The sequence below is a fragment of the Cupressus sempervirens genome, chromosome 10 (assembly GCF_028749045.1).
Source record: "Cupressus sempervirens isolate cs-2001-9-10 chromosome 10, ASM2874904v1, whole genome shotgun sequence".
Classification (NCBI taxonomy): Eukaryota; Viridiplantae; Streptophyta; class Pinopsida; order Cupressales; family Cupressaceae; genus Cupressus; species Cupressus sempervirens.
In genome coordinates, this window is record NC_143127.1 from 318,371,711 (window position 1) to 318,443,799 (window position 72,089).

Consider the following 72,089-nt stretch of genomic DNA (forward strand, 5'->3'; position numbering starts at 1 on the left):
GAGTTAGAAAAAGAATATATATCCAAGGGGGATGTAGTTAGACAGGGTGCACTAAAAGCCCACATAGGCCGAATTGGAGGCCTCCCAACCATAAAATCATCTTCTAAAGAACCATTCAAGAAATCATGCTTTAATGCCAGGGCAGTAGAGATATATAGGACCCTGTGCAGAGTCTTCGGAGAGGGCAAAGAAGATTTTATTCCGGTGAGCTTCATGTATATGATCACCCAAATCTCCTCTTTTGGTGTGGAAATAATTTTTGATTTTGCATCTTACTTGGCAAATGAGATTCACCAGGGATTGGTGGGGATTGCAAAGGGCAAGGTGGAAAAGGTTTGGGGTCAGTACTCCTTATTGATGCATATGTTTCTTTTTAAAGGGGCCACTTATTTTGGTAAAGAAATGGTTTTAAATATAGAACAAGAGGGGGAGGCACTGCCAGTCCAATTATGGAGTGCAGACATGACCTGGGAAGCAGAAAATGCTAGCTTCATTAGATTTGATAAGCACTTTGCCTCCAAACTAAGATGCCTCATATTGAGTGATAATCCCAAAATCCCTAAGGCGTTAATGCACCTTGTTAGGCCTATGGACAAACCCCATAATCTAAAAGTTTCACATAATTGGGGAGATATTATCTCATATTCAGTCTCAACTGTCATCAGGGTCTATGGATTCAAAGGAACACCCCATGTGCTACCCTATCAGGTACCTTTAAAGGTAGGGATAGCTGAATTTTTGTGGCAGTTGGGAGGAGTGGAGGAGGCCTTTTTGCACAAAAGGCGGACAGGATCAATTTTTCCTACTTGTACTATAGCCCACCAGTTTGTGATAACTAAAGAAGGGTGGGTCTTTCTCCACAAAATTTTGGATCAATATAAGATGGCAGTGTCTCATTCTTGTTTTTGTGATATAGAAGGTTTCTTTAACTCTGCTCTTAGATTTAGAATCAAGCTTCGTCCAGTTCAGCATGAATTCTATTTTCTTGAATATATAATAAGAAATGAATATTCTCTCCATGAGCAAGAAATAAAGAAAGAAAAATGGAGAGTCTATTCAAAAGTTTTGGAATTCATTAATTGTTTTGACAAAGATTATAGTCCTCTTAGTAATGCTGCAACCAATGTAGATAAAATAAATAAGCTCATGAGTACTTTCTCTGAGATAATGGAAGTAATGAATGAGAAGAAACAACATTTTATTAATTCTTTCCCAGATAAAGCAAGAGAAGTTATGAGAAAATTCGGTTTCACCCCCAACATTGGAATGGGTCCACTGGTGGTACGAAAGAAGACAAGATATACTATTGTTCGACAGTAGGTGCCCATTGTACATAAAGAAAAATAGATAGTTGAATCCACCAGTACTGTCCTAGAAGAAAGACCCCCTGAACGTTCTCCCAAAAGAAGAAGAATAATAAGGGAGGTAGAATCCCCTGATGAAAGTTACTCACCTTCTCAAACTCCAATAAGAATTGAGGAAGAACAACTCACCAATGAGCAATTCGAACAAATGGGGTCACAAGGAGAAATTTTTGTTACACAAGCAGAAATTGATGAAGGGAACCCCCAGGAACCTCCTATGCCAAGTTTTGAATTAACTATAGCAGATTTCAGAGGAAGGGAATTGGACCCTGTTTTGGAACAAGCCAGTCAATATTTTTTGTCTGATAACAATTTTGTAAGATCTAGGGCTTTCCATCAGTTTGCGTGGAGGGTAAACATGCACATTTTTGAGCAAAGGTGTAAGAATATGAAAACAGAACATCCAGAAATGGATGAGACCTCCATTCAAAATCAAATAAAGGAACAAATGGTGCAAGAGTTCCAAAATATAACCCCTGATGAGGGAAGACAGATGGTAAAAAATGCTAATGTTTTATTATTTCCCAATTGGGATATTGCTGACGCATTAATTTTTAATTCTGTTTCAAATAATTTAGGACTCCAGGATCCAAATAAAGAGAAATTATTGGTACAACATTCAGCGATGATCAAGCTGCCCTTGTTATGTGGTCCCTGAGAAGAGGATCCAGAACTACTTCATCACAGCCTGATGATTCAGGACTAACAGGGAGTATCATTGTAAGGAGAGTTGCTGATACTTCAAATGTACAGGCAGCCCACATGAATGTGGATTATTCTAAATTTGCCTTGGCTACTGCGAAAAGAGAAGAGAGGGAAATGATTGATATGAATAATAAATATGAAATAGTGGTGGATGCTTATAACCAAGAGGTAAAAAGGAGAATTGAGTTGGAAAACAAGGTATCTCAATTAGAGAAGGTACTTGGAAAGAGGAAAGTGGGAGAATCTAGTGCACTGAGAATTGCATATCCTCCACAGTCATTTGTGGGATTAACCCCTATTATTGAGATACCTGACACCCCTGAAAGACCCCAATTCTATACTGCAGAGGAATTTGAAGCAGAAAAAACCAAATTACATGAGTGGCAGATAGAATTTAGAAATCAGCAGGAAGAGAAATGGAGGTAGGGTGTGACATATTTGAGGGATAAAATAAAATGGTCAACTTTTTATGATCAGTTGACAAGGATTGTAACCCTCATGGATGAGTTGAATAAAGAAAAGGATGGACTAGATTCTCTTGCACAGAAATGGAGACAGAGAAATAATGATGTTACAATTATATGTATATCTACAGTCCAAATGCCTTATCATCAAGTTGAAAGGATTTTTGATTTATTGAATCAATTAGATAATTTTGAGAATAAAAGAGATTCTTTACAGAGAAAATTGATACTCTGTTTTTCAAAATATCTTGCTGAAAAATTCACCCTATTTCCTTGTGCTTTAGAATCTGTTGATACAGTAAAGGAAAAAGAAAAATGGAAAAAGGAAATGGATGAATTATTAGATAACAGAATAATAAACATCATCAGTGAGACTGGCCATTGGTTTTGGGCAAAGACAAATGAGGAGCTGGTAAAAGTACAATTATATTATGCTGCTATGAGAAAAGAATTCGATGATTTAGAGGAAAATGCCAATTCTTTAATAAAGATACAAAGAGAAACCCTAAGTTTTGATTGGCCAGATGATGATACTTTTAATAGATGGAAAAATTAGTTTAGTGAGCAAATGTCAGGAGACGATGACGAAGAAGATGTAAGAGTAATAGTTACTTTTGTAATCAGCAATGATGACATAGAAAATTCCCAGGTTAAAGTGAGTTTGCAGGTAACAGAAGATGATACATCACTTACAAACCTTATGGGTATGTACTCTGAAGATGAAGAATGATTGTAAGATCAGATCACAACAACCAAGAAGCATAATAGAAAGGGACCCGCCAAGAATTGTTGTTGTAATTAACCTTTCTATTATTTTTGTTTTTGTCTTTCTAAAGAAGGACACCTGTCACCTTCTTTAGCCTGAAGCTTGTTGCATCTCACACTATTTAAGTGAGATCCCAAGGCTAAAGAATGGTCCGAATTCTATTTTTTACTAAGTATTGTGCTTAGTTCTGTTTTTGGTCCAAACATTTTTGAAAAGGAAGTTTGTAGTATACTTTTCTGTCAAAATTTCTAAGATATAGATGAATGTAGAAAGAACTGTGCTTCTTCTCTGAAGGTCTTTCTGGGTCTATTGTAAAGGATATACCATTTTCAAAGGAAATGAATACAAATTATGAACTGTCCCCATATCTATTCTTTCTGAATTTTGTCTCCTTTTAAATACTTAGCTACCTTGATGTTGTGTGAGTAAAAACTTATGCAATTGATTGCAATATAGTAAGACTGTACATCCATTTGTTATTGTTGTTAATTCAATGGATTAAATAAAGGCTTTGATGAATGTGATGAGGTTGCTTAGGTGTTAAAAGGATTTTTGAATGATAAATTCTGGTAAGAATTGCTGATAAGAATTTGTTGCAAAGCAACAAATTAGATCTAAGAATTTACTTGACTCTAAATCCCCAATGGATTAGGCACTGATCGAAAGTATTTCAGCCAAAAGAGAAGTATATTATGATTGGTTTTTTCAAAGTACATCATAAAATCAATTTTTACTTATATTTCCTGTAAGATATTCAAAGTTGGCCAGCACTTGCTTGCATGGATTGTTTTAGCTTCATTTAGCCATTGCTGTTGGAAACATCTGCAGAGCTATAGAAGATTTCTTGGCCATATCTGTTCAAGGGATGTGTTTATCAATTTGGTAAGATTTACGTATATGTTTGAGGATTTAGAGATGAGAATTAGAATGAAACTAAGAATAATTCTCATACAATTATTCCATCTTTGAACCATCCCTGGGTACACCCGCCTTGGTTTTTATAGAGCCAAAAGAGTAGAAAACCGTCTAAGGTTTTGTTGGAGTTGGGTCCTAGTACTTTGCATATGCAAGTGATAATGAGAATTGGCTATTCTTTAGGTTGTGTATGTACTGATATCTAGGCCTTTTGTTGCTTGGTAGTTTTAGCACTGTTTTAACATCATAATAAAACCCCAACAGGGGGGACATAAATTTATTCAACTGGAGACATTTACTAGATGCCCTAGCACTCTGTCTACCCTTCTTAGTATATGAATTTGACTCTATGAGGCTAATTTTAACCTCAAGGTAAATTTTGACCTTTGGGCCAGGGGTTTATTGGATTTCTTGTGGCTAGGGATAGGGCCAAGGTCACAGGAGACTTGGGGTGTGATAGAGGCCAGATGATTAACCAAGAGCAGTGGGTTGTGGGCTAGATGTTGGATAAAAAGTTTGTTCATAGTTTGTTTCTCATGTTTCCTCTTGGCTTGACAAATACAATCTTTTAGCGAATGCAATAATAGAAATGGGAATGAAATGTGCTCAAGATTCCTAAAGTGATTGAAAATAGGTTAGTAGTAATAATAGGTTACTTGAAAATGGTTGTCTAGAGTGATATACCACATTATCGCATAGAAGATGGCATCTCAAGGCTTATGAAGGGCTTCTCGACAAAACCCTTTGCTCATTCACATTGGTTCTTCCTTGAGTTAAAATTTTTTCTACAAACTGGCTTCCTCATTAACCTTGGGCTACCTTTGCCAATTCTTTACTTCTATAGTAAATTCTCCAACCATTGCTATAGTTTCCACTAAGATTTCAAATCCCATTGAATTGACAATCACCTTTCTATCCCTCCAAGTCTAGAACAACTACATTAAGACATTCACATCATGCTTCACTATATCCTTCATAAATAGTAAGAGGTCACCCTCCTGCAAGTAAACCATCTTTGCCTCACTACTATAGATACATTCCCCCACACCCATCAGTTCAATGATTAAAATGAAAAGGTAGTGCATAACCATCATTATTTCATAAGTTTTCCTAAAAAAAAACATCCATCCTTCATGGCATGTGTGAGTGATCTATTTCCATCTGTAAATGACCCTTGCCAACTATAGTTTGTGTTAGAATTCAACAAATTTTTACTTTGATTATTAGTAGGTCACTCTCTATATCTCGCTAAATCCACTATTTGGATCCTTTTTTGGTAGTAATCAATACTCACGATAGTCAAAACATTAATATGTATCATCATACAATCTTTCCAAACAAACCCTTTACAGAGTGCGTTTTTCTCATGCCCATGCAAAAAGGAAGAAGCTATGGTACCTATTTTGATTATTCATATGGCATTATTCAAAATTTACTCCTTTCCATCGCAACTTGCATTGATGATGAAAATAATATAATGTCCTCCTATTCAAATAGTATCACGAAACCATGGCCAAATTGGCCAACTCATCCTCCATGCCATTCCCTTCTCAATATATGTGAACCATGTGGATCTCATGGTAATTTTCCATACCCCTTTGAATTTCATTGATTATGAGTTTAATTGATTAGTTGCACCAGCCCTCACCCTTAATAGGCTTAATGATAAGTATAGAGTTCCCCTAAATGGAAAGATTATTGGTTCCTTGAGCTCTCGCAATTGTCAACCCCCACAAGAGTGTGAGTGCTTCAGATCCATTGTTAGAGCCTCCTCCACAGTTTCCAATATAGGTGGCCACCATATTTCCCATACTATTATAAAAGATACCTCCCAGTGTGGTGTTACCCATCATGGCTAAGCTATCAAAATTTAGTTTGAACCAAGAATTATGAGGTAGGTGCCACACCATCTATGTAGCATCTACCCCTAGTTGACTTTTTTGTTTTAAATTGCCAAACTATTTTAGGACAATTTTATGATTATGTTTAATGATTACTGATATTTCATTTCTAGATTGTTGGATATTATCTCATACTCAGTTGAATATATGTTCAGATTACTTTGGTACTAGTTATTTCATGTATCCATGATTATGGGTAGATGATGATTGCATACAATGATTCCAATTATTTCATGTCAATAGTTAGATGAATTATTGGTATGTGTTTTCTATGGATAGTTACCCCACACTTGCATGTGTATGGTATACCTATATGTTTACTTTTTGTATAATGTTTTGATATGGTTGAGGGAGGGAGTCATAGTCACCTGCTAGTCAAGATCTATATGATGCACCACTTCCTACCATTGCCTATTTATATTAGAATATATGTGTATGTACATGCATAGATTTTATGTAGATTGTAGGTACTAGGCATCAACTTCCCTGAATTGCCAGTATGAGCATACCTTATCTCAATATCTCAATGGTATGAGATGGGAGATAACTCTCGAGTCTGATTCCTATCCTTAAGCCAATTATCCTAGAAAGTAGGACAAGTACCTAAGTTTTTTACCTTCCAAATTCAAGTGACGTATATTCATGATTTTAACACGAGTTTGATCTAGTTTTCTATACTATATTATGGGTTTTCATATTTAGTTTAGTGGATCTGTGATGATTTGTTGTTATAATTAAATTGATTTAACAAAATAATTAATGATTTAATTTAATATAAATTTGATGAAGGAAATTTAATAGAAATTTAATTTAATTAATTGTGAAATTAATAAAATAAAATAATACAATTTAAAGATTTAGTTAAAATCTAATTTTGGGAATAATAATATTTATTTAATTTAATAATAATATATTTATGAAATCATTTTAAAATAAATGCTAAATATTTTTCATTTTGAACAAATAGTGACAAAGCCACTTGATATATATATATATCTTTACATTTTTTTTCTAATGGATTCTAAGATATGAAGCTCCTAGAGAAAAGAATCAAGAAGAAAAAATTTGTTCATTACCCCATCAGGAGGAAGAAAAAAGAGGAGAGAGGAAAGAATATGGGAGTCACATAGACCTGGTTATAACTTCTCAAGCATGAGACTTCCAAATTACAATGTCTATCAAAAGAAGAAGATAAGAAGAAGCATTTAGCTAGATTGTACAATTTACAATATGACTAGAATGTACAAGTATATAGAAATATAATCTATATAAAGTGCCACCAAATATCAGCCAAAGAGTGCTATGAAACCAAGCCAAAAATAGCCAAACCATCTACTGATCAAAAATTTGATGCAACCCCATGAAAAAACCTGCACACAAAAATTGTAGAAAGCAAAAAACCACAAAACACCAAGAAAAAAAACTTACTTCTCCATAACCCCTACCATAGGAACAAAACTACCAATCTTAAGAGTAAGATTGGGAGTGGTAGTAGTAGGATTAAATGCAGGAGTAGTAGTTGGAATAGATGCCTGAAATGAATCACGTTCTAACAAATCTAATAAAGAAAAAATAAATTGATGCACATTGTTGATATAATTTTTGGGTAATCCAATACCAAATTGTTCCAATGCAACTTTCACCAAATGAAAAGGTTTCCTCTCAAGAGATTTATTAATAATCTCATAAACCATGTAAACACTATGATTACTAAGGAGAACATTGTGGTGAAACAAACTCTCAATGAGGGCAACACCAGTCCAGATATCATATTTTTGATAAGATTTAGTAAGCTTTCCCTCATGGAAATAAAATAGTCTAATAAATCTAGTAGCTATTAGCTTCGCATGAAATAGAGACTGTAATAAATCGATAGCATTGGATAGAAAAATGGAGAGAATCTCGGAAGGATAAATTAATCTTTCACCAGAAGGAAATAAAACCTCATGACCAACAATCCTCTTGATTCCTATACAAATGTGAGGACGATCATAGAAGAAAAATGTGGCTAACATCTCATCCTTAATACAACCAAGAAGGTCGCTCCCAGTCTTCAGCTCCAAAAACATCCTAAAATTCCTAGGATAATATTCCATATGAAGAGAAGAATAGGTCAAACAAACATCCACTAGGAAACTAACTCTAACCAGTGAGCTTTGTCAACTCGATATGATGAAGCAACAAGCAACAATGAAGGCTGAGACAAGGCAATAGAATCCAAAAATAACCACCCAGAAGACTAGATGGCCAAAGGGGAAACAAATGATTCCACAATGATAAGTGGCCAACAAACTAAAAAATCATAATGACAAAAGATATACATTTGAGCTCATTTAAAACACTATTTTGGCCATATAGGTGGAAGATATGAAATAAAATCAACATAATGAAAATACAAGATAGCTGCCATGAATTGAGTACATATTAGCAGAGCAATACATGAGAGAACAATTAACCACAGATCCCAAGTAAATGAAATAGATGCCGGTTATGGAATAAAAAATAAAAAGGTACAAAAAATTTGTAAGATAATTCCCAAGAAGAATGAGAATCATAGACATTTGATGAGGAATGATGCCACGAGGGAATATGACCACAACTATCCCATTACATAATTGAGGACATCACCAAAGCCACCTCACAAAAAAATCTAATAAGGTACAAGTGACAGATCCTTAAGAATCAGTTGAGAACATACAACCCATCATTAAGACAAATAGATCTTTCCCACTTGAAGTCAAATACTAAACCAATACTATAATGAATAATACATCAAACTTGCTTTCAATTAGGATATGCATAAAAATCATATCAAAAAGCATTAAGCATTATATCACTAAATTAGTACTTCACACCAACTATGAAAAAAACAAAAACTCCTAACATACACCTCCCCTTCTTGATGCCGATTACTAGCCCAATGCTGACATGATTAATACCACCATTATATATGCACACATAAACCAAAAAAATTATATATGCATATGAAAACCATACCTAGTGATATTGACCATCTAACCATAGAACTAGTAATTCCTACCAACAAGGAAATATTTAAGATTCATTCCTAATGAAAAAAGCAATATAAGGAAATCTATCTAGCATACAATAAGATGAACAAGAATCCAAGATTGTACCATCACAACCAATATTTTCTAGACTGTCAACCTGAACATTGCCCTCCCTGAACACATGAGATATCAAATAACTATTAAAAGAATCAATGAGATCCCAAATACATTGGAAAGTATAATCAAAATACCAACTATTGATCTTCCTATGAATACGTGCATTAGTAACTATAAAAGAGTCACCTTCTATATGAAAGCATGTAAAGGACATATAATTAGCCAAGATCAGCCCCTCCAATAGAGCTGTGGATTTTTCCATATTATTGGTGCCAGCTGGAATGTGTTTTAAATAAAAAGATATTAGTACACTAAAATGATTATGCAAGGAAATCTCAATGCCTAATTCACTAGGATTCCCTCTTGGTTCCCCATCAAAATTAATCTTAACAAATAGAGGATCAGGGGGCTTCCATTCAATAGACTTTCTACAAATTTGCATAGATCTAATGCAAGGAAACACAATATATGAAGGTACAGAAATAAGCTTCCAATTATGGAGAATAAAGCTATCCCATGAAGAGAACATGCCATTACACTTGAAATGACTATTAATAAAGTTATTGACTAATTTAGAAATAAGCTGCTCAATTGTGTTAATCACACTATTGACATCAAATATCTCTTTATGAAAAATTCTCTTATTCTGTTCCCACCAAATGGACCAAATGATAGATGAGGAAAAAATAATCCATAGACATGCAAAAATAGAATTGGAAAACAAAATCGACCAAGATTGGAATAGGTCCCATAAAGACTTAGGAAGGGGTAGCTAAAGAGGCAATTTACCCAAAATTGAATACCAACATTGCATGGAAAAGTAATAGTGCACAAAGAGATGGTCAACTGATTCAATATGAAGATGACACAAGACACAATTGAAAGGTTTTGCAATGTGCAATCTACTAAATGGCCAACCAAGAAAAAACTCCTACTTTTAGCAAAACACTCTTATCCCAATAGAACTTGAAAGCTCACTTTGAATCATGCTACTCTGACATACATAATAAAGTATCATATCCTAATTTAAATGAGTAAAAACCCATCTTAGTGTAACACCACACAATCCTATCACAACCTCTAGACAAGAAAACCACTTTGTTGGCTAGAATGGTATCAATATTCCTAGCCGATTTACTACCAATAGGTAGGGAGAGAGGATCTTTCCAACAAACCTTATGAGACACAAGCTCAACATAATCCACATTGTCCACTAAATGAACTCCCCAAAAACTACATGCAGTCTCCATAACCTCATTCAAAGAAAAGTTATGACATAATGAAGGATTACCATTCCAAGAATCTTTCCAAAAGGGAACATCATAACCAAAATGAACCTGCCAAGAGAAGAATTTAGTGACAACTAACCTAGATGACATCATAAAATTTTAGGTAAGCAACCCTATAGGAGGATTAGAGATAGTAAAAATTCTATGAGGACAAGTAGAATCAAGATATTTAGCTTGCATGACTTGACACCATAAAGATTGAGGTTTAAAGTACACATTCTAGACAAGTTTCCCCACAAAAGCCTTATTCCTAAGTGAGATGTTTTGAACCCCAACCACACCATAGTATTTAGATAGAGCCATCTTTTTTAAAGAAATCAAAGGTATTTTTCTAACATTATTCATATTAGAAGACCATAGAAAGTTATGAATGATTATCTCAATTTGAGTAATAATAGAAGATGGGGCTTGAAGAATAGAAAGATAATAATTAGGAATTGCAAGAAAGACTATTTTGATCAATAAGATTCTCCCAGAAAGTGAAAGCCACATCACCTTCTAGGCCAAAATCCTACCCTTTAATCTATTAATCACATTACCCCAAAATGAAGGCTTCACTAAACCCCAAAAAATAGAATCCCCAGATAAAGAGATGGAAACTCCTCCACTGAAAAACCAAGAATTTTAGCTAACCTATGTTTAACTGACTCAAGTGTAAAAATCAGGAAGAGTTTAGATTTATTCAAATTGATGACTTGACTAGACCCATTAGTATAGATGTTTAAAATATTCTTGATACACTCGGCTTCCCTAATCAAGGATCTACCAAAAAGAAGAGTATCATCAGCAAAGAGGTTGTGAGTGATAGAAATATTAGAGTTCGGTATATGAATACCTTGTCAATTAGCTAAGGCTTTTTGCCTTAGAATAGACCTAGTTAAGGTTTCAGCCATAATAATAAATAAAAATAGAGAATGTGGGTCACCTTGTCGAACTCCTTGGGTAGCTCAAAAGTAGGAAGAAGGCACACCATTAATAATAACTGCAAACAAAACACCCGAAAGACACTTCTTAATCCACTTAAACCAAGGCTTTGAGAAGGGAAATTTTGCTAGCACAGCCAAAAGAAATTCCCAATCCACTTTATTATAGGCTTTCATGATGTCTAACTTTGCAACAAACACAAGAGTTTGATAAGATTTGATAGTATGAAGAACTTCCAATGCAATTAGAGCCCCATTCAAAGTATCCCTACTAGGTATAAAACCTCCTTATTGAGGAGAAACTAACCTGTAAGCCTAAGATAAATACCATTAGTAATAATCTTATAAATGGAGTTGCATAGAGAAATAGGTTTGAAATCTACAAATGTAGCAAGGGATTTCACCTTAGGAATCAAAATAATATTCATTTTATTAAGACTTTTTAGAATGTACCCTTTCTTTTGAGATTCCTCTAAGACCAAAAGTAGGTCAAAACTAATCACATCCCAACATTCTTGGTAGAAAAGAATAGAAAATCCATCAAGACCAGGTGCTTTATCAAGAGCCATAGAAAAAAAAAAGAAAGAATCTCTTCCAAATTGAAAGGTTTCATAAGGGACTCATTATTTGAATTGGTAACAAGAAGAGGAATGGACTACAATAACATACTTCTATCATCCTTGATATCCCTCGGACACTCATCTAGAGCAAGTAAATTTTTGTAAAAATTAATCCCCTCATTACAAATATCTTGATGAGAAACCAAATTGGCCCCAGATGAAGCATTGTTAATAGACATAATAGAAGAGAATGCCTTCTTAATCTTTGCCAAGGCATGAAAAAAATTCGTGTTCCTATCACCCTCTCTTAACCATAATTCCCTAGATTTTTGCCTCCAATAAATTTCCTTCCTAGTGCACAAAACTTCTCAATAACCTTGAAGAGTTCTTTGTTTTACAGATAGTTCTACATCAATCCCAAACTTCTAATGTCATAAAAAATACTTTTGAGATCACTCTCAACTCTAGAATTTTCATGAAACACACTCTTGAAGACCTCTTTATTCCAAACATAGATTTTGGAGCGCACAAAAGACAACTTGTTTGCAAATTGAAACATTTTGTTTCCTTTACAAAATGGAGCACTAACCCGCCATTGCCTAAGTAAATATAAGAATATTATTTAATAAAGATATTTAATTAAATGGCTAAAATGTTGTGCATAGATATTAAAATATAATTCAATAATAAAGGTAAAGAGCTTTTCCTATGATTGCACAATCAAATCCCTAAATTGGAGAAAAACTCTTTATTAGCAATTTAGAATTCATTTCTAAATAATCAAGTTTTGGAGGAGCAATTTTCTAAGAAGAAGGGTTTCAAAAGGAAAGGGAAATACTTGCATGCTTCGTGCATTGTTGCATTAGAATCAAATTTAGGTAAAATCTTGTGAGTTATTTGCATAGAGGTTTTGAATTCTTCAATTTCCTATCTTCTTCATGTTTCGATAAATCTATTTTCAAATTTTTTTAGTGGGTTGAAACCCTCATTATAAATTTATCATTCTTTGTGGTTGAGATTATCTGCATATGATTTTTGAATTACCAAACCTTGTTTGGAAAGATTTTTGAGAATCTATATTTTGATATGAGTAGGGTTTGAAAATGAAATTTCTGATTGTTTTATACAGATGTGTTTAAATTATGCATTTTTCTACTAGTAGATTTTTGGGGAAATCCTTTTTAAAAAATATTTGTGTCAATAAAATTACCATAGTAAAACTTTACTATGATAATTTTATTAGAGAAAAATAAATTAAAATTGAAATAGAATTGGGGGGGGGGGGGGGAGTGGGTTGGGGGGTGGTGGTGTGGGTGGGTATTGTTTTAGTTGCAAATAAAAAAAATTGTGAGTGGTAGGTGTGCCACCACACCGCATCTCCCCTCCTTACTTCCTCCCCTTCTTCCCATGTGACAATTTTGTTCATATGCAACATACATGCTACAATAGCAATAGGTACTACTGTTGATGTAACAATACTTTAGTAGCAGTAGGCATTTTGCAATAGCCACCATAAATGGCAAGCCGGTAGGCCTCAAATCACACTTTCTAATATTTTAATTTTATGTTTCTTTTATAAAAAAAATATTATTTAATTTTACAAAATTTTAAAATTTATTTAATAAAATTTATTTGATATAGCTTTTTATTAATTAATTTAATTAATGTGTTTTGTAGATTATATTTAATAAATGTTATTAAATGTAGTTTCTATTAATTATTTTAATTATTTAATTATATTTAATTAATTAAGGGTAAAAGCACAAATTTGTGTCACCTTTTAGTATACCAAAACCTGTTTTCATCAAATCTCATTTATGTATCAAAACAATTTTTTTTTCTTTTCAAAAAACAAAAAAATCCTTTTATAAATCTTGGATTCAATATCATCATTATATACATTTCAAAGTGTTTTGATTGGTTATAACATGTTATAATTTCCAAATACTATAATTTGATATTTTAACATTTCAGAATATGCTCCCTCAAAAAATGTAAAGAAATATTAAATCATATCAAAAAACTAAAAAAAATTTATAATTATCTCTAGAGGAGAGAGTCTTCCTCAAGACTATGTATTTTTTTTTTCAAAAAGGTGTAGATCTAATAGGGAAGTTTTGATGAGAGGAAAAAAATGTTGGATTCTGATAAGGTCAACATTGATTACTTATTACAAAGAAAATGTAGATTCAATAAAAATTATTTATTTTTTTGTTCCCTAGCTATACATGTTATCTATGAAATATTTTCAAATCAGAACAAAAAAAAAGATGATTTGCATATACTTGTTTGATAGGAACTACACCCTATATTTTTTATAGTTTAAAAAGGGACTTTAAAAGTTTAAAAAATAAATAAGTTCTTACCCAAAAAATTTATCAAAATTATGCACATAAAATTCATCCAATTTTACACATTTCATTAATTTACATAACCTTCAAAATGTAAGCAAAAATAGCATTTTTTATTTCATTAAAGTTGAATAGTTGCATTCTGATATCCATTTTCTTTATAAAAGGTGACATGTGTTTGTACTTTTACCCTTAAATTAATATTATATGTTATTTAATAATTTTAAATAATATTTTATTAGATTTAAGTAATGATTATGGGTATTAATAATTTATTTTGTTAATAATTTGATAGTTATTATTTAATAATTTCAATAATAATTATTTAATTTGCTTTAGAGTTTTAATAAACACATCGATTCTGTGAGTTACTATTAATTGTCTGTTCGAATTTAAAAGTGATAATGGGTTCAATTATATGGAAAATTTATAAACTTTATAAAATCAAAAAAATAGACATAAAAACTCAAACCTTACTATTAAATCAACTATGTGTTTTCAAAACCAAATAGAACTACAAAACTACACTACTAGTTGTATGTTTTCTTGTGTGTTGCATTTGGGGTTGACCTAGTTCTTTGACCAAATTAGGATTGTTTACTAGAGGCTTGGGGGGTTTGTTTTGTGATGCCATGATGATGTTTTATATATGATCTTTTATACCCAATCTTTGTGATGTATAAGTTTGATCTATTGGTGGTTATTACTTACAGTTTCTTTTGTGTAGAACTGAGGTGAATGGTGTGACTTTTTTGATATAATCTTTGAGTCTTTGATCAATTATCTTTGGATTTCTTCCCATTTTCTTATAGAGGACTAAGGTGATTATGAGTTATGGTTTTGAGGTAATGTCATACTTATGTATATGTCTACTTGATTTTGGATTGGTCCTTTTAGGATGATTGTATTGGTGAAATATGTGATTTTGGATGAATAATATTTTAGTATTTTTCTATTGCTTGTTTAAGAACTAATGTGTGGTTTATGGTCATATGAGAAAGTTTTCTATTACTAAGTTGGTTAGTATACCTTGTTAGTATGAAAGGATACTAGTGCCATATAGAGTCACTAGGGGACCGAAGTCTAGTTAGGCTACCTAGGAAACCTTAGACTTGGCTCATGCAATGACACTTGCTCACTTACATAGTAGATTTCCTACATGTCGTTGTTGCCTTTGGGTTTAGATTTCATCTGTGTCTTGGTACCTTGAGTTATATTTCTTTTAGGTTTTCCTTGACCTAGATGGTTCTTTTGACTTTTGTGATTGTTATCCTATTTGGGACTTGAGACTATCTCCTCAATGTGGTGGGAGTGGACTATTTAAGTTTCACAAGGTTGGGTGGTAGTGCATTTTACTTTTATCATTGAGATCTGATAGTTCGATGATGTGGCTGGAGTTTCCTATTATGTATTTCCTTACATTTTGTTCTTGTGTAATATGATGGATAGTTATACATATTGTATTGTATTTTATTTTATTGATCTTAAGAGATGATGTAATCAATTATGATGTATATTCTTTCAACCTTTCATACACATGACCTATATAGTGGATGATTGTGTATTCTAATTATTTCCAAGTGGCATTCAAGATAATTTTATATTATTTAAATGGATTCATGTTTGTAATTATTCTTTTAATGTGGATGTGTTATATATTGGTATTATTATTAATTAAACCTGAATGCGATTCAACATCATGGGACCCTAAGGAATTGTAATCTAGTTTATCTTATGTGTTTATCTGTATGTTATTGCTTCCACTATTTTATATCTGTTGTTGTTTATTATCTTAAAAAAAATGTTTAGCAAACTTAGTGAAGCTTTAGGTTAATTTCTTTTGGGTTCCCTTGTGGGGCATTACATCTGGTATCAAAGCCCAAGTTTCTTCATTGGGAGCTCTGGGTATACTAGTGTTAGGATAAACCACAGATAGAAATAAAAACTACATGAAAATATAACCAATAACAAAAAAAAATAATAGATCACACAAAAATGAACACAAGGCACCAAGATTTAATGTGGTTCACCCAATCCCTGGGCTATGTCCACCAAACACCAAGTCCGATCTTATTACAATCCAGTGATTACAACCTAATTATAGTTTGTAATCCCTTACAACTCAATACCGCCGCAAGAAATAATTTCACATCACAACATAATGAAAATACCCAACCCTAAACCCTTTTATACAAGTATTTAACTGCTTTAGGGTTATAACATGTCGGCCATAAATTAGCCATAACTTTAGTGATTATAGAGTATGTATAGTACTTTCCTGATTAGTCACCACAATCTAACAATTATAATGCCACTAGTTGATAACTAGTTAAATTGAAACAAAAATTGAACTATTAAATGTATCTATTACAAACTTGAACACTCAAACTAGTTAAATTGAAACAAAACTTGAACTATCATATGTGTCAATTACAAACTTGAACACTTGAACTAGTTAAACTAAAATGGAACTTAAATAGTGATATGTATCTTTTGCAACTTGAACACTTGAAAACTTTAGACTCAATTTTCTAAAAGCTAAAAATGGGAAAAAACTAAAATTGATCATGTGTTGTATTCAAAACATGTTTCTTATGTGTATGCTTTACAATAGTATGATTTTACAATTATTATAGCATCTTGTTATCTTGGATATTATTGTAGGATGGTATCTAGGATGAGATCTATAGTTAGAGACCATAGTAGATGCCGAGGCTAAGGCATGGATACTAGTGTGCATTCAAGCATGTTCAAGATAGTCCTATTGAAGAGTAAAGTAGGGAAGAATATAATAGGGTGAATGAAGAAGATTTAGAGGAAGTTGACTTTCAACAAATGTTGAGGACCATCATGGGTTTCTTACCTCCTCTTCCTTGGGGTGCTGATCATCATGAGTCACATCATGTAGGGAATGAGGGGAAACATAGCTTTCTAGGAGTTTTTGAGAGGACCTTCACATTTTTGGACAAAGGTTAGTTGTGGTTGCTAGATGAATGACCTTTAGAGGTCCAATTTCAAAGATTTTAATGGGATAGGTTTAGGTTATGTGGTTGAGAAATGGCTTATTGCTCTAGATGGGTTGTTTTTTATATATAACTTTGAATCTAATGTCAATGAAAGGTTTTCCATCACCCACATGGAACTCTTTGGGGCCACTTTGTGGAACATCAAAGAAAAGAAGTTGCATGTCAACATGAGCACCATTGCATGGGAGTTATTTTTTAAGAACTTCCATGTACACTTCCTATTAGAGGAATGACACTAGTAGAAGGCTAATGAATTTCATAAACTAAGGTAATTTTCTTTGACTATAACAAAGTATGAGTGGAAATGCTATGATCTCATGCCTTATGCCAGAGCCAATGATAATTCACCATTAATGGTTCAAAAATTTGTTAGAGGTCTAAACAACCATCTTATTGGGGGTGTAAAAGTTTTCAAACCTAAAACCATTAAGGATGTGGTACATCAAGCTATCCTAGTAGAGCAGAGTGTTACCTTAGGACATGGTAGTTTTGTGGGAGCACCTATAGCATTAGATTCCAAAGGTAACTAGGGATTGGGTAAAAATAGGAAGCCTCCTTCTATAGGAGGAGGATCACATCCTTAAGTGTAGAGTCATGGTAGTGGTCCACATTCTAGGAATTCTATGCACAATAAGCACAACCAGTATGACTAGTTTTCATAGAGTACTTAGTTTTTTGCTAGTGAGGGTAGTTTTAAATAGTCTGACACACCTAAAGTGCAAAGGGGTTTCAATGGTGAATGTTTTTCATGCAGACAATAAGGACACAAGTTGTCTCATTATCCCCAATGGAAATCATAGTTCTTGGATCAGAGACCTGAAGCTTTAGAACTTGTAGTTGAAGTTTGGGGTAGATCACAAAGAGTGTTCTTAGTGAAGTCTTATCCTCCTATAGGGGGAAGGGTCCAATGGGACTTGCATAGAATTTTTTTTAGTTTCTTCTCTCTTGTAGGTTTCCAGGAGTCATCCTAAGTCTAGGGGGAGTGGATGTAGTACCTACCCCTAGTTGACATTTTTGTTTTATTGTTGAACTCTTTTAGGCCAACTTTATGATTATGTGTGATGATTAGGGGTATTTAATTTCCAAATTGTTGGCTATTATCTCATACCGAGTTGAATATATGTTGAGATTAATTTGGAACTAGTTATTTTAGGTATGTATGATTATGGTTTGATGATGATTGTATACAATGATTCAAGTTATTTCATGTTGATAGTTAGATGGATTATTGGTATGTGTTTTCTATGGATACTTACCCCATACTTGCATGTGTGTGGTGCACCTATATGTTTACTTTATGCATGATGTTTCTAATATGGTTGAGAGATGAAGTTGTAGTCACCTACAAGTTGGGATCTACATGATGCAACACTTCTTGCCATTGCCTATTTATATTAGAATATATGTGTATGTAAATGTGTAGATTTGATGTAGATTGTAGCTACTATGTATCAACTTCCCTAAATTTCTAGGCTGAGCAAACCCTATCTCAATATCTCAATGGTAACAGAGGGTAGATAACTCTTGAGTATGATTCCTATCCTTAATCCAATTATCCTAGAAAGTAGGACAAGTACTTGAGTTATTTACCTTCCAAATTGATCAAGTGACATAAATTCATGATTTTAACCCTTGAGTTTGATCTGGTTTTCTATACTTTATTATGGGTTTTCATATTTAGTCTCATGGGTTGGTGATGATTTGATGCTATAATTAAATTGATTTAAAAGAATAATTAATGATTGAATTTAATGGAGATTTTATGAAGGAAATTTGATATTTAATTATATTTAATTCATTGTGAAATTAATTAAATAAAAAAATAAAATTCAAAGATTTAGTTAAAGTCTAATTTTGGGTGTAATAATATTAATTTAAATTAATAATAATATATTTATGAAATCATTTTTAAATGAATGCTAAATATTATTATTACTTAAGTTAATAAATATTTTTTTTCAAAAAATGATCGTCAAATTAATTAAAGAGAGAAAAAAATTTATTTAATAAAGATATTTTAATTAAATGGCTAAAAGGTTGTGTATTGATATTAAAATATAATTAAATAATAAAGGTAAATGGATTTTTATGTGATTGCTCAATCAAAGCCCTAAATTGGGTAAAAACTCTTTATTAGCAATTTAGAGTTCATTTGTCGATAACTGGGTTCTGGAGGAGCAATTTTCTAAGAAGAAGGGTTTTAGAAGGAAAGGGAAATACTTGCATTCTCTATGTGTTGTCATATTAGCATCATATTTAGGTAGAATCCCTTGGTTTATTTGTGCAATAGTTTTCCATTCTTCAAATTCATGTCTTCTTCATGTTTGGATAAATATGTTTGTAAAGTTGTAAATTGGGTTGAAACCCTTCTTGTAAATTTATCGTCCTTCATGGTTGAGATTATCTGTATATGGTTTTTGAATTAGCAAACATTGTTGAAAAGATTTTTGAGAATCTATATTTTGATACGAGTAGGGTTTGAAAATGAATTTCTAATTGCTTTATATAGATACATTTAAATTATGCATTTTTCTCCTATCTAATTTTTGTAAAAATCCTTTAAAAAAAAATTTGTGTTAATAAAATTACCACAGTAAAACTTTTATGGTGATAATTTTATCAGAGAAAAATGAATTCAAATTGAATCAGATTGGGATAGAGGAAATCTATTAAATTGTGAGTCAGAGGCAAGCAACCACACCGTACCTCCCCTCCTTACCTCCTACCCTTCTTCCCATGTGATGGTTTTGGTGCATATGCAATAGACCTACTGCAACAACAATAGAACTGTTGTCGTTGCAATAGTACTTTGTTGTAGTTGTAACTGGTTCACTGGGGCACCTACTGCAAAACAATAGGCCGACGGGCCTTAAAATATGTTTTGTAATATTTTTTTATGTTTTTTAAAATTGTAATTTAATGTTAATAAATTTTCAAATTAATTTAACAAAATTTATTAAATATGGTTTTTTATTAATCAATTAATTAGTGTATTTTTTAAATTATATTTAATTAATTAAATTAATATTTGATGTTATTTAATAATTTTAAATAAATTTTTATTATATTTTAAGTAATGATTATGGGTATTAATAAATTTTTTTCTTAATAATTTGATAATCATTATTTAATAATTTTAATAATTGTTATTTAATTTGTTTTAGAGTTTTGATAAAGGCATTGATTCTATGAGTTAGTGTTGATTGTATGTTCAAATTTAAAAGTGAAAATGGAATCCATTAGAGGGGAAATTTATAAACTTTATAAAATCAAAAAATTAGAAATGAAAAATTAAACCTTACTATTAAATCAACTACATGTTTTTAAAACCAACCAAAACTATGAAACTAGACTGCTAGTTGTATGTTTTCTTGTGTGTTGGGTTTGGGGTTGACTTAGTTCTTTGACCAAATTAGAATATTTTACTAGAGGCTTGGGGAGTTTGTTATGTGATGTCATGATGATGTTTTGTATACAATATTTTATATGCAACATTGGTGATGTGTCGTGTGTTTCTATGATAAGTTTGATCTATTGGTGGATATTTCCTATAGTTTCTCTTGTGTAAAATTGAGGTTAATGGTGCAACTTTTCTGATATAACCTTTGAGGCTTCAATCTATTATATTTGGATTTCTTCCTAATTGCTCATATAGGATTGAGGTGATTATGAGTATAGCTTTAGGTGATGTCATGGTTTTGTATATGTGTACTTGATTTTGGATTATTCCTATTAGGATGATTGTATTGGTGAAATATGTGATTTTCAAGTAGTGATATTTTAGTATTTTCTAGTTTCTTGTTTAAGAACTGATGTGTGGTTTATGGTTGTATGAGACCTTTTTCTTTTATAGAGCTTAGGGTAGGTTATTTCTATTTGATGTTTGGAAGTGGCTTTCAATGGAGGTCAGAGCCCTAAAGAGGTTGCATGGGTAACCCATTGTAGGTTATTTTAATAATTGATAACATTTCACTAAATGAGAGTAAAATGAATTAATAAGAGTCATTGCTAGTATAAGCTAAGATGGGAGTAAGAGGGTGCTTGGTTGTGAGCTTGCTTCATTAGCATGCCTTGTTAGCACGAAAGGATACTAGTGCTACATAGAGTCACTAGGGGGCCAAAGTCCAGTAAGACTACCTTGGTAACCTTCGAGTTGGCTCATGCAATAACACTGTCCCACTTACATAGTAGATTTCTTATGTGTCTTTGGTTCCTCTAGGTTTAGATGTCATTTGTGTCTTGGTACCTTGAGTTATATTGCTTTTAGGTTTTCCTTGACCTCAATGTTAGTTTTGACTTTTGGTATTGTTATCCTATTTGGGACTTGAGACTATCTCCTCAATGCAGTGGGAGTGGACCACTTAAGTGTTGGGCCCATTTGTTGTTGCACCAAAAGCCATGACTGTTAGTGAACATGAAACACCACATAATTAACCACCTGTGGGTAGGGGAGTGCATCGCATCACCCAACAATCTTCACTACAATCTAACAATCTCCCACTTGGGGACTGATCAAGCTCTACACTAAACAACAATCTCCCACTTGGAGACTGATCCTGTAGCAATACCGCTACCACATGGGGCTCCCACTAGATCAAACCACCCTGGACTCTGCTATTCTTTTATTCATGTTTAGTCTAAAAGACCAACCGAAGCCGAAGAGGAGTTCAACTTCTCCCTTGTTACAACCTTTGTCAACATATCTACTGCATTGTCATTGGTATGTATCTTCTCCAGCTTTAACTGTCCATCCTCTAAAACTGATCGAATGAAATAGTACCACAACTGTATGTGTTTGGTCTTAGAATGCAGAGCTGAATTCTTAGCAAGATGAATGGCATTTTGACTATCTGTGAACAAATAATTATCCTTCTGAGAATGTCCCAATTCTTCCAAGAAGAACGGAAGCCATATCATCTCCTTGGCTACCTTTGTAGTAGCAACATACTCTACCTCTGTAGTGGATAGAGCATTAATCTTTTATAATCTAGAAACCTAGCTCATAGCTGCTCCACCAATAGTAAAGATATAACTTGTAGTACTCCACCTAGTATCAATATCCCCTACCAAATCTGAGTCAACATAGCCCTATAAATCAGTAGTAGAGCCCCCAAAGTGTAAACACTTATTGGATGTTTCTCTCAAATATCAGAGAATCCATTGACAACATTCCAGTGCGCAAATTTTGGATGCCTCATATATCTGCTAACGACTCCTACTGCATGTGCAATATCTAGCCTAGTGCATACCATAGCATACATCAAGCTTCCTATAGTTGAAGCATAGGGTACATTGGAAATCTTATACGCCTCTTCCTGTGTCTTGGGACACACCTCCTTAGTCAATTTCAAATGATCAGGTAAAGGTGTGCTAACAACATTAGCATTCTCCATAGAGAAACATTGCAACACCTTCTCAACATAATTAGCTTGAGATAGCATCAATGTTCTATTCTTCCTATCTCTGCAAATATTTATACCAAGGATTTGTCTTGTTGCTCCCAAATCCTTCATAGAAAATGCATGTGCTAACTGGCATTTGAGCCCCTTAATATGAACCATGTTAGACCCAGCTACAAGTATATCATCAACATATAGACATAAAATAATGTAGCTATCATCATCCAACCTCTTAAAATAAACACAATAATTTGAATGACACCTGTTATAGCCATGCTCATGCATAAACCTGTCAAATTTCAGATACCATTGCTGAGGTGCTTGCTTCAAGCCATATAAACTTTTCTTCAATTTGCACACTAAGTTCTCCTTACCTTTGACCTCAAATCCCCATGGCTAGGCCATATATATTTCTTCATCCAAATCACCATGAAGAAAGGCTATTTTAACATCCAACTACTCTAAATGCAAATCTTTAGTAGCCACAAGACTTAAAATAGTATGGATAGAAGTCATTTTAACAATAAGAGAAAATATCTCATCAAAATCAATTCCCTTTTTCTGTGCAAGTCCTTTTACAACTAACCTGGCCTTAAATCTTTTCTTACCTCCTTCCTCTTCTTTCAACCTGTAAACCCACTTATTCTATAAAGCCTTTTTACCTACAGGAAACTTGCATAGATCCCATGTCTTATTTTGTACCAAAGAGTCCATTTCATCTTTCATTGCAAACTCCTATTGAATCTTAGTATCTACCTGCACAGCTTCATGATAACTTTCAGGTTCATTAGCATCAGTAAGTAAAATATAATACAAAGAGGGAGAAAATCTTTGTGGAGGTCTAATTTGCCTCATTGATCATCTAACATTCGCTGGTGTGTGTGGTATTTGTTGTTGTAGTTGTTGCACATCATGAGGAATGGCTGGAACATTAGCTTTTGGAGTATCATCCAGCACTACATAATCATCTTCTTTCTTCTCATGTTGCTACAATAGATCTTTGTACAACACTTTCTCATTGAATATGACATCTTGACTTCTACCAATTTTAAGATTTTCAAAATCCCAAGGCCTATAACCAAATTCATTAATGCCATATCCAAAAAAGAAAAATTTCTTTGATTTAGCTTCTAGCTTGGTTCTATTTTTAGAGTCTATATGAACAAAAGCTTCACAACCGAAGGTCTTGAGAAAAGAATAACTCACCTTCTTACCAGTCCATGTTTCCTCTAGAATACCATAGCCCAAAGGAGTAGAGGGACCTCTATTAATCAAATATACTACAGTATTGACAACCTCCACCCACATGTGTAAGGGCAACCTAGCATGCAACCTCATGCTCCTTGCACGCTCCATTATAGTCTTGTTCATGCGTTCAGCCACTCCATTTTCCTATGGAGTCCTTGGAACAATTTTCTATCTATGAATAGCATTAGTGGAGAAATAATCTTCAAATTCATGACTGCAATAATCACCACCATTATCAGATCTGAGACATTTTAATTTCTTACCAGTCTCATTTTCAACCAAGCATTTCCATTTCTTAAAAGTTTGAAATACATCAGATTTTTTTCTAAGGAAATAAACCCATACTTTTCTTGTTGCATCATCAATAAATGTAACATAATAATGAGAGCCACCAAGGGAAGATACCTGAGCTGGTCCCCATACATCTGTATGCACAAGCTCTAATTTCTCCTTTTTGTTTTCCTTCCCAGTCTTTACAAAACTCACTCTCTTTTGTTTTTCATACACACAACTTTCACAAAAATCCATATTAACACATTTTAGACCTAGTAAAACTTTCTTTGAATGAAGTACTTTCATACCTTTTTCACTCATGTGCCCAAGTCTGTTGTGCCACAACACTGTATCAAAATCTACAACAACTATTTGTTCTCCCTGCTCAACTACAACAATTGTTCCTAAACATTCATTTTTCTCTGAAACAATCAAAGTAGTAGGAACAATATGACCTATACAAAGATATAAGGTGCCTACTTTCACACCTTTTTCTACTACAAGGGAACCTTTTGAAACCTTCCAATTTTTATCATTAAAAGTAACTACACAACCCTCATCACCGAGTTGCCTGGCTGAAATTAAATTTCTACTCAGCCTTGGAACATGTCTTACCTCATGTAGTAGCCAATGATTCCCATTCTGTAACTTAATCTTAATTTTTCCCTTTCCAACAATCTGACCTAGTTCATTATCCCCCAAATAAACAAGCCCAAAATCCCCTTGGACATAATTAATGAAATAACCTCTATGAGGTGTAGCATGAAATGAAGCACCAGAATCTAAAACCTATGAATCATCAACACTTTCTAAAGATAGAAGCAAAGCATCCTCTTCGGATTTGTTACTTACCACATTTGCCTCCTTGTCTCCATCTGATTTATCTCCTTCATTTTTCTTTCAAAACCAACAATCTTTCTTTTTGTGCCCTAGTTTCCCACAGTACCAACAATCATTTGGTCCTCTTGATTGAGACCTCCTCCCCTTTGACTTTCCTCTTGATTTCCCATAATTTCCAGAGTTACTTCCTCTTTCAGTCATTCTGCCCTTGCTTTCTGCATTCAAAGCACTTCCTGATGTAGATCCACCTAAGGATTTCCTACAAGTTTCCTCACTCAAAAAAACACTGATCACATCATCATATTTTAGGGTACTAGATCCAGGAACAGAATTACTCACCGCCATTACCAAGCCATTCCAGCTTTCAGGCAAAGAACACAAAATCAAGAGAGCCCTAATTTATTCATCAAAATTGATACCCATAGAAGATAACTGACTAGTAATAGTATTAAACTCATTTAAATGATTTGCAATAGATCCACCTTCTACCATTTTCATATTAAATAAATGCTTCATGAGAAATACCTTGTTTGAAGCAGAGGGCTTTTCATACAATATCGCTAGGGTTTTCATCAAATCTTCTATCATCTTTTCTTTTGTAATATTAAATGCCACCGATGGTGCCAAGCATAACTAAATGCTTTCGAGTGCCTTTCTATCCAAAATATCCCATTCAGCCTCTGACATAGTACCCTGATTCTTGGCTTTGCATTCCAATGACTTCCATAAATCCTTCTGATATAGATAGTCTTCCATTTGCATCTTCCATAACTAGAATTTCTACCCATTAAACTTGTCAACCCTCATCTTACCCTCATCTGCCATTGCTCCCACTCAACCGTGAGACTCCCACTTAATTGTGAGACTTTCCTACAGAGGATAAATGAAAGATAACCTCGCTCTTATACCAATTGTTGGGCCCATTTTCCATTGCACCAAAAGCCATGATTGTTAGTGAACATGGAACACCACATAATTAACCACCTGTGGGTAGGGGAGTGCATCGTATCACCCAACATTAGGATCCATGATGGGGACATAACCTAAGCATAGAATGGACACAATAGGAAAGGGAAATTTTTATTAATTATTAAAATATGCTAGTACACTTAGTGCAAAGAAATAGACTTCAAAACATGCCCTATGGGCTTACAATAGCATAAATTTGGAGATAATTTCTTCTCCCAGTAGCTTCTCTCAAACTCCACTCCCAACTACCTTTTACAATGCCAGAAATGTCCTTAAATAGACCCCAAAGGGTTAAAGATTAGGAATACATTCTAGAAAGTGCTAGTTGACATCCATTGACCAAATAGAAGGCCCCAAAAGCTGCGTTAGAAGTCAGCACAAAATTAGAAGAATCCAAAAATGATAATCGAATTTTTGGGAGGCATAACTTTTGAACTGTAGCTCTGATTGACGAACTGTTTACATTTTTAGAAAGCTCTTGAAGTGATCTATAGACCTATTGACGAGCTTCACTCATACCCCATTTTCAGCCTTGTATGAGGTTATTTAATGCCCTAAACTTGACTTTGAAGCATTCTTAGGAGGTCTTCAAAAACTGAAAAACTGCAATATCTTTCATATTGTGCAGCGTTTTGACCTGATTTTTTTTCTAGAATATTCTAAATTACAACTTTTAATCTTCCCTCCAATTTACACCTTCTAATTCAACATAATTATGGCTCAATTACATAGTCTTATTTTTTTGGCATTTATACGTATCCCAAGGTGCTCAAATACTCTAACCCAGAACACAGATAGTAGAACTATGAGAGTTGGAACCTTTATTTGACCTAATTGGGTATTCAAAAATGAAAACACATGAAGCAGAAACTATTTCTAGGTACAATTTTTTGGGTGATACATGATTTCCCTTATACCTCTGGATGCTCCTGCATCAGACACCCAAGGTAGATTGAAAAGTGACCCTATCTCTTTATGGATGGTAGAAGAAATCCCAAATGGGAAACCTCAGCTGTTGATATCCAAGTTGAGTCCTCGATTGGTCGACCTTTCCACTTAACCATATACTCTTCATACTGCCTATTTTTGGTACTCCTACCCACACGATGATCCAAAATATTTTCTATCTCCTCCTTCTTAGAAGCGGGAATTGGACATGGCTCTAACATCAGCTCCTCATCTGCACCATCATCATGATACTCTGTCAAGTCTGCAATGTTGAAGATAGGAGAAATGTGAATTCCATTTGGCAACTCCACCTCATATGCATTTCCTAAGTCATGTTTCTTCAAAATTTTATAGGGGCTAAATTTCTTCATCTTCAGCTTGTTGTAAGTACCTACTAGAAATATCTCCTTTCTTAGGTGTACCATGACTAGATCCCCTACTTGGAACTCCTTATGTCTTCTCCTTTGATCAGCCCTAGCTTTATACTATTAATTCATCTTAATAATGTGTGCCTGGACCTGCTCATGTAGGCACTTGATATGTTCAACAAACTCTTCTGCTTCAACACTTGTCCTTTCCCCTTTCTCCATCTTCCTCAATTCTAGTGTAGTCCTTAGGCTACTTCCATATAAAATTTGGAATGGTGATTTTCCATTACTCTTATTTATAGAGTTATTGTAAGAAAATTTTACTTGTGGTAGGATCAAATCCCATCCTTTGGGCTTATCCCCAACTAAACATCTTAGAAAATTGCCCAAACTTCTGTTGACCACTTCTGTTTGGCCATCAGTCTGCAGATGATGTGTGGAACTGAATTTCAAGTCCGTTCTCAACTTTTTCCATAATGTTCTCCGGAAATACCCCACAAATTTAGTGTCTCTATCAGAAACTATACTCTTTGGGAGGCCATGAAGTCTTACTGCCTCTCTGAAAAATAAGTCTGAAATATGGACAACATCATGAGTTTTATGGCATGGAATGAAATGTGCCATTTTTGAGAACCTATCAACTACCAAAAATTGAGTCATTATCCATTTGTGTCCTCAGCAATCCAAGAACAAAATCTATACTTATGTCCTCCCATGGCTTTGATGGAATAGGAAATGGCTGATAAAGTCCAGTATTGTGACTAAATCCCTTGGCCACTTGACAAATTTGACAAATCTGTACAAACTTCTTCACATCCTGTGAAATTTGAGGCCAAAAATAATGTTCCCTAAGTATGGCAATGGTCTTATCTTGACCAAAATGTCCTGCCATCCCTCCACTATGTTTTTCCTTAATTCTATTTTCCCTCAAGGAACTCCTTGGAATGCACAATTAACTAGCCTTGAACAACATACCATCCTAAATTAGATAGTCTAACCACTTAGTTCTTTCTACAACAATAGGTTCTTTACAAGCTTTCCATGCTTCAACAAAATCAAGATCCTTAGGGTACAGATTCTTGAGTTTATCAAACCCAACTACTTTAACCTACATTACTGTAAGCAACAACTGTCTCCTACTTAATGCATCTGCAACCCTATTAGATTTTCCACTTCTATGCTTCAACACAAATGTATAGCTCTGCAAGAACTCTACCCAATTCACATGCCTCTGATTCAATTTAGCTTGGCTATTTAGATACTGTAATGCCTAGTGATCAGTATATAAAACAAATTCCTTTGGCAATAAATAATGCCTCCATTTCTTTAAGGCCTGAACTATTGCATAGAACTCTTGATCATAAACAAAATACTTCTTTTTTGCATCATTCAATTTTTCACTAAAATATGCAATAGGCTTACCTTCTTGGCTTAATACAACCCCAATAGCACTGCCACTAGCATCACAATCCACATGGAACACCTTGCTAAAATTAGGAAGTGCCAACATAGGTTGTTCTGTCACCTTCTTCTTCAACAATTCAAAACTTCTCGCAACTACCACAGTCCATTTGAACTCTTTTCTATCCCCTCTTATTGTGTTAGTTAGGGGTGCACATATGTCATTGCAATTCTTAATGAACTTTCTGTAGAAACTAACCAGACCATGAAATGATCTCACCTTAGTAGCAGATGTTGGAGTAGGCCATTCCAAGATGGATTTTACCTTCTCTGGATCCATTTTGAGACCTTTAGGTGATACAACAAACCCCAGCCAGACTAACTCTTTTTTAGCAAAGCTACACTTCTTTAGATTAATTAATAGTTTCTCTTCCCTTAACCTTTCAAGGATGCTACTAATATGCAATAAATGTTCTTCCAAAGTCTTTCTGAAAATCCAAATATCATCCAAATAGACAATAACAAATTTTCCCAAGAACTTCTTAAGTACCTCATTCATAAGCCACATGAAGGTGCTTGGGGCATTCATGAATCCAAAGGGCATGACTAGCCACTCATAAAGACCCTCCATGGTCTTGAAGGTATTTTTCCACTCATCTCCTTCTCAAATCCATATATGGTGATAGCCACTCTTGAGATCTATCTTTGTGAAGTACTGAGCTCCACTCAAGCAGTCCATAAAATCATCCATTCTTGGCAAAGGAAACTAATACTTGATGGTTATCCTATTTATAGCTTGAGATTCCGTACACATTCTCCACTCTCCATCCTTCTTTGGTGCCAGTACTATAGGTACTCCACATGGACTCAGGCTCTCTCGAATAGAACCCTTCTTCAATAGCTCTTGAACTTGTCTGTTTAGGTCCTTAGTTTTAGTAGGAGTCATCCTATGAGTAGCCTTGTTAGGCAAACTAGCTCTAGGGATTAAATCTATCTGATGACTAATTTTCCTTACTGGTGGTCATCCTTCGAGAACATTATCAAAAATGATATCTCCAAACTCACTTAATAAATTTGAAACTTCAAGTGGTATTTCACTAGTACCTTCCTTATCTTTTCTAGGAATCAAAGCATACCACATATGCTAATGTTTCATGCCATCTAAAAAAAATTTCTTGGATCAACAAGACAGATCCTAGCACTGCTGCATATCTTTTCACCTTACTTTACCATGGGCTTCAGTTTGTGGAAAACTCCATCCTTTGTTAGAGAGTATATGTTTGCATGACCATCATGTGTTGCATGCCTGTCAAACTTCCATAATCTTCCCAACAATAGATGGTAGATATCCATTGGAATAATATCACAGAGAACTTCATCATGGTAACTCCCAATTTTGAACTTCACTAAACATTGTTCTCTTACCAGGACCTTATGATCATCCTTCACCCAAGCAATTCGATAGGGCTGGAGGAGTTTCTCCCTCTTGAGCTTCAACTTAGAGACCATCTCTTCTGATACCAAGTTGTTAGTGCTACCACCATCAATGATCACATCACAACATTTATTCTCACATTTGCACCTGGTACGAAATAAACTCCTCCTTTGTCCCAGTTCAATCTCCCCACTTAGTAGAACCCTTCATTTAGTAAAGTCTCTCCTCTTTTTGCATCCTCTAAATGTGATGACTATACATCCTCATCCACATGAGCAACCCTAGCTTGGTCATCAGCTCTCCTACCTCTTCTTCCTTGTCATTGAGGGCATTCAAAGGCACAATGGCCTTGTTCATTGGAATGGAAATAGGTACGACATAAACCTCCTCTTCCTAAACCTTGTCCACATCTCTACCTCTTCCTCTTTGATCTCCAAATTTTTGATCACGGGAGCAGTTGAAATCCTCATTCCTCTTGTTTTTGCTAGTACCCACATCTTCATTTTTCCTTTGGGTCTCATTTTGACCTCCAGATGACCTACCACTACCCCTTCCTCCTTGAACATGCCCTCTTTGTCTCCCTTCAAACTTTTTATTTAGCTTCTCTTCAACTCTTAGGGCAAACTGGTATGCCTCTTCAACCCTGGTCATTCTTACTAGACTTAATTCCTCCTGGATGCTAGGTCGTAACCCACTAATATAACAAGAAACCTTCTCCTTATTTTCTTTTGCATGCCTTGCTCTAATTGGAAGTTGATAAAACTCATCCATATATTCCTAGACTAATTTTCCTGCTTTCTTTAACCCATGCATCTTCTTAAACAAATCAAGCTCGTAGTCAACAGGAATAAACTACTTCTTTAGTTTGTCCACCATGTGATCCCACCTTGTGATCTTCTCCTTTCCTCTTCTATTTCTCTCCAATTGAACCTCTTGCCACCAAATTTTGGCATGGTATTTTAGTTTTTCCTTTACAAACTTAACCCTATATGGATCCCTGATATCCTCATACTCAAATTACTCTTCCAGTTCATTAATCCAGTCAATGAACTCATCTAGTTTCAAATTTCCTGAAAATACACCCACGTCAATTGTAGGTCTTTTCCAAAACTTAGTAATAGCCCTAAAATTCCTCTCCTCTACATAATTCAGAACTTCCCCTTCAACTTCCCCTTCTGGTCCAATTTTTTCTTCTTCATTATCATTCTTACTTTCGTCACTTGTAGTAACATTTGTTCCTCTACGAAGCTCCTCCTGCAATGCTTGAACCTACCTTTGGAGGGCTCTAACCTCCTCAAGATTAATAGCTCCAGCCTTTCCACCATGCTCTCTTCACGGAGGCATCTTCTTAATTCAAACCCACAACCACATAGTCCTAGTGCAAACTGCCTCACAGTCGGTGCTCTGTCTACACACTCAGGAAAACCCACTCTGATACCACTTGATGGGGATACAACCCAAGCATAGAATGGACACAATAGGAAAGGGAAAATTTTATTAACTATAAAAATATGCTAGTACACTTAGTGTAGAGAAAAAAGCTCCAAAATATGCTCTATGGTCTTACAATAGCATAAATCTTGAGATAATTTCTTCTCCCAGTACCTTCTCTCAAACTCCACTCCCGACTGCCTTTTACAATGCTAGAAATGTCCTCAAATAGACACTAAAGGGTTAAGGATTAGGAATAAATTCTAGAAAATGCTAGCTGGCATCCATCAACCAAATAGAAGGCTCCAGAAGCCATGTTAGAAGTCAACCCAAAATTAGAAGAATCCAGAAATGGTAATCGAACTTTTAGGAGGCATAACTTTTGAACCGTAGCTCCAATTGACAAATCGTTTACATTTCCAAAAAGCTCTTGAAGTGCTCTATAGCCTAATGGATGATCTTTTCTTGTCCTCCATTTTTTGGCCCTATATGAGGTCATTTAATGTCCTAAACCTAACTTTGAAGCTTTCTTAGGAGGTCTCCAAAAATTGAAAAACTACGATAACTTTCAAACCATGCAGCCTTTTGACCTAATTCTTTTTTTGGAATATTCTAAATTATAATATTTAATATTCCCTCCAATTTAAACCTTCTAATTCTCCATAATTATGGTTCAATTACATAGACCTATTTTTTAGCATTTACACGTATCCCAAGGTGCTCAAATGCTCTAACCCAGAACACAGATAGTGGAACTGTGAGAGTTGGAACCTTTATTTGACCCAAATGGGTATTCAAAAATGAAAGCACTTGAAATAGAAACTATTTATAGCTACATTTTTTTGGGTGATACAGGATTTCCCTTATACCTCTGGATGCTCCTGCATCAATCCACAAGGTTGGGTGGTAGTGCTTTTTACTTTTACCATTGAGATCTGATAGTTCAATGATGTGGCTAGAGTTTCATGTTTTGTATTTTTTTTCATTTTGTTTTTGTGTACTATGATGGATGGTTATAACTATTGTATTTTATTTTATTTCACGGATCTTAAGAGATGATGTAATTGATTTTATGATGTATATTCTTTCAGACTTTCATACCATGTGACCAGTATAGTGGATGATTGTGCATTCTAATTATTTCTACATTGCATTTGAGATAATTATATATTACTTAAATAGATTCATACTTGTAGTTATTCTTTAATGTGGATGTGTTATATATTGGTTTTAGTATTAATTTAACTTAAATGTGATTCAATGTCATGGGATTCTTAAGAATTGTAATCTATTTTATGGTATTTGTTTATGTGTATGTTATTTCTTTCACTATTTTATATCTGCTATTGTTTATTATCTTATAATTTTTTTTTCTAGCAAAGTTATTGAAACTTTAGGTTAATTTCTTTTGGGTTCTTTTGTCAGGTGTTATAGTCTTCTTTCTAGCCAAAACTTTTGAATTTTCAAATTGTGCCACAATTGAATCAACATTCCAAGTCAATGCCCATCACATATCTAGTCCACCTAGGGGGTTTAGGGTGTGGGGTTTGCCAATGCTAGATCCATATGCATTCTTTTAGGAGCTTGAAAATCTATTGGGCCACCCCCCAACTAGTAGGGGCTTGTTCCTTTGAAATCTTATTGTTCCTCTCCTTCTAAATTTTACAAGTAACATATTGGGGGATTATCGACCATAAATTTTTGAGGCATGGGTGAGAAGCCAGACCTTCCTAATGAATAAATTGCTTCAATTTACTCTCCATACACCATTGGACCTCCCATAAGGCAAGGAATTCCATCCAAACATTCATTGCAAAGGGGAAATGGATAAGAAGGTGTGAAATAGGTTTTGCATCTTGGAAACATAAAATGTAGTATTTAGTGAGGTGATACCCTCTATGTTGGAGGTTATCAATAGTGATCATTGACCCATGCAAATCTATCCATCGAAAGAAGTTTATCTTTGGTAGGATCCAAGGGTGCCAGGCTTTTCTCCAATTATCCTGGGCCACCTCCCCCCCCCATATAATAGAGATAAGAAGACTTAACTATGAACTCCCTTGAGGGTGTGAGTTTCCACACTAAAGACTTCCCAATAGGGGTGGGAGGATCCTATAGGTATGGAGAAGGTCTTGTAGCTCTCGAAAAAGCCCAATCTCTATTGGCTTAAGGTTCTCAAAATTAATCCATTGTCTATTAGGGGTGATAAAGTTTTGAGTATGAGGGCCATACAATATAGTACACATGTCACATAGAGGTAAGAACTTGGCATACATGAGGTGGTTATCATGAATCCATTAATCTTCCTAGAAGTCAATATAATTTCTATTATACATAATCCAGTGACACCCCATTTTCAAGATCTTTTAGGTGTTAACCACATTCTTGTAGACCTTGGGGCCTTGGGGGAGATCATGTGCCTAAAGAAATTGGTGGGGGGACAATCTTCTGAGATATTTAGCTTTTATAATGTTACACCAACTACCCTAGGAGTTCACCAAATTTTAGCAAATTTTAGCTAATAGGGCCTTATTTAAGTGTCCTATTCCTCTTAAATTCATACCTCCAAGAGCTTTAAGCTAAAAGACTTTCTCCCAAGTAACCAAATTCATTCTAGACTTATCTTTACTATCAGACCATAAGAAATTTTGCTAGATTCTCTTAATAATATCTCTAAATCTACGAAGGATGTTCTATAGGGAGAGGGAGAGAAGCTGGAGTTTTTCAGGATTACTAAAGTAATTTTCTTTCTACCCCACTAGCTTTTTCTGGAAGAGTTCAACCAAACCATTGCAATACTGATTGAGAACTTCCTTTATTGGAAGTAGTAGACTAAGATAAGTATTAGGGAGGGATGCCTCCTGGCAACCGAGAATACCTATCACCTTTTATTTGAAACTAGCAATAGTGTTAATGATAAAGACTTTTCTTTTTTGGTAATTTAGGTATTTACCAGAGACTAGTGCATATTGATTTATGGTGTCTTTCAATTCTCTAGCTTCATGGATGGAGGAGATGCCAAATAAGAAAGTATCATCCAAAAACTACTGGATGATTTGTGGGAGGGCACTCGGAGGCAAGTTTAATGCCCTTAATTTTGCTAAAGTTAGTGAATGAAACTAATCTACTTAGAACTTCTAATATAATAATAAAAAGGTAGAGAGATAGGGGATCACCTTGGCAAATACCTTAGGAGGAAGACAAGAAATTGGAAGGGGCTCCATTAATGAGCACCAAGAAAGTATTAGAGGTAACAATATTTTTTATAATACTATTAACCTTCTCATTAAAGTTGAGTTTGGTAAGAATAGTAAAGAGAAAATTATGCTTGACCTTATCACATGTATTGGAAATATCCAGTTTGAGTGTCATACCTAGGTTGTTAGACCTTTCCATAGAGTGTACTACCTCTTGGGTGGTTATAGCTACATCAAGAATCCACCTCCTAAGCACAAAACCATTTTGATAAGGGCCAATGAATTTTATCTAGCAATGCATTGATATGATTCACCATAAACTTAGCAAGAACATTATAGATTATGTTGTGAAGGTTGATGGGTCTGAAGTCTTCTAGCCATCAAGGGTCCATTGTCTTAGAGATGAGAAAAATGAAGGCCTAGTTAAGTTCCTTTAGCAGCTTTCTCATCCTAAAAAAGTGACAAGAAAAATGGATGCCATCATACTTAATAATGTCCTAGAATTGTTGGAAGAAATCATGAAGGAACCCATTAAGACTGGGGGCTTTACACTGATTCATGTTGAAAACAAGCATTTTGGCTTCCTTATCTTTGACCTTCCATGTCATTTTCTCATTCATCTAGCCATTAATCACTAGTTGAAACAACCTCAAGATATTACTTTGTAAGTTGCTATCAACATAGGCATCTGGGGGATTGTACATTTCCTTGAAATAGGAATTGACTTTATCTTCTATCTATTCCATTTTAGTGACCTCATGGTCATTATCATTCATCAATATGTGGATAGTGTTTCTCTTTTTCCTTCTTGAGGATGATCAATGAAAAAATTTCTTGTTTATGTCTCCCTCTTTCAACCATTAGACCCTAGATCTCTATTTCTATAAGACTACCTCCATATTCAAGAGTGTTTTCCATTTTTTTTTATAAACCCTCTCCTCCTTTTACTACTCAATCTATGCATTGGATTGTGCAAGTTAATTTTGACGAGCTTCCAACCTTCTTTTCTTTGGATGAATTCCTAGATGAGAATTTTGTCCATTCTCTCACCTACTTCTGACCTTGATAAGTTTTCTAGCACTATGGAACATGGCCATGCCTTCCACTATATCCTTCCACCAATATGAAATATAGTCTCTAAATTCATTATGCAAATTTCACATGAGCTTATACCTACAAGGCCTTCGACTAGTAGAATTTTGTGTCGAGTAGAGCAGTAGCATAGAATGATTCAAAATGGTCCTCAGATAAACCTTTAGGGATACGTACTAGAGAATATCCTAGGCTAAAAGTACAAACTTGTGTCACCTTTCAAGCTAACTTATTAGAATGACTGAATTTGAGTATTTCTATCTAAAACTCAATTTTGTTCAAACATATGATATTGATAAATTTATTCTAGGTAATTTATATATAGTCTAATACTTTTCCAATTGGAAATGTCTATTAAATGCATGGTTTGTACTAGTTAGAAACCAATTACTAAAGAAATACAATTATTTCATAAATATGATTTTTTAATACAATACAAACACCATTTTATACAACTCAAAGTCAAGAATATTCACATATAGAGTTCATAGTGTTTTAATTAGATATAGTATTTTGTAATTAAAAAATTCTACAAGTATGTATTTTAACAATCAGGAAGATGTTGATTTTGAGAAAAAAAAAATTAAATCAAATCAATAAAAATTAAAAATTATATGACGTTCTAGAGGAGAGAGTCCTCTTTCAGAATCTATAAGTTTTCTTTTGGTTGGAATAGACTTATTTTGAAAACTGTGGCAGGAGATGAAAACTATCAATTTGAATAAGTTGAAGTTTGAATAATTATAAAAGACAAAAATATAGGTCTAGAGGAAATTTTTATTTTTGTTTGTTCTAGCTACATATGTCATGTATAACATAATATGAGATCAAAGGGAAATAAGTTTATTTCCATGTTGTTTTGTGGTGGGAACTAGATCCCTAATTTTCAGCATTTTTCAACAACTAAAGTTATCATTAAAAAATAGGAAAATATATCATTTCTTATTCCAAATAATTATTGAAACTTATAATCCTAAAGTTTAGCCATTTCTACACATTTCATTATTTTACTTGAATTTCAAATTCTAAATAATAATACTAGTTTTATGTCATCAAAGATGAACAATTATACCTCTGTTAGCGTTTACCTTTGTAAAAGGGTGACATAGGTTTGTGCTTTTACCCTTGGGCATCTAGAAGGGATTAGAGTACTATCTAGCCTAACTTGAGTCAAGTTGTTCCCGAGTCTATTATTAGACCAAAAGAAGGTAGAACCCTAGAGATCAATATCTATCAAATTATTTCTTCTCAAAAAATCCTTCAAGTCTTGCATAATATCTGAAACATCCTCCAATCCCCCCCAATTTCTTTGAAGGGTAAAATAGGGTGTTAAAGTCACCCTTATACACAAAAAAAATTCTTGTCTCATGGAATCAACCATAATGGTAGCCTCATTCTAGAAAAAAAGCCTACCATTGCAAATATTGGGGCATAGAAATTAAAAAGTCTAGCTGCTAGTTTGGTGGTGAAATTAACTTTCTAAAAAAGTGTGTGCTAAAAAATATATCCACATCTACAACCGTATTGGGATTATGCATTGTAGTAATACCACTAGAAGCTTCATTTGCATCAATATAGGTATATTTAGCACTTGGCCAAATATAATGAGCACTTCTCAAAAAGATTTCTCAGTCATTTTTACCTCTTGCAAAAGAATCATATCAATGTTAAGTTCAATAATGTTTTTTTATATTTCATACTACTTCCTAGGGCTATTCAACTCTCTCACATTCTAGGATATGATCTTCATCTTTTATAGTTCTGGATTTCCTTTAGGGGTTTCTTGCCCTTGTGAAATATCCTTTTCTACTTCCTTTGAGAAGATGTTCTTGATCAGAGTCTCCTAATCCTTTTAGTTGATGCAATATCTTCCTTATTCTATCCCCTAATCTTTCTCTTTGGGACTATCCATTAAATTTCATTACTAAGGAAATCAAGTCTTAGGCCCTTAGAAGTAGGGGAAAAGACTTCAACAATCTCTAGAAGGGAAACCACCAAGGTTTCATTTGTGAGTGGTGGGCTAGCCCCCAAGTTGAGGGATGGGTTGTAGTAGCTCATTACCCCCTCTTCAACTATTTCTTTGTCCAATAAACCATCAACCAAATGCAAGTTTTCTAGGATCTACATGTCAACAATATCCCCTTCTTTCTAAGTAGTAGCATCCATTAAATTAGTCATCCCCTCATCTTGTACTACAACCTTCTCTTTCTCAGGGTTCTAGTGCTCTTATCAATGCAAGGAGTTCCATTCACTTGAGCATCCCCTTTGCAAGTTTATGTGGAACCAATCAATACTATGTTTTCCAAGTTTTTGGGTATAACAACCCTTTTAGCTATTTTAAAACTTTAAACCACCTCCACACCTAGGGATGAGACCTTATTCTTGAGTTTGTCACTCTTGAGTTAGTCCACAAATAGATGGCCAAAGCTATTACATTTCCAGTAGAAAGCAACAATATTCCCTTAAAACAATGACTACAACTAGGTTCCCCATTTGGACTTTAGATCCACCATGGTTGCTAGGGGTTTATTCATTCCCACATTCACACAGATCCTAACAAAACCCAGTTTGATCTATGATCCAGTCACTAAGTCCATTTTTATGAACTACCCAAAGTAGCTACTAATCCTTCTAAAAACACACTCATCTCAAAATTCCAAGGGGAGCTGAGGAAAGCATATCCATACTGGGCTGAACCTATAAAGGTCACTCTCTAGGTTAACACCCAGTTTCCATTTTGCCAGCATGAAGTGGTGTTTACCAAAGTTCCAAGGTCAAGCCATGATTGAATCTTAGTCCATTTCATCCGTGAAATTGAATAAGAAGAGGGCCCCAACCATCGCATAGATGGATACACAACTTAATAGTTTCTACTTTGTCAAGCACCATTTTATGATCATATCCATCATAGGTTGGAAAGAGACCAACATTCCAAAAAGGGATAGGGTTAACCCCAAGGAAATTGAATTTGCCACAAAATTAGGTAAGGAAATAAGAGGCCTAGTTGGTCCTAAGGAGAATGTGAATTTTTCTCTAGACTCTATAGGAGTCTTGGATCCAAGAATATTGCCCAACTAGTTTTACTTTGGGGTCACCATTATCATGGGACTACCTAGAGGTTTGGGGCCTAAGTAAGCACAGTCGTGAGGAAGGACACTAGGTTCCATTAGAAGAGTAGTGTCCTATTGACATTTAGTCAAGTTTGTTATTAGTGACAACACTTATTCAGATTTTGTATGGGTACCAAGCTCATTGAACAATCTATAGTGTTTTCTATGTAATTCAATAGCTACTGAGCTTTGCAGTTTCTATCGAGCATTCTAGAGGTTACTAAGGGAATTCAATTAGTGTGAAGTGCAATAGTTCAAACTGAGTAGAATCAGGTAGTATGAAGTCTAGTAGTTCAACCCAATCATTTCAATGGTTACCAAGCTTTCCAATTTGTATCAAGCTAAACAGTTCATGTGAAGAAAAGCTAGTGTTAGTTGAGCTATGTGATGATTAGTGTTTATTGAGTGTGATGATTAGTGTTTATTGAGTGCAGTAATGGTAAACGAGTAATTCAATTTCAACCAAGTCACACAATATCTACCAAGTCACTAGTGTAGACGGAGTTCAAGACTACTCTGAGATGATTAGTATGGATTGAGCTTCTACTTCTATTGAATGCATGATGATACCAAGTAGTGATAGTGGATGCTGAGTATGAAAACTTTACCAAGTCAGTCTTCAAAACTTGAGTGTCTTCATTTGAGCTGGCTTTGTAATTATGTAAATTAGATTGATATATATATATATATATATATATATATATATATATATATATATAATGTATTCTATCATATCCAAGAATGTATGACAAAGCATGAGTGTGTGAAAAATGTGAAATAGAAGCATGCAAATGTGAATCAGTAGCAGACAAAATATATTGTAAGGCCTTATCAGCAAAGAAGCAATGAAGTCATATCTATCACACAAAGGTGATCAATACTTCAAAGAATCTCTATCAGCAATCCAGTTGTAAGTTAGAGATCTGCTATTTCATTCTAATAGGTGAACCAATCCAAATCCTAACAAGGTAGATTTAATAGTCTTTTGTCAAATCTCTTTACCAAGTGCATACTTCATTATGTGTTTGTAAAACCTCTAACAAGGTGGACCTAGCAGTCCTAATTGCTCCTCATAGTGTAGATTATCAGAAGTGATCATTGTAAGCCTTAATATGCCAACTTTATGCTATAGTATTGAATTTTTGTGGGTATCATCCCCACCCTAGTTTTACTTTCTATTTGGAAGGTTTCTAGGTCACCAAATTATTGTGTTCAAGTGTTAAGAATGTTTTATGCTTTTAGTTACTCATGCATGTAGTTAGATCTGATTTAGTGAAGTAAATGGTAATTGGATTATTGCAATTAAGATCTAAATTTGGGAAAGTTTTTAAGGTTACTGATTCACCCCTCCCCTCTTAGTAACCTATCATAGTATTGAATATTTCCAACAATGAGTGAAAGACAAATCAATGAAAGATTGATGAAGATCATCAGTGTAATAGATGCAGAATGTCTATAGACAAAAAGGAAAAGTAAGAGTTGGATACAATGTAGAAGCATATTGTTTATTCAAAAAAATTGATCCATGACAACAACTTGTCCATAGAAGATCACCTAATAGAACTCTCTACAGAAGTGCAAGTTGCTCTACATACATGAAATTTTTTGCAAGAGAATTGGGATAAGACTCTAGCACTCATACTTAAGGTACATTATGATTTTCTTTCTTAAATTGGTGTCTCCATGTAAATAAGTTTTGAATAAATCTTTGGCATTATTGTCAAAAAGGGGAAGAGACACTTAGTATGTTATATAAGGGGGAGATACACTTAGTATGTTATATAAGGGGGAGAGACACACTTAGTATGTATATATGGGGAGAGACACTTGTTATACTATGTGTATTGTATGGGGGAGAATCATGCAAAGGGAGAAAGTGTATATAGCAGATAATTTATAGATATAGTATACTATATATACTTACAAAGATAGATTTTGAAAAATTTCAAAAATAAAATAAAATAGTATACCATACCAAGCTAGTACCATACTATGATATATATAAGTTTTGGCTGATAAGTGATTTTTTCACTAATGCCAAAGGGGGAGATTATTGACATTTAGTCAGGTTTTTTATTAGTGATAACACATATTCAGATTCTGTATAGCTACCAAGCTCATTGAATAGTCTATGGTGTTTGACATGTAATTCAGTAGCCACTGAATTCTATAGTTCCTACCAAGCCTTCCAGTGGTTAACAAGGGACTTTACTCAGTGTGAAGTGCAATAGTTCAAACCGAGCAGAATCAGGTAATGTGAAGTCTAGCAGTTCAACCCAAGCATTTTCGTGGTTAGCAAGCTTTGCAGTTTCTATCAAGCTAAGTAGTTCATGTGAAGAGAAGCTAGTGTTAATTGAGCTATGTGATGATTATTGTTTACCAAGTGCAATAATGGTAAATGAGTAATTCAGTTTCTACCAAGTTATTCATTTTCTACCAAGTTACATAGTATCTACCAAGTCACTAGTGTAGACTAAGTTCAAGACTACTCTGAGATGATTACTATGGACTGAGCTTCTACTTCTATCAAATGCATGATAAAGTTGAGTAGTGACATTAGATGCCGAACATATCAAAACTTCACCAAGTTAGTCTTTAGAACCCGAGTGTCTTCATTTGGGCCAACTTTGTAAAACTAGTGTTAACTTGTATATTGGCCAATTTTGTAAATTGGATTGATATATATGTAATGTATTGTATCATATCCAAGAATGTATGAGAAAGCATGAGTCTGTGAAAAATGTGAAATAGAAACATGTGAATGTGAATCAATAGCAAGCAAAGTGTATTGTAAAGCCATATTAGCAAAGGAGCAGTAGAGTCATATCTATCACATAAAGGTGATCAACACTTCAAAGAATCTCTATTAGCAATCCAATTGTAAGTTAGAGATATAATATTTTATCCTAACACGTGAAATAGTCCAAATCCTTTAACAAGGTAGACTTAATAGTCTTTTGTCAAATGTCTTTATTGAGTGCATACTTCATTGTGTGTTTGTAAAACCTCTAACAAGGTGGACCTAGTAGTCTGAATTGCTACTAAAAGGGTAAATCATCAGAAGTGATCATTGTAAGCCTTAACATACCAACTTTATGCTATAGCATTGAAGTTTTGTGGGTATCATCCCCACCCCAACATAGTCTTGAATATTTCCAACATGTCCTACTAAAGAAGGAAACATCCATTATGGGATTTTGTGACCAGCTCAAAATTTGGGTAAACAGGGGTCAGTTCCAATGGGGGGAGAGGTGGGGGGGCTCCATCCCTCCCAAGGCTAAGAGGGCATGGAGATGACAAAGAGATGGACAACATCAAAGTTGCATGGAAAAAAATGTTCAGGGCGACATATTTTTTATGAGTTATGATCTTGTAAAATATTTGTAATAGGATGCTTATAAATTATTTATTTATTTATAATTTTATGTAATAACTTATAGAACTTATTATTATTTATCAATCTTTCCAAATTATACAATTATTATGCAATAACTTATGTACATATTATCAAATGACTTATTTATGGAAGGATAACTTTTATTTTTGAAAAGGAATGCAAAGATAGTTGTCCCCATCAAAGAAATACCCCCCACACCCAAATATAATAACATCTAAAGAAAGTCCAAACACTAGGACTATAACCAATCATATCATTCATGATATAATCTTTTCAACATCTTGACAATAATTTGAGGAAAACTATAGGATATGGTAATTTGGATTTGGTCCTCAAATGGTGATTTTTCAATTTCAAATTCTATTAGGTTATAACATAATGTCACCTTTTCCTTCATGTTCTCTAATCTGGAACCAAAATCTAGTTGTCAAAATTGTTATTTCTTCTATATCCATGCTCACAGTGAAATTCTTATTGTTGATTAGATTTTTGAAAGCATATTTCTGGTACCAAAAAATATTATTCTTGTTTGAAGATAAGGATAATAGTGGTTTTCATTAACATTTTTGACAACAAGTACATGTCATAGGTTTTGCGCTCTTTTGTCATCTAGAATTTATAGTTTCTTTTCAAAGTTACTATTTTAAAGGTTGGGTGTAGTGGATGGTTTTGACTGGAGATCACTCTCTTTACCTCTCCTTGTCCCTTGTTCTAAAGGATTTTTTTATACTTGATACCCCTTTCTCATCTTAATCTAGCCCCAAATTTATCATTTTGGAATGTGAGAAACTAGAGCCTATAAATTGGCATATTTAATGTGATTTTTTTGCCCCTATCTATAATTTATATAATTATTAGAGATAATGTGATGTTGATATGTATTCTTATGAGTTGGTTTAAAATTAACACAAATAGGGTGACCAAGGATAAAATTATGCCTAATATTATAGGGAGTGACTCCTTATTAGAATGTTAGGTTTTCCTCAATGGTGCCCTTCCCATTACAGAAATAGACACACTAGTTTCTTAAGATAACATCACCTACATATCTCTTCTAATAGCATTACTAAAGGTCTCCAAAAATTATGACATGAAAAGAATTCTTTAAACAATATTAACTTATTGAAAGGATTCTAGAAGTCTACTCCATCTATGTTGATGTAATTATCTTGGACTCAGTGATTATTCTTAGCCCCTAGATGAATTTTTTGTCTCCTATATCTATTGAAAATGAATGGATCTCTATCACAACTTTTGAATTTTTTAATGATTTAATATATTGGTAGGGACTAGTGATCCAATTCCTCTTGAGGTTTAAAATTTACATTACTTATTGATTCCAATTCCTCCTAAGGTAAATTCTTTAAGGTCCATCATGTGTATTCACTCTGTACATCTATTCCTTAGTAGTTGGGGTATGGAATATCATTTTAATGTAGTTGGATCTAATTTTTCAACGCCTAATTTTGACATACTACTAATGACCTTACTTCTTATTATTACTAGTGGTCATATCATGCTTGATGTACCATACTTTGTAAAATAAATTGAAGTCTTTCCTAAGAAAGTGATAGGACTAAGAAGGATATCATTGTGACTACTAATATATTATTTTTAGTGAGATACTATGAATCCCCTATTAAATTCTCCATTGTAAGTTAATTTAGCATCAAAACTATAAGTCTTGGTTTTCAAGGTCTAAAATAACTATACTTTGGTTCTAAGTTCTTGGAATTTACTTAAAACTTTATTATTTAAAGAAGATGCATATAGATATTTATAATTCAATTACCAAATCAAGCCAAATATCTATTACACATAAACATATGTTAGATGTTTACAATTCAAAGAAAATGTGAATCCATATTGCACATAAATAGAGCTTAAATTTAAATATAATTCTCAAACATATATTAGAGTATGGTCGTCAATGAATGATTTGTGCTTCTAAATCTTGGAATTTTTATTCTTTCCCTTAGCAAAGTTCCTACTAAATTAGATGCTTAGGTATGATTACATGAAGAGCTCAATGAAAACAAGCCATAAGATATACATATATGTATTTATAATTAGGTCCATTTGATAGAGGAACAATACTAAAAAGGAAAAAATACATAAGGTATTAAATACCTAATCTCTGAAGAAATGAACTTTTGGATTGCAATTAAAAACAAATTAAATATTTTTTCTTTGATCTTAATGTTGATAAAATACATATAAGACCTTACTAAAAACTAATTAATTTAAAATATGATATCATAAATTTTCCTCTTCTCCATAAAAAATATATCAATGACTCTATTCCCTCTTCCATATTCTTCATTTAAAAATGCCATATTTAGAGTTGGATAAATTGAGGTACACCATTTCAAACCTTCCACTAAAAGAATTGCTACATATCACATTCATCTAAGAGATTTCCAAAGTTTAGTACATCTCAAGTTCCCTCTCACTTCTAAGATGTCATGTTTCTCCCATGCATTTTTCAATAAATATCATTGTTTTCCATTACCAAATTTTCTTAATATCCTATCTTTAATATTCTATTTTATTAATAGATTAGTATTTTTTAATCTACAAACAATCTTCAAATCCTACCAAGCCTCTATATTTTTCTTAGTATTTTACTTTAATATCATGTAAAAATCCTATAACGTATAGTTTGTCACTAGAGCTTATGCTCAATTTTCCATATGCAAGGAGGAGATAAAATTCTATATTAATTTTTGTGTGGGTAGAGGGTTGAGAAAGAGACATTTAAAAAAAAATCAAAATAAACAAGACTAGTCAAATTCAAAACTCTCTTTTATGAGTTAGAAGAAACTAATGGGAAAGACAAACATAAATAAAGTCTTGCAGGGCCTACACCAAGAAATTGAAGTAGTCAATACTTTGAGTGTCTTGTTTACATGTTGGGTTTCATCAATAGGGGCTTCCTTAAAAAAAAAATGTAAATGTTGTAGATTTTTTTTATGAATATTTTATACTTATTCATCCCATGAATTTATAGAAACTAATTCTAAATGTATAAGATCCTTAACAGAATGAAGTCAAAATCCTGTACATTTTTCTTCTAATAGCTCTAAATAAATCTTATTTCACTAAATATATTTTATCCAATAATATGATTTTGATAATGAATAAAGTTCTATTCATTCATTAGGTGGATCATTTGCAAAGAAATATGTGTTGGTATGTTTGTCATTGCCAAAGCTCAAGCTATCAATGAACATCACAAACACTAGACTTACCTAGATCCATGAGAGGCAATTAATCCATGTCGTTAACCCTTAAGGAGGTGCTGACCACCAAGTCAACAATCTCCCCCTTTGTACCAACTGAAGGTTCTACATTGAAAGAATAAAGGAGACCTCTTGAGATCTAATCATGTAACCCAAGGCTCTAATAACAATTGTTGATATATTTATCATTGTGACAAAAGCTCAAGCTATCAATGAATGCCACAAATAGTAGACTTACCTAGATCCATGAGAGGTAGTTAAGCCATGTTGCAACCCCTAAAGGAGGTACTAATCACCAAGTCAACAATATGTACTTGTTATAGACTTTTGAATTTGAATTTTTTCAAATGAGAACAACAAATAAATAAATACATCTGAACATAAGAAGCATATACATAAGTTTAAAAAAAGGTAAAAATTAAAAATTAAAAAATTGAAAAATTATTATTATTATTGTTATTGTTATTTTTATTATTATTATTATTATTAATGGTTAATGACCAAAATATAGAGTATTATTATTAGTATTTATGAATATTAGTTATTATTATGTGCTAATCTTTAGTAGACTTGAATGCAATTCTTCCCATATGGGAGGCTCACAATTTTCTATTTTGTTGTAGGATATTGCATAAAAATTTAAAAAGTATAAATAAAATAATTTAATATCAATGGATTTAATAAATGAGAAATGTTATAATGGGTCAATATATAAATGAAATAGAGAAACTTGGTTTTCATCTAAATATATTTTGGTAGGCATGAAAAGTGAAAATTCAAAACCAAACATTTTTTTGTGCTCAAATATGAAACCTAAACTTGTAATATTCCTTTTTATGGGGATTATTCCATATAATATCATAGATTTTTATTTTCTTTTTATGTAATCTCTTCTTTCTTGAATACATATGGTTAAAGCCCTCCATAAGAGCCACCCTAAGACCAATCAAATGTATGCCATGTTGAAGATGTTGGAAATATAAGAGGGGTAACTGAGAGGGGAGGGATGAACTAGTTACCACAAAAATAAATCCTAGATCCCATAGATATCAATACAAAACATAAGTTTCTCTAAAAATATTGATGCTTGGTAAACACACATGCACTTGTTTAACACTAGTAAATGTTGTAACGTGGCATATGCTTAATATGAAAATCTTATGATATTTTCTATGATTAACCTTAATTAACTTATTTTCATACACATAAAAGAAATAGCACAGAAACAAGTGATACCAAGATTTAACATGGGAATCCAATGTGGGGAAAACAACTAATTACAACTAGTTACTAGTTTTAACTCTTCTAAAGTGAGCCCTGTTAGGAAGTAACCCTGCTAAAGGTTACAAAACACACTCTTAGGTGTGATCCTTTTAGAGGATTTAATCACCCTATTACGAGTGGCCTTGTTAGAGGTCTTTAGACACTTCAATCTAGAATTGCCAACTTGTTAAAGGATTTATAGATAGTTGTTAAGCCAACTTTGTTAAGAGATTTACATCACCGCTACAATGGTTAGAGAGTAACAATGTGATCACCTAATTTTTGATGCAATTGAATTGATGATTACATATCTCAATTCTAGCTTGTATAATTGATTCTTTTTTATTGAATGTATCTTTGTAGCTCCACAAGCATATTCTACTTATCCTAAACTAATTTTCTTCCTCTAAGCATCTACTATTCTTCTATTCACTTGTACACATTCAATCCTCAAATTTACCTTGAACTTTAAACTTATACATTGTTAAGTTAGCTTGAATACATCTTACAATAATTAATATTCATTTCCTTAGATAGTTATAACCAACAAACAAATCTATTGACCTCAATATGCCAAAACAAGAAATTCCTTCATTAGTTGACCTTGCTCGATAGATGCTAACTCAAATGATTTTCTTATGTTAGCCAAGTGAACTTAGCTAACACTGCATCTTCACAAACTTTCTTTGGGAATGGAGTGACCTCAGTTAACACTATTTCCATCCATCTTTTCCTTCATTAACCAAGTAAGATTGGTTAACACTCAATTTTTGTGAACTTCTCTTTAACGCCTAAGTGAATTTAGTAGTCACTAAATTCTAAACTTGGAAAACTCTAGAATGCTCGAGTGACATAGGAAACTATCTTCATCACCCAAGTGAGCTTGACATACACTGACTAACAAAGATATTACATTTTGTGTAATACCAAATAAAATACATAATTAACCAATTGTATTCAACAATCTCCCTCTTTAGCATTGGCAGGAACACAACATGTCATAATGCAATAAAATTTTGGAGAAGAATAATAATAACTTAAAAATATCCTTAGTTTGATTATGATTCTCATCCATGAGAACTCCCTCTATCAATTCACAAACTCCCTCTACCTTCATTTTCTCCCTCTATTAGAAAACTTTGTCTTCAATATTTTCTTTTGATAGAAAATTCTCCCTCTTTGATATCAAACCAATTTCATTCTCCCTTTATGAAATTTATTTTCCTCTTTAACATCTTCAAGCAAAATTTATGTGATATGACACACACAAACTTCTCCATCTTTGACATCTTATGCCAAAGACAATATTCAATGAATATTAATGTACCTTTTGTACTAATTCATATGCAATCTATCTTTTCAATACTACATCAACTGACTAATCTTCAACATGCTCTAGTTGATGCATCACTAAACTTCATCTAGTGAGCTTCAGATAGTGGAATGACCCATAATTTACCTCTTAGATACAAAAATACATCCTTAGTGAATGTCTTACTAAATATGTCTACAACTTTTTCTTTAGTATTTGCATAGTCTAATCTTACCTCTTTATCTTGTACTAGTTTTCTTAGAAAATGATATTTTATAGCAACATGCTTGGTCTTGGTATGCATCATAGGATTATTTGATATATTAATTGCACTGGTGTTATCATAGAAGATAACCACTGGATCCTTGATCTCTACCTTCATACCTGCCTATAGCTATTTGAACAAAACAACATTGGAGCAATTAATTGCTACTACCACATATTCTTTCTCTATTATAGACTAAGAAATGCAACTCTACTTCTTAGCTATCCAAGACACTAGTATTTTACCAGGAAAGAATGCTCCACCATTGGTGCTCTTCCTATCATCAACACTTCTTTCTGAATAAACATGTGTAAATTCTTTCAAAGAAAAATTGCCCCCTTTTTTTTACCATAATCCATAGTCTTAAGTACTCTTAGGATACCCCAAGATTCTCTTCATTTTCATCATATGGTTTTCTTTAGGATTTTTTGAGAATCTTGCCACCATACCAACTGCTAATGCAATATCAGGCCTTGTGTACACTACATATTATAGTTTTCTAATCATTGTTCTATATGTGGTCTGATCTACCTCTTAGAATCATCATTTTTGGAAATCTTATGTCCAATAGACATAGGTATTCCAACATTCCAGACATCTCTTGTATCTCCTTGATATATTTGGATTGAGTAATGTAGATACCATCTTTCTTCTATTGAATTTGTAACCCAAAAAAGAATTTATCTCTCCAAAAATAGACATCTCAAATTCTTAACTCATTTCTTCTAAAAAGGCTTTGCATAAGTCATCATTTCAAGTGAACAATGTGCCATCTACAAAGATTTCAGCCAGTACAGTCTTCTTCTCTAGTCCTTCTTTAATATACAAGTCATTGTTATCATTTCTTCTTTAAAAACCAATATTTATCAAGTAGTTATGAAGTATTTCATACCAAGATCTATGAGCTTCCTTGAGACCATATAATGCTTTGTACAATTTACAAATCATATCCTTTTTTCTAGGATCCACAAAACCTTCAGGTTGTTCTATTTAAATATCCTCTTCAAGAATTTCATTCAAGAATGGATATTTTACATCCATTTGATAAACTTTAAATCCTTGACGTGCAACGTAAGAAAGTAAAGTTCTAACACCTTTTAATATTGCAATAGGAAAAAAATTTGCACCATAATAAATACCTTCTTCTTGAGAATAACCTTTGCATACTAACCTTGCTTTGTTTCTAGAAACTTCTCAATCTTCATTCAACTTATTTCTAAAAACCCACTTTGTGCTAATGACATTTTTATCCTTGGGTCTAGGAAAAAGAGTCCAACTCTTATTCCTCTATTTTTTCTATCTCTTCATTCATAGCTTCAATCAAACATTTATTATGCAAAACATATCTTAGTAATCTAGGTTCAAATTTAGTAATAAAACATGTACCTTTCAATTTATTTCTTGTCATTGTACCATCTGACTTGTCTCCAATGATTTTATCAAGTGCATGGTGCCTTTTGATATATCTTACTAACATGGGTACTTTGGATCTAGAACTTGTTCCACTATCCTCTCCATGATCTTCTATATCAAGCCTGAATCCCACTATCTATGACTTAGGTCTTTTAGATTCAATATGTTCTAGCTACAACTTGGTAGCCTCTAATTGTGACTTGGGTCCTTCAAACTATGACTTGGGTTACACTAGTTCCAACTCAGGTGCATTTGAAAATTTTGGGGACACAAGAGGTAAGGCCTCTTGACTTCCAATTAGATTTGGTAATGTATAAGGTTCATAGTAAATAAACCTTTTGTAATTCTTAAGGCCTTTGCTACTGTCTTCTTCACTCTTTTCTGCAAACTCATTAGTTCTCACATGTGCACTTTCTATGATCTTATGAATGGATAAATTCAAGCATTTATAATCTTTACTTCTACAAGAGTATCCTAGGAATATACCTTCATCATCATTGACATCAAATTTACCTTTCCTAGTCTCTTTTAGAATATTAAATTTACTACTAAATACTTTTAAGTAAATTACATAAGGTTTGTAGCCATACCATAGTTCATAAGGAGTTTGATTTGAATCTTTCTTTAGCTGTCAATAGTTCAAGGTATGCACTACAGTACTGATTGCTTAGTTCTAGTATTTGATTGCAACATTCTTTTCTATCATCAAAGTTCTTGCACAATCCATGATGTATTTGTTCCTTCTTTTAGCTATATCATTTTTTTGAGGTGTACTAGGCACTGATACTTGTCTTTTAATTCCTATTTGAATGCATAATTTATTGAATTCATTAGATATGAATTCAACACCTCTATTTGATCTCAAACACTTTAGTTTCTATCCAATTTCTTTTTCTACTCTTGCTAGATAGCACTTAAACTTCTGGAAGGCTTCTGACTTCTCTTTCAAATATATTCAACCACCATTCTAGAGTAATCATCAATAAAAAAAGAAAATACTTATCTCCACTATAGCTTTCTATTCCAATAGATCCAGACAAGTCTGTATGGACTAGCTCTAAGACTTTTTTAGGATGATAGTTATTGCTTTTGAAACTTTTCTTTCCCATCTTACCAATTTTATAATTTTTGCATAGGCCCATATCAAGTTTCCTCAAGCTAGGAATACATCTTGGTCTTTTTATTTCTTATCTCTATCAGATTATAAAATTTCATATGTCATAACCTTTTATGAAATAACCAACATTATTCTACTTGGGCAATGAAACATGAACTTTCACTAAAATCTAGGTAGAATAGATTACCTTTGGTTTGTTCACTACACCCAACTAGATTTCCTATTCCATCAAGTAACTTTGCCTTCTTGTTCATGAATTCTACCTTGAATCCAATGCTATTCAACTACACCACACTAAGTAGATTATTCTTTAGACCTTTAACCTAATAAGCATTATCACATCTAAGTTCATTATTTAGTGAGATACAACCTTTTCACTTTATGCAACATGGTTCATTGTTTCCAAATCTCACACTTCCACCATCATAATGTTCCATACATTCAATTTTTTTTTTTGTCACTAGTAATATGATGTGAGCAACCACTATTAATAATCCATGTCTCACTTTTACTAACATGAGAGATAAATGCCATTTTATCTTCTTCATCATTAGATTCATCTTTTATAATAATATATCCCATTTCATCATCTTCGCTACTGTCTAAATCTTTAGCCATACAAAAATATTTCTTAGCTTTGTCCTTGTAGTCCTTGAAGTTATTGAAATCATTCTTTCGTTTGAGTTTGTTGTGCTTCTTTGCATCTTTGTATTCTCTTTTTGGACATCTTGTAGTAATGTGTCCAAATTCTTCACAAGAGAAACAAATCAAAGGAATTTTACCTTTGTACTTTCCTTTACCTCTAGGATACCACCTTGCAAGTAATGCTTCAATGCATTCAACATCACTATCAAAACTACCTTCCTCTTCATTTTTAGATTGTTTTCTATTTGACCTTTTTGATTTCTTCTTGAGTGATATCTTGGATTCAAATGTAGACTCAAGATTGCTAGAAGTAGGAGTATAATTATCATAGTTATCTCATTGAAATGCAGTTAATCATCCAACTAAAGCATCCAAAGTTATGTTGTTATTTGGATTAAATCTCATCTTTTGAATAATAGGCACTCTAATTGCATAGATAGGAAGAAGGGTTTTGAGTACCTTTCTTACCACTTTCAAATATTCAACTATTCCTCCAAAGGCTTTGATAGCATTGATATTGGCTTTGATGCTCTTGACATATTTTACAATGTTTTCATACTCTCTCATCTTTATCTAATCAAATTGATTTCTCAAGCTTTCTACCTTGGCTCTTTTCACATTATCATCACCTCCATAGATATCCTTTATTTTTTTCCACATCTTATGAGAAGTATAACACCCTTTGACCTCATCAAATTTAATATAGTTAAGAGTAGATACTATGTCAATCATTGTAATATTATGAATTTTCTTTTCGACAATCTATTCCACAATCAATCTTCTGATAGGAGCTTTGTAATTATTTTCCACATATTTCAAACCTTAATCATTGATAGTTTCCATATGAAAATTAATAATTCCTTTCCATGCCTCAAATTTATCTCTATTTAACTTGTGAATCTCTCTTCTATAAGTCAACCTAATCTTTAACTTAGGTCCTTGAAACCTTCTCTACAAGCACCAAGAAGCTCTAACACCAATTGTTGGAAATATAAGAGGAGTAACTAGGAGGGGAGGGTTGAATTAGTTACCATAAAAATAAATCCCATATCACTTAGATGCCACCACAAAGCATAAACTTCACTAAAAATATTGATGCTTGGTAGACAGACATGCACTCGGTTTACACTAGTAAATGATGTAACTCGAAAAATACTTAACATGAAAATATTAAGATATTATCTATGATTAGCCTTACTAACCTAGTTTCATACACATAAAATAAATTGTAGGAACACAAGTGACACTAATATTTAACATCGAAACCCAATTTGAAATAAACCACCAATTCTAACTAGTAATTGGTTTTCACTCTTTTGAATTGAGCCTTGCTACAAGCCAACCCTATTAAAGGTTACAAAAAACACTGTTAGTTGTGACCCTATTAGAGGATTTAATCAACCTATTAGGAGTGGTATTGTTAGAGGTCTTTTGACACTTCAATCTAGAAATTCTACCTTTTTAGAGGATTTACAAATGGCTCCTAAGCCAACTCTATTTAGAGATTTACATCACCGCTACAATGGTTATAGAGTAATAATGAGATGACCTAATTTCTAATGGAATTGAATGTGTGATTATGGATCTTAATTCTATCTTGTATACTTGATCATTTTTTATTGAATTTATCTTTCCAAATCCACAATAATATTTTTATTATTATTTTAATTCACTTCCTCTAAGCATCTTCTATTTTTCCAATCACTTGCACACATTCAATCCTCAACTTGACCTTGTACTTATACCTTTTGCATTGCCAAGTCAAGTTGAATACATCTTAGAAATATTAATATGCATTTCCTTAGTTATCTAGAACCAACAAACAAATCTATTGACCTCAATATGCCTGAACCAGAAAATCCTTCATTAGTTGACCCTGCTTGGTAGATACTAACTAAGAAATAATTTTACTATGTTGACCAAGTGAACTTATTTACCACTATAGATTCACAAAATTTCTTTAGTAACTAAGTGAGCTTAGTCAACACTAGTTCCATCCAAATTTTCCCTCATTAACTCAACAAGCTCAGTTAATAGTAAATTTTTATAGACTTCTCTTTGACACCTAAGTGAACTCAGTAGTCACTGACTTCTGAACTTGTAAAACTTTGGAATTATTGGTTGACATAGGAAAGTTTCTTCATCACTTGAGTGTGCTTGGCATAAGCTAACTAAAAAAGATATGACATTTGGTGTAACATCAAAGACAATACACAATTAACCAATTGTATTCAATAGAAGCCCTTCTAGAAAAGTTTGATAAATTCTATAGAAGCACATTTTTACAAAAATAAATTTTTCTCCATGAATTTTACAAAATACTACTTATTTATGTAATGACCATAATAAAGATTATTTTATATATAGAAATATTTCCCAAAAAATCTAAAAAAAGTCTCTACCTTTCTGTGTTTGTATGGTAATTCATCTAAATATGAGTGTTTCCTGAATAGGTCTTTCAATATTTTTGTTTGTAATATTTCTCTCCCTTCTCTTGGGATGAAGGGGAAAAATCAATGGGAGGTTGTCATATTTTTTGGGACCAATACTTCCACCTATCATAGGGAATCTTCTTAAGTTGGGAGTTCTTCCACATTGTACTCTACAATGGCTAACTAAGAAATATGGCTCAATTATTTCTATAAAATTTAGATCTATTGATTTAGTGGTTGTGACAAACTTACAGTAAAAACCCAAGACTTGATTGCAAAATATATTTTTTACAAATAGAAGGATTGTTGGCATAATTGATCTACAAGTTGTTGATGAAGCAAGGAGCCTATAGATTTAATGATCATTAGTTATACTAATTTTTATTTATGTCAAAATATTTGACATATTACTTTAACTTGTTACCATATCTTTAGGAACTATACTATACAAGGAAGTTGATAAGGGTATAGAGAAATATTAGTAAGATTTGAAATATTGGGTAACAATTGGAATAAATAGTAAGAAGCCATGAACTAGTGATAGTATTTCCTATTAGACTATTAAATACTTTTGGTCCTATTAGATTAATGATTATCTTCTTTGCATAATGAGAAAGTAAAATTCAATATTTGGTTAAGGAAAAAAATATTTTTTAAGAAGAGTCTACTTGAGACAATATAAGGAAATATCGTGTAGTCAAAAAAATGGATGAAAGGATGGAATTCTGATCATTACATCTGGGATTAGGGTTTTAATCATGATTTGATGGTATGCTTAAGGAAAGAAAGAATAAATGTTTGGTATTATGACTATAAGTGTTGTGAAAAGAAATGAAGAAGAGTAGAAGCTATAGATATAGATAACAAAGTATAGAAGTAGTAATTTTGTTGCAACTAAAGTTTAAAAAATAGGAGATTTATTGGAATGCAATTATAGTGAAGAGACTTAAAGGATATGATATAGAAAGACAAGGAAAACTAAATATTATTCTGATTTTGTTAATTTCAATTGTGACTATTGAAATCCCTTAGTTGGGGGACTCTAATTTGTCTATTGTAAATCCTTTAACACGGTATTATTCTTAAATTACAGTGTCAAAATCCTTTCACTAGGTCACTCCCAATAGAGCAAATATCTTAATAGGTGTAGAGGAAAATCCTTTAATAGGGTACACCACATAGTTTTTTTTAAACCCTTAATCAGACAAGCTCCTAAAAATGCTAGTGCTTTTAAAAACTTTGAGTATGTTGATATTCAGAATCTTTCAATAGCTAATTAGATGTGGGAAAAACTATTGTTAGTGCATGGGGATGATTAAGAATATTTTGGAAGCTAAAGAATAAGTACTTAAGGAAAATTGGATTCTATGAAGTGACATAAAAATGTGATCATTTCTCTATATGGAACAAGAATTAAAGAGATTGTTGCAGAAATCAAAGCAGGTAGAGAAATACTTAAATAATATGAAGTTGTAACTAAAATTCTAAGAACCTTATCTACAAAATATGGAATTTTATTTTCTACTATACAAGAGATGAGAGTAGTTGACAAGATCAAGATTACCATTGATGGTCTTATTAGTAGGCTAAGTGTGTTTGAATTAAGTAACTATGATAATAGACAATCAACTAGTGAATTGACATTTCAAGCATTTGTAAATGAAGGGAAACACTAAAAAGATTTATAATTATGAATATGAAGGACTAGTATCTGATTAGAAAGAACTAAAAGAGTTTATATCCTTGATCACTACAATATTTCCTAAAGGAAAAGTCATAGATAAAAGAAGACTCCTACTACATGTTGGAATTGTTGGAAAATCAATCATTTTGCATACAGGTGCCCCAAAAAACCAAGGAAAGAGAAAAGTGAAGATAAGGTGATCAAATGTATAAAGTACAAAAAAATTGGACAAAATGTAAAAAAGGCATGTTATGTAGTTTAGGATGAAGAGAATGAATATGATATTGATGGAAAAAATAATGATGAGTAAATAGTTTCTATTACTAGGAAAGAATAATCATCTATTGACAAAGATCTTATTAGAGAAAAGAGGGTACTAAACTCAAGCATGGATGAAAATAATGATGAGATCATTAATAGTGGCTTCTCTTTCCATATGTCTTAAGATAAGGATAAATTCACAATTATGGAACAATACAATGGAGGTTCAGTAAAGATTGAAAATGGATCACCCATGCAATTAGAGAAAAATATATAATGAATTTAATTGATGACATCATTTGTCATGAAGTTTATTGGAAAGATGATTTACAATACTTTTTAAAGTGCTCAATTGAATAAAAATGGTTTATATTTAGATTTTAGTAATGGAAATGTAAAACATCTAAAAAGAGTGGAAAATTGGTTTCTACTAGTGAATAGATAAAAGGAAATCATTTGCAGTTGCACGCCTCACTAGATCTTTGTCTTATTTAAAAGATATAAGAAAGATGGATATGGCATCAGAGATTGTGTCATGTGAACTTTCATAATCTAGAAAGAGACAGTAAAGAGGAAAGTATCAGAGGAATGCTAATAGTAAACAAATTGTAAAATGTTGTGTCTAAGGATAGTCAGTTTGGAAAATTAATTGTTCAAGTTTTTTAAGAAAAGAACATCAACTATAAAAAAATTTTGATTTTGTAAAAATAAATATTTTTTTTCTTGCTAGTCCTAAAATCTAGCATGGAGATAAATTTTAGCATCAATTCTTATGGTATTCCTTTGGGGGAGTGTCCTAAGCATTGGGGAGATGGTGAACATGTTTGATATGTTGCATTCATGACTATATTTTTCATTGATGTAAACATGGTATTCTTTATGTGAAGAATGGTAGAGTAGCTAATAGATAACAAGTTCATATTGTTAGAAATTCTTTAGAATAACCGAGAGTGGGGGTGAATCAGTTATTCAAGGTCCACATATCCTATTCAAACTTTTTCACTAAGTGTAGTGAGCCCATTCAACCATACATTAATCCAAGATTTAACTATCCTAATTAGAAAGTTATTGTAAATCAACAATATGCAAGCATAACACATAAAAAGATCAACACATAACATAGTGATTTACGTGGAAATCCAATTCGGAAAAAACCACTAGTAACTTGCTACTCAATTGTCACTCTTCTGAAGTGATGCCTTGTGAAAGGCCTATCCTGTTAAAGGCTTACAACACACTATTAAATGTGACCTTGTTAGAGGATTTATCCACCCTGTTAGAAGTGGGCCTGGTTAGAGGACTTTAGAACATTCACTTGGAATGCCACCTTGTTAAAGGATTTACAAATGGCTATTAAACCAACCTATGTCCATGGGATTTTTCATATCTAATACAATTTCTAGAGAGTATTAGAAAGTCTTTGACCTAATTACAACATACAACTTAACTTTCAAATCTTAGATCACTCTTCAACTCTTCACATTTCCTAGCCTTCAATCCTTGCAACTCTATCAGCTTGCCCTCCTTTCAAGCTTTGTCTCCTTGAGTCTCCATACTCACTATACTAGTGCAATCATCTCTTCTTGACCACTTGTAGAAGTAGAGGCTCTATGCTTTGTTCTTCCTAAGCCTAGATGTCTTCTCCTTGATATCCTTCTAACCACTTTGCAATTTGGCATTGCAGCAGTAGCAGTAGCATTTTCTTCTTGTTCTCTGACTCCTTAAATAGAAGTCTAGAACTTCTTTTCCTATTTGATTCTTCCTTCCTTTGATTTCAATTCGTATGGATTAGGTAGGATTCATTGTATCTAGCCCATATTTTGTTTCTTCAAGAAACTTCTTGAATAATCCTTTTGAATTAGCTCAAAAATGGTTTACATAGAATTTTGTGCCACCAGATCATCATCCTTATCCTCCAAACAGTTCACAAAATGCAAGATAACAACTATGTCAGCTTAGATTTGGAAAACCTTTGTCATTTCAAATAATGAAGTAGCTCGGCACTATTGAAATCCTAATGCTCAACACATATTATGTTACTTAGCACCAACTATGATTTTACTGATGCTCAACACTTGATGTTCACTCCACACCAACTAAGATTTTCTGATGCTCTACACCTGATACTTTTCTCAGTACTTGAACTTCACTCGACACCTAAAGATCACTCGACACACACTAGATTTTTTGATGCTTGAAACTTGATACTTTGGTCAGCACTTGTACTTCACTTAACACCTAAAGATCACTTGACACACACTAGATTTTCCTTTTGCATGGCTCCAACTAAGAATTTTCTCAACTTCAACTAGTTTTCTCAGGACCCACTAATGAACTTAGTTTAAGCTTTGCAGTCAACCTTGTTACCACTTATACTTCTAATGTTTTTAAGTGTGACCAACCTCTGTATCTTTGCTTATGTTATCAATACATCATTTAACCATTGTCTTAACTGGTCCTTGCACTTCATTACAACATCACAGCTCAACCTTTTCCCTAGGTACTCTTGTTACATTTTGCTGATCAAATCTTCTTCATAATTCAATGAAGTGATAGTACTTTGATCTTATAAGCATATGTGGTTCCTACAAATAGCAGGTTTGACATCAATGAAAAAACAATGATTGAAAACATTCTTTTAACAAAAAACTTGCTTCTTTGCAACAATCTCCCTCTTTGATCTTCAATCTTCTTCTCATAATGATTGTTTCAATCAAATTTTCAATCTTTGGCATTGATGGCAAACCAAACTAATCAACCATCAGACAAAACTATTTAACCAAATGAAAACTAGGTTAGAATAGTAAGTCAAATACCAATAATTAATTGTGTTACTAGTAGTTTTCACATCTCCTTCTCTTGGTATACTATCCTGATTACTTCATTTCTATTTCTCCCTCTTAGCTATTGTATCCTTTCTTTTTTTCTCTCCCTCTATGTGCATTGCTTATCTTCTACTAGTCTTTCTCTATTTTGATCAGCTTTTTTTGTTGGAAATGATTGAAGACTAATGGAATTGGTAAAGAATTTTTTCAATCATTGTTTTGTCATTGATGTCAAACTTGCTACTTGTAGGAATGATAATTACTTTAGTAATCCAAATACTATCAATTGGCTAATTGATAAGGAGGTGGCAATCAAAAAGATGTAACTAGAGTACCTAGAGAAAGGTTGAAGTTATGATGTTGTAATGAAGTATAAGGAACAACTAAGACATTGATGAAATAGTGTATTGATGACATACTCTAAGACATAGAGGATGGACACACCAAGACATATCAAAGATACAAGTGCTGAGCAGTCTTCAGGTGCCAAGTGAAGATCAAGTGCTAAGTGATCTTCAAGTGCTAAGTAGTCTTTAGGTGCTGAGTGAAGATCAAGTGCTGAGTGATCTTCAAGTACCGAGTAGTCTTTAGGTGCTGAGTGAAGATCAAGTGCCGAGTGATCTTTAGGTGCCGAGCAATCTTCAGGTGCCGAGCAAGAAATAGGTGCCGAGTAAAGATACAAGTGTCGAGCAAGATACAAGTGCTGAGTAACATAGAAGAAGCTGAGCATCAATAAATCAATAAATGTCGAGTTGCTGCATTATTTTGAAAATTGAAGATTCACCAGATCTAAGCTAACATCATAGTTATCTAGAATTTTGTGAATCAGATAGAAGATAAGCATGATGAGGTGGTGGTATAGAACACTATGTAAAACATTTTTGGCATATACAATTGGATTCTAGACGGAGTTTCTAGATAAGAGAAAGATATGGGATAGATACATTGTATCTTACCTAATCTATTGAAACCCTAAAGTTGGAGAGGGAGAATCGAGTGAGAAAGGTATTCCATATTTCTATTTAAGGATGCATAAGGTCACCAAGCACAGAGAGATGGTCAAGCATGAAAGCATGAAGTGCTGAAGAAGTTGCTAAGTTGGAAGAGAGCACATATACTCTTCTTTGATAGTGTAGATGCTCAAAAATGGTTCACATCTATGACTTCATCACTTCTTCATACTAATTTGTCCCATTTTCTCATTCTACTAAGTTTGATCTTTTGGCCAGATTGACCATATTTCGTCATGTGTATCCCCTTTCACATCAATTTCATATCAACTGAGAATCATATCAAATCAACTCAGAATCACCCAAAATCAACCTAGAATCACTCAAAATCAGTCCTAATCAACCCAAAACATATCAAACATCACAAATCAATCATCATTTATCTTATCCTAGGTATTGTTGTGGCTTTCAGTGCCTTCGAAACCTACAACCTATCAATCTTATCAATTTGACCTTAGTACTGTCATGGCTCTCAGTGCTAGGTCAAACTATCATTCATGTCATCCAATCTTTGACATTGTTGAGGCTTTCAATGTCAGATCATGGCATTATCAACCATTTTAATAACATTGACAATTTCTATCAATGTTATTATGATCAAACCTTATCAATCAATTTCAATCCTGTAGCATTTACAATGTCAGTTAAATGTTACATATCAACCAATTCATGTCATGTGTCCTTGGCATGTTATCATTTTCGATCTATCAATCAATTTGACCATGGCTTTGGTCCACCTTTTCATCATCTTATTCCATATCCATCATCATCACATTTTTATCAAAGGGTACAATTGCATTCATTTAATCAATTTGGCCAATCATCTGCTAATTTTCTCTATAGGATTAAATAACCCATTATTTAATCCTATGCTTTCTAATTATTCTTCGTAATTATCATCCTCAATTAGTTAATTTTATTAATTAATTGTTTCATTATCTACAAACCATGGAAATTCTTAATTTCCCAAGTTCCATTTTCCATCATTAATTCCATTTTCTACTAATTCTTATTTTGTGGAATAAGAGGATTTTTAATTTGAATATTCCATAAAATATTGCATCATCATGACACTTGGATATGACACCTCATGGATTCTCCTTTGACACTTGGTTAAGACTTGTCATAATCAAATATTCTTATCTCTTACTCATGTCCCTATTTGACTTATTTGTCATAGATTCTTGGCTTTAAGTGGGTTGAGGTGTCTTATGACACGTCATAGATTCTCTTCCACATTTAGCCAAGTTTGACTTTCATGTGTCATAGAATCTTACAATTAGCATATTTTTTCATATGCATCATGGATTCTCAAAGGAATCTCTTGCCACATTGCATATCTATGGGTGAAAAATCCAATGCTCTCACTTTGAGTGTTGATTATAAAATGGACACTCTTTCTCTCATTTCAATCTTAATTCTTAAGTCTTGAAAATCAAAATTCTTGAGTCTTTGGGTCCCCACTTCTTTGCATCTACACTTCTTGCTCTCACATTAAAATCACACTTCTAGTATTCTCATGGCATTATCCATATCATAGGATTTTGCTTCAATCTTGTGTGCACTATAGGCAACTTTGGAGCTACAATCATTTGGAGAAGAAAGAAGGACATGGGAGCTACAAATGAAAAAGGGGGTTTCTATTGCTTTCTTTATTAGTTTGTCTTTCATGGTAGACTAGTGGGTGCTAACATATGATTATTGAGTTTTTTGATTTTCTCATAGTATGTTATGCATTTTAACTCATTTTCTGGTCCTATAGATAGGTGACCATAGATATGGTTGCATTGGTATGATGAGTAAGAAGACTCAAGGTGATGAAGCTTGAGATGACAAGCTTACAAAGCTGCAGTGATTAAAGGCAAGAAAAGGATTGAACTGAAGTGTGATCTATAATCTGCAAGATATGTTGTAAGTTGTATCAGATCAAAAGCCATTATTGTTACTTTCTAGCGATTATAACAGTTAAAATAAATCCTATGGACTTAGGTTGGTTTAATAGCCATGTTGTAAATCCTTTAACAAGGTGACATTCGAAGTGAATGTTCCAAAGTCCTTTAACTAGGCCCATTCCTAACAGTATGGTGAAATCCTTTAACAAGGTCAAATTTAATAGTGTTTTGTAGCCTTTAACAGGGTAGGCTTTTAACATGGCAAACCATCAAAAGTGGTTAAAATCAATTGCACAGTTATTTTGTGGGTATCATCCCCACTCCAATTTTACCTTCTTATTCCTAGAGGGTTTATGGGTTATCAAATTCTTAGTGTTATGGTGTGATACATGTTTACTTTTCATGGTTGTTTAAATGTTCAAATTGCATGTATGATAGTTTCAGTTATGTGCCATTAAAGATTTGGAGAAAAAGTGGCATGGACCTTGAATAACTGATTCACCCCCCCTCTCAGTTATTCTAAAGAATTATAACATTTTCATCTTTTCCTTCAACTATTGATCATTTCTCTCTACTTGTCCCTCTATCTTCATTTGATCAATTTCTACATTTTCTCCCTCTTTCTTCATTTTTAATCTACTTAATAGTTTTTGATCAATTTTTTGACATTTCTCCCTCTTTGACAACAATGTCGAAGACATATTAGCATCTTATCATGCACGTGTAGCATTTGTAGGCTCTTTCAATTTCTCCCTTTGTCACCTTTCTTGTGACTAATTTGAAACTTCAACACTTCATTTACTTTAGGCATAAATCCTAAAGTAGGTATCCTCTACATCAATGTGTAATATTTTAGTAATCATCTCATTTGATGCAAGGGAGTCTTGTCTTTTCTTAAGTAGCCTTGGCTAGGGGTATTGCCCATAAGTTACCTCTAAGATACTCAAAAGCATCTTTAGGTAGTGCTTTTGTGAAGATGTTAGCAGTTTGTTACTTTGAGCTTACATATTCCATCTTCACGTGCTTGTCTTCCACCAATTCTCTTACATAGTGATACTTGATTGCAATATGCTTGGTTTTAGTATGCATTACAAGGTTCTTTGATATGTTGATAGCACTTGTATTATCACAATAAAGTCTAATAGTCTCATTTACCTCTTCCTTCATACCTTGTAATAAATGTTTGATCCAAACAATATTGGTGCAATTTATAATAGTTGCAACATATTTGGCTTCTGAATTGGACTATGAGGTACAAATTTGCTTTTTTTTGGTCCATATAATCAATCCTTTTCCCAAGAAAAGTTCTCCTCCACTAGTATTTTTTCTGTCATCAATATTACCTCCCCAATCTGCATTAGTGTAGACTCTTAGCTTAAAATTTTCACTTCTCTTATAGTATAAACCAAAGTCATCAGTTCCTTTTAGATACATTAGTATTCTCTTTATTGCCATCAAATTATTTTCTCTTGGATTTGTAGAAAATCTTGCCACTATTCCAACAGCTAATGCAATGTCTGGTTCACTATGTACATCATATTGTAATTTTTGAATGATTGATCTATACATTATCTGATTCACTTTAGCTGGCTCATCATTCTTGGATAGTTTATGTCCTGTTGTCATTGGTGTGCTGACTGGTTTTGAGTCTTCTAGTCCAAATGTCTTGAGTATCTCCTTGATGTATTTAGATTGGGTCACAAATATTCCATGCTTCAATTGATGTACTTGAAATCCAACAAAGAATTTTATTTCTCCAAACATTGACATTTCAAACTCATACTTCATTTTATCAGCAAAATCTTTACATAGAACATCTTTTCCTCCAAATATTATATCATCAAAAAAGATTTTTGATATCAAAATGTCTTTACCTTTTTTAGCCTTGATGTACAAGTTTTTGTTGTCATCTATTGTCTCAAATCCAATCTTGACAAAATATTTGTGCGGTCTCTCATACAATGCTCTAGGTGCTTGGTTCAAGCCATAGAGAGCCTTATGTAGTTTGTAGACCATATCCTTGTTGTTTTCATCAACAAATCCATCCGGTTGTTCTATGTAGACTTCCTCTTCTAGTATACCATTTAGAAAAGTAGACTTGACATCCATTTGGTAGACTTTAAAACCTTTGTATGCATCATATGCAAGTAGTGTTCTTACTCTTTCCATTCCTACAACAAGGCCAGATGTTTTCCCATAATCTAGTCCTTCTTCTTGTGCATAGCCTTTGCAAACTAATCTAGCCTTATTTCTTCTTATCTCACCATTCTTATCAAGTTCGTTCCTAAACACCCACTTGGTACCAATTACATTCTTATCAGCTAGTCTAAGAACTAGGATCCAAGTTTTGTTCTTCTCAATCTGATCTATCTCTTCTTCCATAGCTTTATACTAGTCATCATCTTGTAGTGCATCCTTCATTGTTTTGGGCTCAACCTTGCTTAGCGAACATGATTAATTCTTGAGTCTATTCCTTGTCATTGGTCTTGCATCCTTGTCACCAATGATTTTATCTGCAGAGTGATGTCTCATTACATATTTGGCTAATCTTGGCTTTGTCTTTTTTTCCATGTTTGATTTTTTAGCTTCGGAGTCATTTTTTTCTTCTTCGTTTCTTTCATGTACATTGATTTTAATGTTAGAATGTGCATTTCCTACATTTTGCAACTCAGCTTCTGAATGCAGCTCGACATTCACTCGCTGTGACTCGACTGATACTAAAATTTGTTGTTGATTCCCAACCTTATTTGTAGTATTGTCTTCAATAGTCATTCCTTCATAGAAGTATACAAAAGATCTATAATCTTCTAATTTCTTAGTTCTATCAACCTAAAATTCTTCATGCTCATCAAAATTTACATTTTTACTCTTCACAATCTTGTTAGTGTTAGCATTCAAAGACTTAAATGCTTTTCTTCTAGTGGACTATCCAAGAAATATGCCTCCATCACTTTTTGCATCAAACTTTCCATTTCTAGTATCTTTAAAAATATAGTATTTACAACCAAATATTTTGAAATTTTTAACATCAGGTGAGTGACCATACCACAAGTCAAAAGCTATTGCATTTGTAGCTTTCTTGATTTGAACTCTATTCAATGTGTAGATTGCAGTACTTAGAACTTCTCTCTAGTACTTTAGTGTAATATTTTTCTCCATCATCAAGGTTCTAGCATAGTCTATTACTGATCTATTCTTTCTTTTAGCAATACCATTCTGAGGTGGAGTTCTTTGTGCTGATGTTTTCCTTTTGATGCCATTATCATTACAGAATATTTCAAATTTTTTTTATGTAAACTCACCTCCTCTATTTGATCTTAGACACTTCAGATGCTTACCTATTTCCTTCTCAACTTTGGCCAAATACCACCTAAACATTTGAAATGCATTAGATTTTTTCTTCAAAAACATAGAAGTCATCATCCTTGAATAGTCATCTATAAATAGCATTATGTATCTATCTCCTAGGTAACTTTGTACTTCTATTGGACCACATAAGTCTGTATGGACTAACTCTAGTACTTCTTTGGAAGTGTATGTTTTACTTTTGAAGCTAGACTTGGTAATCTTCCCTAGTTGATATTGTTTGCAAATTGTGTTTTCAGGTTTCTTTAGTTTAGGCAACCCTTTGACCTTCTTCTTTTTGTTGATGCTAATCAGATTGTCAAAGTTAACATGACACAATCTTTTATACCACAACCACACATCATCAAGTCTAACAATAAGATAGGTTGCATCTTCCATATCTAGATAGAACAAGTTACTCCTAGTTTGTTCACTTTTTCCTATCGAATTTCGATCATTGTCATAGATCTTGGTAGTTTTATTTCCAAACTCTACTTTGCAGCCTACATTGCCTAACTATGATACACTCAACAAGTTGTAGTTCAATCCTTCAACATAGTATGCATTATCACATGAAATTTTCTCTATGAGTTTAATTAAGCTTTTTCCTTTGATTTGACATGCAGCATCATTACCAAATCTAACACTATTTCCATCATATTGAGTAAAGGTAACGAGCTTACTTTTGTCTCCTATCATGTCATGTGAGCATCCAATATCTATAATCCATTTGTCATTCTTGTTCACACAGGTAACCAATGCTATTGCTTCATCTTCATCTTTATCTAATTCATCATTCATGGCCACATAGACAACTTCATCAACATTCTCATCAGAATCTTCTTAAAAAATGTAGCATCTTTTGCCTTTTTCCTTGTAGTCTCTACTATTATCTTCTCTATTGTTCTTGTACTTATTTCTTTCTTTTCAATTCTTCTTCGATATACACCTTATAACAATATGACCTACTTCATTGCAATTGAAACATATGATAGGGAGCTTACCTTTGAATTTACCTTTGCTTCTATGGAATCTCCTAGCCAATAGTGCTTCCAATTGTTCCACATCTTCATTATCTATGATGCTATCAATGGATGCATGTTTTCTTTTTCTTCTCTTCTTGTTTAATGTCTCCTCCTTAGTGTCTTTTATTCTCATCTTGGCCTTGAAATCTGATTCAAGGTTTTCAGGTTTGTAGTTGTCAAATTTAGACAATTCAAATGCAATAAGTCTTCCCACTATGCTTTCAAAGGTTAGTGTGTTTCCTTGTACACACTTTAGCTTTTGGATGGCTAGAACTCTAATAGTATAGATAGGGAGCAGAGTTCTTAAGTATTTTCTATTGACATTTTCTTCTTCCAATTGACCTCCTAGACTTCTTATTGCACTTACCACTTCTTTTATTCTAGCAGCATATTGAGCAACATTTTCTCCTTCCTTCATTTTCATGTCATCAAACTTTCCTTTGAGGGTTTCTCTCTTTTCTTTTTGTACATTCTGATCTCCTCCATAGATATTTGTTAGGGATTTCCACATCTTAAATGCAATGTCACAATCTTTGATGTCATTATATTCTACATAGTTGAGTGTAGAGGTAATCTCTAGCATTGCCTAATTATGCTCTTTCCTTTTGTTCAAATCATCTGCAGTAAGAGGTCAAGTTGGATTTACATGTTTTGTTCCAATTGAAGTTTGTACATAGTGACCTATTGATCCAAGGTGTAGTTTCATAAGACTCTGGCATGCAGTGAAGTTATCTTTGTTGAGCTTGGGAACTTCTCTCTTGGACATCTTAATCTTCTTGCTTCTAGTACCTTGAAACTAAATCAGTAGATGGTTCTGATACCAATTGTTAGAAATTATTTAGAATATTTTAGAGGGGGGGTGAATCAATTATTCAAGGTCCAAATATCCTATTCAAACTTTTTCACTAAGTGTAGTGAGCCCATTCAACCATACATTCATCCAAGCTTTAACTTTCCTAATTATCAAGTTAGTGTAAATGAACATGCAAGCATAACACATAAAAATATCAACACATAACACAATGATTTTTGTGGAAACCTAATTTGGGAAAAACCACTAGTAACATGTTACTCAATTCTCACTCTTGTAAAGTGATGCCCTGTGAAAGGCATGCTCTATTAAAGGGTTACAACACACTATTAAATATGACCTTGTTAAAAGATTTATCCACCTTGTTAAAAGTGGGCTTGGTTAGCTAGGACTTTAGAACATTCACTTGGAATGCCACACTGTTAAAGGATTTACAAATGGCTATTAAACCAACCTAAGTCCATAGGATTTTTCATATCTAATACAATTTCTAGAGAGTATTAGAAAGTCTTTGACCTAATTACAACATACAACTTATCTTGTAGATCTCAGATCACTCTTCAACTTTTCACATTGCCTGGCCTTCAATCTCTGCAACTTTTTCATCTTTTCCTCCTTTCAAGCTTTGTCTCCTTGAGTCTTCAACTAGATCAACTTCAACTAGCTTGCTTGGCACCCACTAATGAACTTATTTTAAGCTTTGCAGTCAATTTTATTACAACTTATACTTCTAATGTTTTTAAGTGTGACCAACCTCTATATCTTTGTGTATGTTATTAATACATCCTTTAACCATTATTTTAATTGATCCTTGCACTTCATTACAATATCATAACTCAACCTTTTCCTTAGGTTCTCTTGTTACATCTTGTTGATGAAATCTTCTTCATTAATCAACTAAGTGGTAGTACTTGGATCTTATAAGAAAATGTCATTCCTACAAATAGTAGGTTTGACATCAATGAAAAAACAATGATTGAAACATTCTTTTAATAACAAACTTCCCTCTTTACAACAATCTCCCTCTTTTATCTTCAATCTTCTTCTCACAATGATCATTTTAATCAGATTTCCAACACATATGTATTGTGTATTGATAATTAGGGAAACAATGACTAAGGATGTATTCACAATTATGTCCTAATGAAGTGTACAAGTGCATGAATAAAGAATCTAAGACATGTTGAAGTTATTCATGAATTATAGAAGACAATGAGTACCAAAAGTACCTGATAAGTGGTTTGTGATTTCTAGATTGTATCTCATAATGGGGGTATAATCATGTTGATTTTCATTAGATAATGATGTAGTACAACCTTATGATTATGTCACTAAGTGTGCAAGGTTAGAGATTGCATGTGTGAAAAGTTGTGAAGATTGTGAGCTTACAATGTTTTATAATTGTAAAAGAATTATAATATCTTACTAAGGTCCTATTATAATTAATTGGGAAAACCTCAAGACGAATTCAAGAAATTATTTTGAGGATATGGTATAAAGGAAGGTTATTTTCCTTTTGGTCAATGATGTTTAGAAGAAGTTCAAATTGTACTAGTGATATGTGAAGTTGGTAAATTTGTGTACATGATCCAATTGATTATTTGGATGTAAAGTTTGTGATCTAGTGTTGAGATCACAAGAGGATTGGTTTGGACAAGAGGATAGAGGAGTTAAAGTTATTCATTTCAATTATAATTAATTGGGAAAGTCTCAAGTCCAACTCAAGGAATTGTTTTGAGGATATGGTATAAAGGAAGGTTATTTTTCTTGTGGTCAATGATGTGCTGAAGAAGTGAAAATTGTACTAGTGATATGTGAAGTTGGTAAATGTGTGAAAGAAATCCAATGAAATATTTGGATTCAAAGTTCATGATCTATTATTGAGATCATAAGAGTAATTGTCTAGTGAAGAGGACATAGGAGTTAATGTTATTCATTTCAATTATTCTGCAAGGAATAATATAGAGACTAGTTGAACATTGAGTTTGGTTGTCTTGTCACTAAAGTTTTTTCGATAGTGGGTCCAAATGTCTTCTACAACTCCTAACAGGGTTGGAATCTCCTAATAGGGGTTCAAAGTTTCCTAACTAGGATTGGTATGTATTGATTGTATATCATTGGCTCCTAATAGAGTCTATCCACTTATAAGAAATTTTTATATTCTAGTACATCATTTTGTCAGTATCTGATGTTGGAGCATTCAGAGGTATAAGGGCAATCCTGTGTCATCCAAAAAAATTTACTTAGACTTAGTTTTTGTTTCATGTGTTTTTATTTTTTGGATACCCATTTGGGTCAAATAAAGGTTCCAACTCTCACAATTCCACTATTAGTGTTCTGGGTTAGAGTTTTTAATCACCTTGGGATACATGTAAATGTTGAAAAAATAAGAGTATGTAATTGAAACATAATTTTGGTGAACTAGAAGGTGTAAATTGGTTGAATGATTTTCATTGTAATTTAGAGCATTCTAGAAAAATAATCAGGTCAAAAGGCCCCACAGTTTGAAAGTTATCGCAACTTTTCGATTTTTGGAGACATCCTAAGAATGCTTCAAAGTTAGGTTAGGGGCATTAAATGACCTTAACTAGGGCCAAAAATGAGGGATGAGCAAAGCTGGTCCGTAGGGCTATAGAGCACTTCGAGAGCTTTTCGAAAATGTAAATGATTCATCAATCAGAGTTACGGTTCAAAAGTTATGCCTCCCAGAAGTTCGATTACCGTTTCTGGGTTCTTATAATTTTGTGCCAACTTCTAATGCAACTTCTAGAGCCTTCTATTTGGTCGGTGGATGCCAACTAGCACTTTCTAGAATGTATTCCTAATCCTTAACCCTCCAGGGTCTATTTAAGAACATTCTTGGCATTGTAAAAGGCAGTTCAGAGTGGAGTTTGAGAGGATGTACTGAAAGGAGAACTTATCTCAAAATTTATACTATTGTAAGCCCATAGGGCATGTTTTGAAGTCTTTTTTCTCTGTACTAAATGTATTAGCTTATTTACAAAGTTAATAAAATTATTCCATTCCTGTTGTGTCCATTCTATGCTTGGGTTGTGTTACCATCAGTACCATCCCCACTATGGTTTTCGCTTTGGTCAAAGGTTTCCCTAGTTAACATATCTAGTGTTATTATATTTTTGTGTCTTCTTATGGTTACATGTTATATTATTGACATGGTTAAGGATTGATAAATGTTTTAATAGTTGGATAACTGATTCACCCCCACCCCCTCTTAGTTATCTTCATGCACTTTAATTTCTAACAATTTGTATTAGATTATCAGGTCCTTGAAGAGAAAGCTTAACAAATTAAGGAGATCAATAGTGGTTGCCTTCAAAAGAGAAAGTACAAAGTCTGATGGAGTTAATTTTGATGTTTAGAAGATGACATTCCTTGGTGAGATATTAGAATTACATACAAAATAGAAGATTGAGTTTCTAGATATAGAATCTTTTTGTTTCATACAAAAGAATAAAAGCACAAATGAAGTTTGATTTAGATCCGAACAAGAAAAAAAGAGTGAAGAAGGAATTACTCTACTTATGAAAAGAGAGTCAGAAGGTATGCAATTTTTTTTATGTTGGACATGTAAAGAATTTTGTCATTTTTCATCCAGATGTCCTAAGAGAGTAAGGAAAATTAGAAAGGATTCATTTTTTGATGATAATGAATAATTTAAAGAAATTATGTAAAGATTCTTGAATAATAGAAATATTGAAGTTGATGAACTTGGATTGGTTAAGGTAGAGGAAATAATAGAAGAGATGACCTCAATGATTGTTGTTGATCTAAAGATAACCTTGAAGATGTTGATGTTTTATTTGAGACTAACAATGATTTGCATAATGATGTTCAAACTATTGAGAAAAGAGAAGAACCAATATATGAACCTAGAGAAGAAGTACAAGTTGAAACAACAACACCTACACCAAATGTTGAGATAATAGGTGTTGCACACATTGCATAATATTGTTCTATTTTATTATTTTATTTTATTATGTAATCTTGTATCTAGTTGGACCTAGATGGACATGCAACATGTAAATTTTCCCATGGGATATACTTGATAAGTTGTATTGTAACATTGTAATAATATTTCATGTAATTATTTAATATTGGAGAAAAGAATTGAATTTTCAATATGAAATGTGGGGTCAATAGGTTAGGTAGCACATGATTTTAGCACATGGTTTATGAAATACCACTTGGTGATTTTGTGAGACTTGCTACTATATAAGAAACCACAAGGGTAGTTGTTAGAGTGAGAAGGAAAAAATAGAGAAGACAAAAAGGGAAAGAGTCAAGAGGAACAAGGCTTGACAAGTCAGCCAAGGTAGTATTTTGTGAAGGTTGGAAGTATGGCATGGGATGTGTGGCTTCATGCTTGTTTACATGGATTACTTGGTTGTGACTATGGATTTGAAGGCTTTCATGGTCATATTGCAATATTGTTTTTGCTGAATAATACATGATGATGGATGCTTTTGAAGGCTGAGTTTTTTTTCCTCAATGAGGGTGTAGTGCCCAACCATACTTTCATTTTCTATTATATTTACCAAACTCTTTTATTCTTATTTCATGGATGTATTAGTTTCAAGGATATTATTTCATAACTTGGTATAGAGATATATCAATGATGATTACTTAGCTGACTGTATTTCATGTGTTGTTTAATTATTATGGTTACTAGTGCATTATTGATGCTTTAATGATTCATAGTTAATAAATGTGATTTCTTTCATAGTAATGTCAGATGATGCTTTAATGATGATTACTTCATATTCATAATGATGCATTATTTTATCTGAGTATTTGATGTTTGAATTATAATTATTATATTACTTACCCCACACTTGGATGTGTATGGTGTGTGTGTCTATTTTATCGTTATGTTTTTCATATTTGATGTGGTTAAGGGAGGGAGTCGTAATCACCTACTAGTCCAGATCTACATGATGTACCACTCCCTACCATTGCTTGTTTAGTTTAGATATATTTATATATATGTACATGCTCATCTTTTATGTAGAATGTAGGTATCAGGCAT